The sequence below is a fragment of the Aotus nancymaae genome, unplaced genomic scaffold (genome assembly GCF_030222135.1).
Source record: "Aotus nancymaae isolate 86718 unplaced genomic scaffold, 86718_ANA_hifiasm-v0.15.2.pri h1tg000016l, whole genome shotgun sequence".
NCBI lineage: Eukaryota > Metazoa > Chordata > Mammalia > Primates > Aotidae > Aotus > Aotus nancymaae.
In genome coordinates this window covers 29662013-29734101 of record NW_026988428.1, presented here as the reverse complement: position 1 = coordinate 29734101, position 72089 = coordinate 29662013, and the positions used below count along the sequence as shown (strand labels likewise).

The 72089-nt window shown below is 37.3% G+C and overlaps 1 protein-coding gene across 2 annotated transcripts; it reads right to left on the bottom strand.

Annotated features, from left to right (window-relative positions):
* Positions 1–28165: 28165 nt before the first annotated feature.
* TSPAN8 (tetraspanin 8) lies at positions 28166–58075 on the bottom strand. Of its 2 annotated transcripts, XM_012441428.3 has the most exons (9): positions 57745–58075; positions 50150–50924; positions 46153–46215; positions 41724–41861; positions 40171–40245; positions 39970–40077; positions 36284–36415; positions 32430–32513; positions 28166–28459 (listed from the first exon to the last, which is right to left on the bottom strand). In XM_012441428.3, exons 2-9 carry the CDS (start codon positions 50255–50257, stop codon positions 28406–28408), a joined length of 762 nt encoding a protein of 253 aa, XP_012296851.1. In that variant the 5' UTR covers positions 50258–50924; positions 57745–58075; the 3' UTR covers positions 28166–28405. The 2 variants fall into 2 exon arrangements, with proteins under 2 accessions (XP_012296851.1, XP_012296852.1); XM_012441429.3 differs by lacking the exon at positions 50150–50924 and having other exon boundaries at positions 57745–58072.
* Positions 58076–72089: the final 14014 nt, after the last annotated feature.

Genomic DNA, 72089 nt, shown 5'->3' with positions numbered 1-72089 from the left:
ATATTATTATTTTTTAAATAACTTTTTCCCAGGTTTCTATTACTAAAATGTTCAACATCTCACAGAAAAATTGAAATACTGCAATGAACATGCTTATGCCTTTTCCTACATAAAAATTAACAATGGTTCCAAAATATTACTTGATACATATACATCTAACTAATTTCATCTAGTATACTCAATATCCAGATTTCCTTAACTGTTCCAAAAAAAAAAAGAGGAGGGAGGGTTTATAGTTACTTTAGTTAAATCAGGATATAGAGTCTGTGTATTATATTGAGAGATTTTGTTTTTGGTAGTCTTCAAAAATCTTAAACAGGCTTCTCTATTTTTTCTTTCTTCATGACCTTCCAAAAAGTCCAGAGCAGTTTTATAGTAGAATGTCTCTACAAGGAAACGTTAAACAACTGGTTATATGTTTTTATTTTAGCCTCAAGGACATATGGAGAATTTGACTCCTGATGACATCATTTTTTTTTCCAAAAAATTGTTAGGAGGTTATCTATACCAGATTCAAATAAATGAGAATCCAAGAAAGAACTGTGTATAGGATCAAAGACCTGTACTTCATTTTCAGGATAATCAAGTAATGAGAAATCAATATTAGAAATGATGTAACCACACTGGAGAATGGAAGCTAATCATGTGCTCCTGAGAGAGGACACCATCAGCTATGTATAAAAGCTAGAGCTGAGGCTCATGTGACCCAGCTCAGCCTTATTGCTGGTGACTCCATGAGTCCCAAATGCAGAGCTGCCCCTTGGAAATAACAAGAGCTTCACTATATTGTTGATGTGCATATTATTTGCTTTTCTGTCCTCTTTTCTTAGGGCTAAGTAAATTTGGTGCTGGATGAAGCCTGTTGAGTACTGTGAGTCTGATTGTTGATCCAAATGTTAGAGTATTGCTGCCAGTAGAGCAGAATGATCACTGAAGTACCACGTTCTGTTTTTGTCTAATTGCTGTTTCCACCATGGTGTCATTTAACCTATATCCCCTACTCATGGAATATATATGTAAACTGGAAGTTACATGTACAGGCATAATGAGATTCAGATTAAATAATTTTCACAAACATGCTTAGTAGATGATTTTGTCTACTGTAGTTTATATAGCAAGAAGGGGTACATAGTGTCAATTAGTTCCTGTCCTAGTTTATTTGGGTTGATATAGCAAAATGCCATAACCTAGGTGGCTTATAAACAAAAAAAAATTTATTTCTCACACTCTAGTGACTGGCAAATTCAGATCAAGGTGCCATTAGATTCAGTGTCCAAAGAGAGCCCACTTCCTTGGCCACAAATAATGTCTTCTTTCTGTGTCCTTACATGATGGAAGGGGCAAACAAAGCTCCCTTGGGCCCATTTTATAACAGTACTAATCCCACTCATGACTTCATGACCTCCCCAAAGACCTCACCTTATAATATCATCACCTTAGGATACAGAATTTCAACATGTGAATTTTGTGGAACACAAAAATTCAGACCATAGCAATCCCAGTCTAGGACTGGGTTTGATTGCCTGCTTATGGTATGGGCATTTAGAAACAAAGCTCTGGTAGCTCAGTGTGGTCATTGTTACTAGAGTTTTGTTACTTCTATTAATTTTTTAAGCCCTTGCAGTGAACATAGCTAGGAACTACATGTTTGCTTTTTAAAAAAAATATACTTTAAGTTTTGGGGTACATGTGCAGAACTGGCAGGTTTGTTATATAGGTATACACATGACTTGGTGGTTTGCTGCATCCATCACCCTGTCATCTACATTAGGTATTCCTCCTAATGTTATCCCTCCCCAATTCCCCCATCCCCTGTTATCTTTCCCCTAGTCCTCTCACCCCACCTCCGCCAGGCTGCAGTGTGTGATGTTCCACTCCCTGTGTCCAGTGTTCTCATTGTTCAACACCCACTTATGATTGAGAACATGCAATGTCTAGTTTTCTGTTCTTGTGTCTGTTTGCTGAGAATGATGGTTTCCAGCTTCATCCATGTCCCTGCAAAGGACATGAACTCATCCTTTTTTATGGCTACACAGTATTCCATGGTGTATATGTGCCACATTTTCTTTATCCAGTCTATCTTTGATGGGTTTGGTTTGGTTCCAAGTCTTTGCTATTGTGAACAGTGCCACAACAAACATACATGTGCATGTGTCTTTATAAGAGAGTGTTTTATAGTCCTTTGGGTATATACCCAGTAATGGGATTTCTGGGTCAAATGGTATTTCTATTTCTAGATCCTTGAGAAATTGTCACACTGTCTTCCACAATGCTTGAACTAATTTACACTCCCACCAACACTGTAAAAGCATTCCTATTTCTCCACATCATCTCTACCATCTGTTATCACCTGATTTTCTAATGATTGCCATTCTAACTGGTGTAAGGGGGTATCTCAATGTGGTTTTGATTTGCATTTCTCTAATGACTGGCGATGATGAGCATTTTTCATATCTTTGTTGGCTGCATAAATGTCTTCTTTAGAAAAGTGCCTGCTGATATACTTTGCCCACTTTTTGATAGGGTTATCTGTTTTATTCTTGTAAATTTTTAAAAGTTCTTTATAGATTCTGATTTATTAGCCCTTTGTCATATGGGTAGCTTGCAAAATTTTTTTCCCATTCTGTTGGTTGTGGGTTCCCTCTAATGATAGTTTCTTTTGCTCCACAGAAGCTCTTAAATATAATTAGATCCCATTTGTCTATTTTGGCTTTTGTTACCATTGCTTTTTATGTTTTAGTCATAAAATTCTTACCCATGCCTATGTCCTGAATGGTTTTGTTTAGGTTTTCTTCTAGGGTTTTTTATGGTGTTAGGTCTTATGTTTAAATCATTAATCCATCTTGAGTTAATTTTTTATAAGGTGTAAGGAAGGAATTCAGTTTCAGCTTTCTACATATGGCCAGCCAGTTTTCCCAACATCATTTATTAAATAGGGAATCCTTTCCCCATTGCTTGTTTTTGTCAGGTTTGTCAAAGATCAGATGGTTGCAGGTGTGTGGCATTATTTCTGAGGCCTTTGTTCTGTTCTATTGGACTATATCTCTGTTTTGGTACCAGTACTGTGCTGTTTTGATTACTGTAGCCTTGTAGTATAGCTTGAAGTCAGGTAGCCTGATGCCTCTAGCCTTTTTTTTTTTTCTTAGGATTTTCTTGGCTATGTGGGCTCTCTTTGGGTTTCATATGATGTTTAAGGTAGTTTTTTCCAATTCTTTGAAGAAAGTCAATGGTAGCTTGATGGGGATAGCACTGAATCTATAAATTACTTTGGGCAGTATGGCCATTTTCATGATATTGATTTTTTCTAACCATGAGCATAGAATGTTTTTCCATCTGTTTGTGTCCTCTCTTATTTCCTTGAGCTGTGGTTTGTAGTTCTCCTTGAAGAGGTCCTTTACCTCCCTTGTTTGTTGTATTCCTAGGTATTTAACTCTCTTTGTAGCAATTGTGAATGGAAGTTCACTCATGATTTGGCTCTTTGTCTGTCATTGGCATACAGGAATGCTTGTGATTTTTGCACATTGATTTTGTATCCTGAGACTTTGCCGAAGTTGCTTATCAGCTTGAGGTGATTTTGGGCTGAGATGATGGGGTCTTCTAAACATACAATCATGTTGTCTGCAAATAGAGACAATTTGACTTCCTCTTTTCCTAATGGAATACGCTTTATTTCTTTTCCTTGCCTGCTTGCCCTGGCCAGAACTTCCATTACTATGTTGAATAGGAGTGGTCAGAGAGGGCATTTTCATTTCGTGCCAGTTTTCAAAGGGAATGCTTTCAGTTTTTGCCCATTCATTCAACAACCTTAAAGAAAAACGTTTTCAAACCAAAATTTCATATCCAGCTAAACTAAGCTTCATAAGTGAAGGAGAAATAAAATGCTTTACAGACAAGCAACTGCTGAGAGATTTCGTCGCCACCAGGCCTACCTTACCAGAGCTCCTTAAGGAAGCACTAAACATAGAAAGGAACAACCAGTACCAGCCACTGAAAAAACATACCAAATTGTAAAGACCATCAATGCTATGCAGAAACTGCATCAACTAACAGGCAAAACAACCAGCTAGCATCGAAATGGCAGGATCAAATTAACACATAGCAATATTAACCTTAAATATAAATGGGCTAAATGCCCCAATCAAAAGACACAGACTGGCAAATTGAATAAAGAGTCAAGACCCACCTCCTGTACTCAGGAGACCCATCTCACGTGCAAAACATACATAGACTCAAAATAAAGGGATAGAGGAAGATTTTGCCAAGCAAATGGAGAGAAAAACAGTGCAGGGATTGCAGTCGTAGTCTCTGATAAAACAGACTTTAAGTCAACAAAGATCAAAAGAGACAAAGAAGGGCATTACATAATGGTAAAGGGATCAATGCAACAAGAAGAGCTAACTACATTAAATACATATGCACCCAATACAGGAGCACCCAGATACATAAAGCAAGTTCTTAATGACCTACAAAGAGACTTAGACTCCCACACAATAATAGTGGGAGACTTTAACACTCCACTGTCAATGTTAGACAGATCAACAAGACAGAAAATTAACAAGTATTTTCAGGACTTGAACTCAGATCTGGACCAAGTGGACCTAATAAACATTTACAGAACTCTCCACCCCAAATCTATAGAATATACATTCTTCTCAACACCACATCACGCTTACTCTAAAATTGACCACATAACTGGAAGTAAATTGTTCCTCTGCAAATGCAAAAGAACGGAAATCATAACAGTCTCTCAGACCACAGTGCAATCAAATTAGAACTCAGGATTAAGAAACCCACTCAAAACAGCACAACTACATGGAAACTGAACAACCTGCTCCTGAATGACTACTGGATAAATAATGAAATGAAGGCAGATATAAAGATGTTCTTTGAAACCAATGAGAATGAAGACAAAACATACCAGAATCTCTGGGACACATTTAAAGCAATGTCTAGAGGGAAAATTATAGCACTAAATGCCCACATTTTCTTATTATGGCATAATTTTATATTGATATTGCCAATTCAAATTTATCATTACAGAGTTTTAACTTATTTTGCTTTGTGTTTGTATCTTTTTTTTGTTTTATACTAAAAAATCTTGGCTCTGAGTAGTAGTAATGTAGTCATTTATTTGCTCATCATAACAATATCTATGCTGTAGTTTAAAAATGCCAATACTAATAGTACTACTGGCAGTAAAATTACTTAGTGAGATATTTCTTTAAATGTTTTGTTGTTGTTTGTTCTCAGAATATATTAAACTATGTACAATTTCAAAAGTTACTTAAAATTAATCTTTGGTTATATTATCAATTTTATACATAAATGCTCCCCAACTTATGATGGTTTGACTTACTACTTTGCAACTTTATGATGATGCAAAAGCAATAAGTATTTAGTACACTTGTTGACTTACAGTAGGGTTACATGTGAGTAAACTCATCCTCAATTGAAAATACCATGTCAAAAATGCACTTTTAATTTGTGATAATTTCAATTTACAATGGGTTCACCTGTATACAACTCCAATATAAGTTGAGTAGAAACTGTATATTTGAGTGCTTTCTTTCTATTTGTGTTAAATTTTGGTGTTCACTTTGCTTTATTTTACATCTAATTTTGCATATGTGAAGCACTTAGTTTAAAACCATATTAAAAAGTCAACAGAACATACTTTTGTGGGAACATATTCCATAGTTTAAAACCATATTAAAAAGTTAACAGAACATACTTTTGTTGTAATATATTCCAAGAACTCTCATGCTCATTCTTATCCCACCACCTCATTTTCATGTTTCCTCTATAGATAACCATTTTCATTGGTTTCTGTTTTATCTTTCCTTGGTTTTCTTTTGCACACATAAGCAAATATATATATATATATATATATATATATATATATATATATATATATACACACACACATGTTATTTCTCCTTGCTTCTTACACACAAAAGTAGCATATTATAATATTAATATTTCCCTTAACAATATAGCCTAGATATCAGTCCACACCAGCTCATAGAGATAGTCATTCTTTTCTATAGATGCATCATACCCCAATGATGGACCATTGTTTCATTTAGTCCCTTACTTGTAAACATTTGGGTCATTTTCAATCTTTTGCTATCACAAATAACACTGCAATGAAAAACTATTGTGTGTGTTTCATATTTGTGGAGGTGTAGATGAAAGTTAGATTCCTAGAAATTGAGATTACAAAAGGAAAGGGAAATTTGATATGTAGTTTTCTTAGTTGTTTCTTCATCCTCTTCCATAGAGGTTAAACCATTCTGCAATCTAATCAATGTTCTATTAAATGGGCTATTTGCTATAGTCTTTCCAATAAAACATAACTTCAAGCATGTGAATGTCTGCCAGTCTGAGAAGTGAGGAATAATATCCCAGTGCAATTTTCATTTGTAGTTATCTTCTTTGAGAGTTATTTGCATTTCTTTACTTTGTTTTTGTGGAGGTGAGGTCTCATTATGTTTCCTAGGCTCATCTCAAACTCCTGGGCTCATGCAATCCTCCAACTTTGGCTTCACAGAGTGCTGAGATTACAAGCTTGAGCCACCACACCAAGCCAGTTATTTGCATTTCTTTTCCATGAACTATCTTTATGTTTTCTTTCTCACTTTTATATTGAGTTTTTGGACTTTTTCTTCTTGATTGTAAATAGCTCTTTATATATGAAGGAAATTAGCCTTGGAGTTGCAAATATTTTCTGTTAGTTTGTCCTTCATCTTTTGACTTTTCTTATAGTATTTTAGTTTTTTATACTACTCTTTAATACACACAATGATATGGGTATATCTCATGCAAACATTTGTTATTTTGTGGAATTAAATGTATTATTTTTTAATTGCTGGTTTATCTTATGAAATAACTTGGTGGTTTTATTTAGCTTTCAGATTATAAAAGAATTCAATGTTTCTTTTTGCAATTTGTATGATTTATTTTCAGATTCATTTATCATTATACAGTGCAAAGTATGAATATAATTTTATCTTTTTAAAATACTAATTGTTTTAACATTATTTATTCCACCTCATCTATCCTCATAATTATTTAAGATGCCACTTTTACCATAAACTAAATTTACAGGTGGACTTGAGTCTATTTATAAAATTCTTATCTATTTATTCCTCAATGTCATGTTGTTTTAATTATAGATGCTTTAGAATATGTTTTTAATGTCTGATAGCACTAATCCATGAGTAACCTTGGACTGGACATTGCACCATTGGCTCCTCTGGTCCTCAGGCCTCTGGACTTTGATGACTTACACCACCAGCTTTTCTGATTCTACAGTTTGCAGATGACATACTGTGGGACTTCTCAGTCTTCATAATTACATAAGCCAATTCCTATAATAAATCTCCTCCTATATATCTCTAATTATCCTATTGGGTCTGTTTCTCTAGAAATTCTAACACACTGTTATTGATTATATTAGCTTTAGCAATGATTTTCTTAGGTTTCTTCACTGAGTAAAATATCAAATTGGGGTCTGATGTATGTGCTAAGGGAGTATCCATAGATTTTTATTTTATTAATTATTTTCTGATTTTTCAGGAATAGATATTTAATTTAATTCAAGGCGTTTTTGGTGTCTATGAAGATTGTTATAAAATTCTTCTCATTATTCCATTTTTATATTAATTTATTTTTATATATAATGTATATGTTTATGTGTATGCAACTTAAAGTGTGTGTGTATGTGTATGTGTGTATTACTTTAATTAACTTGATCATAAACACACATAAATACTGACCAAAATTAATATCAAGTCAGTTCTGTCTGAATGTAAAGCCAACTCCAAATATCTCTGTCTCCAAATGGAAAAGAAATGGGGGGGTTATAGGCAGCTACACTGTTAAATGTTAAAACTTTATTTTTCAATTTGGCTGTAACAATCATTAAATAAAATTGATAAATAATACATGATTTTTGATGAACAAATTTTGTGTATGTATACCTTGGAAGCTATACAGCCATAAAAATTAATAGATTAAACTAAACTTAATAATTTAGGTATATTTCATAAACATAATGTTGAGTAAAAGAAGCCAGACAACAAGTAGTATATACTGTTAAACTCCACTTATATAAAAGTTCAAGAAGGCAAAAAAAAAAAATTATCCTGTTAAAAGTCAGGATTATAGTTACTATTCAGGGAAGAGAGTAGTGGTTGGAAATAAACATAAAGGGGGCCTCTGAAGTGGTAATGTTTTGTTTTTGATCTGGGTATTGGGGGTTCAATTTCTGAAAATCCCTTTATCTTTATACTTACTGTATTAGGTATTGATTTTTTGCTTAACAAATTACTCAAAACTTAGAGGTTTAAAAAAACAATAATTAATTATTTTATTAATTTATTTGAACCAGCAATTGGAGAGAGCTTAGCTGGGTAGTTCTAGTTCAGAATTTCTCATGAGATTATAGTCAAGCTGTTGGACGGGGCTGCATCATCTGAAGGCTTGACTGAGGCTAGAGGATCTACTTTCAAGATGGCCCACTTGCATGGCTATAGGCAAGAAGCTTCAGTTCCTCACTAGCTTTTAGCAAGAGGCCTTGATTTCTCACCACATATATTTCTCTATAGGGCTGCTTGAGTGTCCTTACAGCAAGATAGCTGGCTTTCTTCAGAGCCAAGTGGTTCAAGGGCAAAGAGAAAGTCACAATGCCATTTATGACCTATTTTTGGAAGTTACACATTTTCAGGAATTGACCTTCATCACTTTCTATTCACTAAGAGTTAAGTCACTAACTCTGATCCATGGTCAATTGGAGTAAAATTAGGCTTTACTGTTGGAAGATGGAGTAGCAAAAAATTTGCAGACACATTTTAATTCTACCATACTTTCAGGTCATTTTTCTGAATATACTTAAATTAGAAGTTAAAATAGTGACATTTTAAAATATTCTTTCAAATGAACACTGTTAGGGAGAGAAGTGCTTCTTCTCCATATCTAACATTTTTTCCATATTTAGGGAGTTTTATTACTTTAACTCTAAGCATCTCAGCATGCACCACAACCCCTGCACCACCCTAGCATATCGTCCTTCCTTTCCAAGGAGAGGTAAAGTGATACATTTAATGGTCAGTTGGGTATGAATTATCAGGACCTGCTTAGCTTAACTCCTCCTTTTCCCCCTTTGGATGTTATCATCCCTCTCGGAATATTTGCTTTATGGCAGGATTTTGTAGTTTGGGGAGTTTTATCTCAAGACCCAACATTTGGTACATATGCTTTCCACACTGAGAAATAAAATTGGGTGTAGAATTTATGAACAAATGTAGTATGTCAAGAAACTTTTCATAGGGTTTGAACTCATGAACCATGAACTTGAGTGAGTACCACATACCCACCCCAGGTTGTTTGGTAAAATATTATTCCAAGAGGTTTTTTTATTTTTTATCATTATATGATTGACATTTAACTGTTACAACATGATGTTAGCAGCTGACTGCTGCTATGGCTATTAGGTACACAGGCAAGTGGCTATTTCATACAAGCAGGAATGTACATGTGGATAGCTAAACACAAATAACCTTTGGGCTGTGTAGGTCTCAGTTATAGCATGGTAGTGGGAAGATTGGGAACATATAAAGAGGTACAGTTCAAATCTCAAGAGAAGTATGTGCCGCTAGACCATTCTAAACCTAATGATGGAGGCTTTATAATGTAGGCCGCTGCATCTTACTTTGCAAGCATACCTGAGGCAAAGATTCAAGTCTAGGAAGAAGATAATGCTTCCACATTTGACAATGGAAGACAGAACAATGTTTGTTACTTTAAATGCAAGACTACTGAGTCCTACATACACTGTAGAACACTGGGGAAATAACAGTTGTAGACTGTTAGAGACAGTCTCTAGAAAAGCAGCACTCAGTCTGCTGCCCTAAATTCTACTCTGAATTTAGGACCAAGGAGGAACCCATGGAAAGACTTTGTCTATTTTGTGTTGCTATAATAGAATACCACAGACAGGGTAATTTATATAGAAGGGAAATTCATTTCTTACCCTTCTGGAGGCTGGGAAGTCCAAGGTCAAGAAACCCAATCAGGCAAAGGATTTCTTGCTGTGTCATCTCATAGCAGAGGGTGAAAGGGCAAGCCAACATGCACATGTGAGAGTGGATGTAAGAGGGGTCTGAACTTGCTTAATAACAAACCCACTCTCACAGTAACAAACTTACTCCTGCAATACATTCATTCATGAGAGCAGAATCCTATGGTATTAGGAAATATATATTTAATCTTTGACCCTGTTTTTTCTGGCATACCACTCTTAAAATCCTTAGAAACTACAAAATGATGTCTTTTGTATCAGTGACCAGCCTCCATCCTGGTCCATCCAGCCCCTAGGTAGCTTCAGGATGGAGGCTGGTCACTGAAAAACCAAGCAGGATTAGAAGGCTGGGACTTTCAGCTCACCCTCAGTCTCCAGGAAGAGGAGAAGGGCTGAAAGTTATCACTAATAGCCAGCGATTTGCCTCTAGGAAGAGGAGAGAGGCTGAAAGTTATCACCAATAGCTAGTGATTTAATAATCATGCCTTTGTAGTGAACCTTCCATAAAAACCCAAAAGGACTGTGTTCAGAGAGCTTCTAGATAACTGAACATGTCATGTCAACAGGAAGGTAAATAAGAACACATCCACATGCTGGGAAGGTAGTGCCCCCCAACACCACCAGCATAGAAGCTTCTGTGCTTGTGACTTCCAGATCTTACCCTATGTATATCTTCATCTGGCTGTTTATTTGTATCCTTTACAATATTCTTTGCAATAACCTGGTACATTTGAGTGTTTTCCTTAGTTCTGTGAGCTGCTCTAGCAAATTAATTGAACCTGAGGAGGGGATTGTGGAACCCCAATTTATAGCCAGTTGGTCACAAGCATAGACAAAATAACCTGGGGCTTGCACATGGCATGAGAAGTAGGCAGGGAGGGGGTGGGCCTTGGGGACTGAGTCCTCAACCTGTAGAAACTGATGCTATCTCCAGGTAGTGTCAGAATTGAATTAGAGGACAGCCAGCTGCTATCTGCTGCAGAATTAATTGCTTGCTTGTTGGTAGGGGAAAACCTCCACACATTTGTTCACAGAGGTGTTCTGTGTTGATTGTTGTTGCAGAGTGAGGAATAGAAGTCATTCTGAGTCTGAGTGAGATTTTCCATACTCAGCCCTGATAACCTAATCACCTCTGAAAGGTCCCACTTCTCAACACTGTTGTACTGGGGATTAAGTTTCCAACATATGAACTTTGGGAGACACATTCAAATTATAGCAATGACTAACCTTGAATTTGTGAGGTTTGTACACAGTTTCAAGAGTGGAAAATATTTTAGAATTACTAGGCATGTTTCAAGGTGAACCTGTTATTGTAGGTAGCATGCGGGTGCTTTAAAGAAATGTGCCTAAGAAAATGTATGGACTTCAACAGCACAAGAAAAAAAGATACTAAGGAGAAGAAACTAGTTTTCATGGAACACCCACAGGTCAGTGGTTCTCATCCTCAGCTGTACATTATACTCACTAATTAATTCAAAATGTCTGGGGTGCAATCCAGGCATTAGTGTTGATATATTCCCTTGGGATAAAGCATGAAAAGTGCCTAGCCTTGAACCTGACAGATAGCTGACATCTACTAAATAAATGTTGACTCTTGTACCAATTTCCTCTTCCACATATCATGGTCTTTCATTCTCCATTGAGGATTAATTACATAAGGATTTTTAATGATCTTTCCAGCTTTTTTTTCTACAACAACAGATAATCCAACATTGCAACATTTATAATGTAGGTTGCTTCATCTTACTTTGCATCATACCTGCAGCAAATATTCAAGTCTAGGAAAAAGACAATCCTTTCACATTCAACAATGGAAGACAGAACAATGTTTGTTACTTTAAATGCAAGACTGCTGAGTCCTACATACACTGTAGAACACTGGGGAAATAACAGTTGTAGACTGTTAGAGACAGTCTCTAGAAAAGCAGCACTCAATCTGCTGCCCCAAATTCCACTCTGAATTTAGGACCAAGGAGGAACCCATTGCAATGTAACCCATCAGCCTAAGAAAAGTCTTTTTAAATGGCCATTTTTGTTTGGAGACTTAGTGTTCTAATAATTTCAACTGCCTTTCCTTCTTTTTTGCCTCCCCTGAGTAAATTTTGTGAGTTTCCCAAATCTTTAACTAGGATCGACATTACTACAATCTGACCATAAAGATATTACATATAAGAGTAAGCTGTGTAGTAAGAAAAATAAAATTTCTGCTTTCCATTTTTCAAATATATGGTGTTTCCAAGATATTTTTAGATCTTTTATGGCTGGATGCTTCCCAGGAAAGAAAGTTGGCTCTTCCATCAGAAACTCACTCATTTTATCTAAGGAATTTTAGATCTTTAGATCTTTTGAAAGTGCTTTCCAAAGTCAAAAATTCTGAACCACTGAGGGATAATTAATGAGGATAAAAAAGGTATTGGGGAGTCAGCCAGCATCACACAGAGCCAGGCCCACAGCCTGTCTTAGAAGCCACAGTTCCAGCTTCTAGACCCATGAGACTCCCTTGTTCTCAATTCAACCAGTACTGGCCACGTCCTACTACTCATTACACACATTTGATACATATTTTATTTCTGAATACTTTTTGGGCTTAGTTTGCTTGACTTGCCTGTTTCTATATTAAACATTTTTTGGTTATGCAAAAAAGTTCAATTGCCAGTTATTATGACTTTCAGTTATAAGCTTCCTAATAATTTCTTGCTTGTTTATAACATTCCAGATAATTTTCATCTCTAATGTTGCCATGAACCCTAACCTGTTTCCCAAAAGCATGATCTCTGCAGAGAACAACATGTTCTATTAAAATCACTTGAAATAGTGTCACAAATTACTCTTGGAGATATTGTGAGCCAGGTGCAATGTTGTGTTTGCCTTAGTTGTTGCTATTGGTGCTGCCACAACTGATGCTCGGATTGTATTAAATAGACATGACTTATTTGGAAATCACCTTGCCAGCAAAGCTGACAGAACTATCACTTCACTTGTCTTGATGCATGCTATTTCACATTAGGATGATTCTAAATTACATTCTTTTTCATTTACTGTCTGTCATTCTATGCCACTCTGTTCCTGGCCTACTGTTCCTTCCCTATCTTTTTTATCTCACTATTTATATGATAGCTGTATATCAGCCTTGGAAAGAGATTCTTAGTAGATTTATCCTTCTGGGGAGGCGTTATTGTCAAAATACATTTCAAAAACTCAGGGCTTTGAAGATGAAGTTGCTGATGGGCCTAAACTTGCTTTGAAGTGTAAAGAAGCTTCATAATCAAAAACAAAACTTGATAAGTGTATACTTAAATACTAAATGTAATTATTCTTACAATAATAATGATACTAACTCTACAATTTGCATATATTGTCTTATTTAATCTCACAGCAGTCTTATAGAGATTTCTTTTATCCTTGGTCTTTGGATGAGGCACAAAGAAATTAAGTAACCTGCCACGATCACTTAGCACCTAGATGGTGATGCCATTATTTTGAACCCTGACAAATCTGAGTCCAGATTCAACAGCTCAATCACTACCTATTATAATGGAAAGAGAAGACCAGGCACAGTGACTCATGCCTGTAATCCCAGCACTTTGGGAGGCTGAGGCAGGTGGATCACAAGGTCAAGAGATCAAGACCATCTTGGCCAACATGGTGAAACCCCGTCACTACTAATAATAAAAAAATTAGTTGGGCACAGTGGCACACCCCTAGTCTCAACTACTCAGGAAGGCTGAGGCAGAAAGTATCACTTGAATTCAGGAGGCAGAGGTTGCAGTGAGCTGAGATGGCACCACTGCACTCCAGCCTGGAAACAGAGCAAGACCCTATCTCAAAAAAATGAAAAAGAGAAGATTAAAGTAGTAACTAAATTCCTCTCATGAGAAAGGACAGGATATTCTTATCTCATCTCTTGGAATTGAGTCAACTTGTGGTAAATCACAGGTCTTACCAACTTGTATTTATGGATGTGGCTTAATTTCTTTTAAAATATGTGAACAATTTCTTATTATTTTATCCAATAAACATTGGTTGGGCAAACATCTGTCAGTTACCACAATGTGCATTGGTAGGACACAAAGTTTAAAAAAAAAAAAAAAGGACACATTTTTGATCTCAAGTTGTTCCCAATCAGATAAGAGGCTGAATGAAAACAAATCTGAAATGTAGTGGGAGTAATGTTATGAAGGGCGTATTCACAAAATATAAGGAAGGGTGGAAGGACGCCACTTTATGTGGATTTACAGCAATAGTCAACATACTCTAATGTTCAAGTATTATCCTCAGTGATTCGGCTATTCAAAAGGATTTAAAACCCTGTTTCTTAGCCAAATCAACTTCTCCCCAAGAGATGGAGAATGGTATAATGGCTTAAATATAAGCTGTGGAGCCAGGATAGTGAGATGAGATAGTTCCCTTGACCCCTTCACAGGACTCATAAAGTGGTGACTTGCTTACTTAGCCTAGAATGCTCAAACCCTTTGAAAGAGGAGGAACACATAGTTGAGCGGGTGCAGGAGCTGTGGTAAGTGCTTTTGGGTGCCTGCAGGAACAAACCCCTTACCAGCCCAGGGAAGTGTCTGGGGGTTGTCCACAACTTCTAGAGCTGCAGAGGGCAGGTGTTAGAGTGTACTGTTTTAGCTTTGCTGTCTGCAGACAACTTAAGTGTTAAACAGTTCAGTGGAGAGTTGGTGTGACAGCCTCTTGCACCTGCAACTGGGTCCAGTGCCCAAAAGGAATGAGGTCGCACAGACTTGAAGGATGGTGAATGTGGAGATTCTATAGAGTGGTGAAAGTGGCTGCCAGCAGGATGGGGAGCTGAAAAGGGGATGGAGTATGAAGGCAGTCTTCCCCTGGAGTTGGGCCGAACTCCTCTCCTACCACAGTCTCTGATGTCTAACTGCTTCTTCTCCTCTCAACATTCAGATGCTTCTCTCCTATGTGTGTATGTGAACTGAGTCTGGGGTCTGGGGTTCTTATGGACACAGGAAAGGAGGCATGGTGGGCCAAAAGGCAACATTCAGGTGGGAAAACAGGGATGTAAAGTTATCATTTAGGGCTATGGGGCCAGGCTTTAGGGTAAAGCCCTCGCCAGGGACTCCACCTTCTTCTACCCAGTATTTTCCTGACTCCTGTCTATATCAGTAGCAGAGTTTGAATCCTGGCACTACTGATTTTGAGTAACTTACTTAACCTCACTGCATTTCAGTTTTCTTATCTGTAAAATGAGCATAACTTTAATAATAGAATTATTCTGAGAACTATTATGAGAAATGAGTTAATATGCATGAATTCTTTAGAATAGTACCTGACATATAAGTACTATGCTACATGTATTAATTATTGTTGTAATTATAAATAAAAATATTTATATTCAATGGAATATCTTTATAAAATTAAAATGGATACTATTCTACAAATGTACTGTGATGTTAATAATACATCTTACTGAGCTGCTAATATATTCTAGGTACCATGCTAGGTTCTGGCATAATAATTTAATTCAGCAGCTCAGGAGTACTTAGGGAGTTTATAATAAAATGCAAATAACAGAAAACTAGCCAACATCTATTAGGATAAGTGATATTTTAATATATATGCTATGAAAAAATATAAATAAATAAATTTCATCCTGAATGGATTCAGAAAAGCTTCATAGAGTAGGTGACATCAGAGCTAGACCTTGAAGGAATCCAACAACATGAATATGAAAGTTGTTCTGGGCATAGGGAGCATGATGGCAAAGATGTGAAGGGATAAAAACAGGAAGTTGAAGGCTCATGGGGTGCATATGGAAGAGGGTCTGCAGAAGAACAGGGCATATTAGTCCATTTTCATACTGCTAATCAAGACATACCTGAAACTGGGCAATTTATGAAAGAAAGAGGTGTAATGGACTTATAGTTCCACATGGCTGAGGAGGCCCCACGAACATGATAGAAGGCAAGGAGTAGCAAGTCACATCTTAGAGCAAAGAGAGAGCTTGTGCAGGGAAAGTTCCATTTTTAAAACTATCAGACCTTGTGAGACTAATTCACTATCATAAGAACAGAACAGGAAAGACCTGCCCCCATAATTCAATCACCTCCGACCAGGTTCCTCCCACAGCACATGGGAATTGTGGGATAAGATTTGGATGGGAACACAGCCAAACCATATCTTTCTGCCCCTAACCCCTCTCAAATCTCATGTCCTCACATTTCAAAACCAATCATGCCTTCCCAAGAGTCCCCCAAAGCCTTAACTCATTTCAACATGATCTCAAAAGTCTACAGTACAACATCTCATCTGAGACAAGGCAAATGCCTTCTGCCTATGAGCCTGCAAAATCAAAAGCAACTTAGTTACTTTCTAGATACAATGAGGGTACAGGAATTGGGTAAATACAACCATTCCAAATGAGAGAAATTGGCCAAAACAAAGGGCTACAGGCCCCATGCAAGTCCAAAATCATGCAGGGCAGTCAAATCTTAAAGCTCCAAAAGGATCTCCTTTGACTCCATGTCTTGCATGTGGGTCATGCTGATGCAAAAGGTGGGTTCCCATGGTCTTGGGCACCTCCACCCCTGTGGCTTTGCAGGGTACAGCCTCTCTCCCAGCTGCTTTAATTGGGTGGTGTTGAGTGTCTGCACCTTTTCCAGGCATATAGTACAAGCTGTCAGTGGATCTACCATTCTAGGATCTGGAGGATGGTGGCCCTCACCTCACAGCTTTGATAGGCAGTGCCCCAGTAGGGACTCTGTGTGGTCACATTTTTCTTTCTCACTGCCCTAGCAGAGGTTCTCCATGAGAACCCCACCCCTGCTGCAGCAAACTTCTGCCTGGACATCCAGGTGTTTCCATATATCCTCTGAAATCTAGTTGGAGGCTCCCAAACCTCAATTCTTGACTTCTGTGCACCTACAGGCTTAATGCCATGTGAAAGCTCTCAAGGCTTGGGTCTGGCACTTTCTGAAGCCACAATCTGAGCTGTATTTTGGCCCCTTTTAGTCATGGCTGGAGTGGCTGGGATGCAGGAAGCCATTTGTATTTCCTAGGTCTCTGACCTGTGATGAGAGGGGCTGCCATGAAGACCTCTGATATGCCCTGGAGACATTTTCTCATTGTCTTGGTGATTAACATTCATATCCTTGTTACTTATGCAAATTTCTGCAGCCAGCTTGAATTTCTCCTCAGAAAATGGAATTTTATTTTCTATCACATTGTCAGGCTGCAAATTTGCCATACTTTTGTGCTCTGTTTCCACTATAAAACTGAATGCCTTTAATAGCACTCAAGTCACCTCTTAAATGCTTTGCTATTCAGAAATTTCTTCCCCCAGATACCCTAGATCATTTTTCTCAAATTCAAAGTTTCACAAATCTCTAGGGCAGGGGGAAAATGCCACCAGTCTCTTTGCTAAAACATAACAAGAGTCACCTTTGTTCCAGTTCCCAACAAGTTCCTCATCTCCATCTGAGACCACTCAGACTGGACCTTATTATTTTAATCACTATTAGCATTTTTGTCAAAGCCATTTAACAAGTCTCTAGGAAGTTTCAAAATTTCCTACATTTTTCTGTCTTCTTCTGAGACCCCCAAACTATTTCATCCTCTGCCTATTACCCAGTTCCAAAGTTGCTTCCACGTTTTTGGGTATGCAATGCTCCACTCCCCTGGTACCAATTTACTGTATTGGTTCGGTTTCATGCTGCTGATAAAGACATACCTGAGACTGGGAAGGAAAAGAGGTTCAATGAACTTACAGTTACACATGGCCAGAGAGGTCTCACAATCATGGTGGAAGGCAAGAAGGAACAAGTCATGTCTTACATGGATGGTCATGGGAAAACACAGACCTTGTGTAGGGAAACTCCCATTTTTAAAACAATCAAATGTCATGAGACTCATTCACTATCATGAGAACAGCACAGGAAATACCCACCCCATAATTCAATCACCTCCCACTCCTATAATTCAATTAGTTCCCACTGGGTTCCTCCCATGACACATAGGAATTGTGGGATGAGATGAGATTTGGATGGGGACACAGCCAAACCATATCACAGGGAAAGGTGAAGTTGGCACTTATGAAGGACCTAGCAGTCATTGGAGGAGTAACCTTGAGGGAGAGTAATATAATATGATAACATCTGCGCTTTAGATAGATCACTCCTGTGGCGCCATGGGAAATGGATATGAAGAAGAAAAAAAGACATGTAGAAAACCCATGAGAAGATCATTGCAATGATCCTACCTCAGGATGGATTCAGAGAGATGAGATAGGATGGAAGTGACCGAAAAGCAGAGCAATGGATAGATTTGAGAAGCATTTGCTAAGCTTTAATAAACATTTTTATATATCTAAATTAGTACAATTGTACAGTCTTATGCATAATGAAGATAATTCCTACATTTCTGTGAATTGAAAGCAGCATTTCCATCGACACTGAATTATTAATTTGATGAGAGTTTACTTTTTGTTCTTGCTATGTTCCTTAAGTAATTTAATCAAATTTAATATGTTTTTAAATATTGTGGTTTGACCTTGGAAACATGAAAGTAAAGAATGAGCCTATACTTAAATCTGAATTTAATATCCTTCAGGAGAGTAAAACTTTCTCTCATAATTGCCTTCAATACAAAAATATTAAGTTAAAGCCTAGGTGAACTATCATAAGAAAATAAATCTTGACATTTAAAAATACCTACAGCAGAAAACTAAACACATTTAAGAAGTTAGTACATGCAGAGATTCTAGTAATAGTAGGGAACTTAAATATCTTTTCAATAAAATTTATCATTTGAAGATGAGGAAACTGAGTGACTTGCAAAGGATACACAAGCAGCAAGCAGTCAGAGCCTGATTTAGGACTGATTCCAATCCAATTCATCTTTTAACACGGACTTTACTGTCTCCTAACAAGGACATTTTACTATTCATATGTGTGATTTCCCTAAAGTAGGATCTCTCCATCTCAGCAGTATTGACATTTTAGACTAAATAATTCCTTGTTGTGGGCATGTACCTGTGCATTGTAGAAGGTTTAGTAGCATTCCTGGCTTCTGCCTACTAGCTACATCCCCCTTCTACCCCTTGTAGAAACCAAAATGTCACCAGACATTGACAAATATCCCCTGAGGGGCAAAATGCCCCCCTCCAGTAAAGAAACTACTACTCTAAGTCCTGTAGATCCCTAAAATGTTGTGAACTTGAGCTCAAAGAGAAAGGTTCACAAAAACTTCTCATATAATTCTAAATCTCAGCTACACATTCTGTAATTTTCATATCCTTTTCTCAAAAAGTTCAGGATCTGTGTGCCTGCTCTCTGGATCTCCATTTGCTATGACAGTCTTGGTAAAAGAAAAATCATTGACAAATTAAATTTAACAGAGTTTAACTGAGGAAAAAATAATTCACTGGAGTCAGAGAGACTCCAGCACAGTCAGGTGGTGGAAGATTTATGGACACAAAGGAAAGCGATGTACAGAAAACAGAAGTGAGGTACAGAAACAGCTGGATTGCTTACAGTTCTCTGTTTGCCGTATTTGAACCGAGTTTTGAATAGTTGGCTGCCTTTGGCCAAAACTCAGTGATTTGCACAAGAGTAGGTTATAGTCAGTTTATACACCCAGTTAGGTTACAGTTCACTGTTCACGGGGAAACCTTTAGGTAAAACTTAGACTATGTAAGGAGGCATCTTTGGGCTAAACTTAGTCTAACAGTCTTTTCTCTCTGTCTGCTCTCAGCCCAGTCCTTGCCATTCCCAGCTCTGCTTTGGATCAGAAGAAACCAAATTTTCTAGGCCCTTTTGTTTTGTGGCTTCTAGGTGGGTTCAGCCAATGGAAATCTGACAGAAGACTGAGTGGGCAGGAGAGAAGCCAAGGCACTTGTCTCTCTCCTCTTTCTCTTCTTCTGAGAATGAGTGCTAAGTCTCCATGACTCCTGTTCCTGTTAGTCTTTCTCTGGAATCCAAGCCATGGATCATCTTCCATAAGGTGGCCCTGGATCCTGGGCTCTGGTAACATTATCGCCATCCCCCAAGTCCTAAGGGTAGTAGCAACTCCTCTGTTGCTAATCTCTAGTTTACCTTGCCTCCCAATTGGCTTCTTACATTCCATCCCCTCTGAAAGCAGTGACTATGGATTTAATTTTCCCCCGCTAAAATTTGTATGTTGAAGCCCCCATTGTGGCTGTATTTGGAGTAATAAAGTAATTAATGTTAAATAAGTTTATAAGGGTGAAATCCTGAACTGATAGGATTATTGTCTTTATAAGAAGACACAACAGAGTGCACTCTCTCTCTCTTTTTACCTTGTAAACACACAGCAAGAAGATGTTCAACTGCAAGCCAAGAAGAGAGCCCTTACCAGGAACTGAATAGGACAGCACCTTGATCCTTGACTTCGTAAACTCCAGAAATCTGAGAAAAAAAAAAGTTCTGTTGTTGAAGCTACTCAGTCAGCTGTATTTTGTTATGGGAGCCCAAGCTAATTCAGGAGTTCCCTGTATAATTTTTTCTTTGTTTGAAATAGCTGGAGGGTTTTCATTTTTCTGTCAACCCTGACTGATACAGGTTCTTTATATCATTGATACCATATAATATTTATTGAGCCTGTAATGTACCTGACATTATCCAAAAGACATGTTAATATTCATTTTCGTATCTATCCCAATAACACTGTAACATATGACAAAATGGTATGACATAAGGAGCACAGATTTTAAGTCACTTAGACTGAATCATAACTCCTCCACTTAACTAGCTGCATGACCTAAGAAAAGTTAACCTTTTTAGGCCCTGCTTTCCTTACCTGTAGATTGGTCTAGTAATAGCATCAAACTAAGAGGGTTGTTCTGAATTAAGTAAGTTACTCTATGTAAAGTGCTTAGAATATATGTAGGCATACAGTAAGTGCTCAGTCTTTTATTTTTTGTAGGGGGTGCATGGCAACAAATTCAAACTTAGGTACATGGCATCTGGGTTGGGGTATGGAAAATTACTGAGGCACTGTGTATATGTTATTTGTGCATGGGAATTAAACCCCTTGACCCTGAAAACAGGACAGGGAATGGAGTGAGTGGTGTGAAAAAGAACACTGAAATCAGTGTCCTGAGAGTGCAGTTTGAGTGCATACAAGGTCACAGGTGCCTCAGTAACCCACCTCAAATGAACATTTAGTGGATGTTTGTAGTTAATACAATCCCTTTCAATAAATACTTAGCAGACGGATGCTGGGGTGGACTCTCTCAGAAGAGCTACCCCCTAGCCCTGCTCAGCTGGAACTGTCTGAGTACTTCATTCTTGGTGTTCACTGCAAGCTATAAGCTCTGTAACTGGTGCCCCTGATGTGATCGCCTTGAATTTATGCATGAAGGTGAAGAGCTCATCAGTTTTCATGGAATCCTGGTAAGGGACAGTCCTGACTCCCACCAGGAGGATAGGATGCATGCATAAAATATCAGGGGCTAGGTTGCCATGGGTCAAAAAATGATCAAAGAGCAGAAAGCATTTTTCAAAACAGTGCAACATCTACTTAAGTCTATCCAGTGCACTGTAGAGCCTGGAGCCCTATACGAGCTTATGTTTTTAATTCGGCAGGAATGCCCTTGGTTTCCTGATCAAAGAACCTTAGATTTAGAGTTACGGGAGCTGGTACATTGCTGTCTGAAAAGAGGATATAAGCAAGGTCATTTTACTAATGTTACTGTTTTGACTACCTGGGCGCTGGTACGCTGTGCATTGTATCCTCTTTATCTGCCAGGCTGTGGTGAGTCAAACTGCCCATCCTCTCCACCTGAAGGGAATTCAGGAGATTTAAAGGAGAAGGAAAAGCAGAAACCAGAACAATAGAGAGAGACTTCTCTGCCCCCTTCATTTCCTTCTATGGAGAATAAGGAAAATATTTTTTCTAGTGAGGATAAGGACGGACTGGAGCCTTTTGCTCCCCCTGTAGAAAAGCTATTGCCCTCTTTTCATCCACCCTTAAAGGGACCTGCATTCATTGGCCCTGTTCAGGCAACAGTGTCTCCCATCCCCTTTGAGGATATTGGAGGCTGCCCAAGGGATGATTCTTGGATAAGACCCCCAGTCAGTGAACATCTATATGATCGGGTGGCCACATCTCCTTGACAAACTTCCCTGCTGGAGGAGCGCCTCCAGGAGGGAAGGAAAGTGGCTGATTATGATTGCTATCCTAACGTGCAAGTTCTCACTTCCTACTTCCAGCATCAGCCTTTCTGGCCTTGTGTTTTTTCTGTTTCCCTGGAGCATAAGGGAAAGTTGCATCCTGCCTCCTGGGTTTTATCCTAGAAAGCTCTGGCTTTCTTGCTGCCCACAGAGGCCTGGGGTAGGAGAGTTGCTAAGATGTCAGGGAGTGCCCATTTGGTCACTGGCAGTCTCTTTCTGGGTTTGTGGTGACGGAGGAGAAACCAAGAGGCACAGACCGAGTCCCTGGGTGGCTGCAGGCAGTTCCAGCCCGGTCCTAAGGATCCTTCTCACCATGGTCATGTGCCTTAGTAACTGTGCCCAGAAAGTGGCCTGTTGCTTGCTGTGCTGCTGCTTTTCCTACTTCTGCCCTTCCCTGCCACCCCTCACATGTCTCAGCTGACAAGTAATTCCTTATCTTCCCTAGGGAAAGGGCTAAGACACAGTCCCTGCACACCCAACCTTATTAGCCTAAGGTAGGCAGAGGAGTGTGGAGCAGCCTAGAGTACAGAGCACTGGGGGAGGAGCCCGCTAATAAGGGGTGCTCTCCGGTAGCCAAATGACAAATACTAGGCTGAGGTGGAGGAGCCCTGCCAGCTGCTGTCATCTTCAGAAGATAGACACAGCAATAAGGGATGTTTGTTTCTCTTTTTTATAAAATGTTTAAAAACACTGAGGCTAGGAAACTTCAAAGCAGACCCTGTGCTGCATATATGCTTCTCCCCTGGGCCTCTCTGATTGAGGATAATAAAAATAATAAAAAGCTCAGTATATTTTCAGTACCTTACCTAACAGGGTTGGCTCCAAGCGTAGGTGGCCTGGAGGATGAGGGGAGAGGTCTTCTTCCAGCCTGTTACCCTCTTGCCTCCTGCCTCTGTGCTTAAACACGCACTTTCCCACCTGATCGTTTTCTAGCCTCTTGCTACCACGTGTAGTCTTCCTTCCTTCCCCTCAGGGCAAGAGTAGCAACAGGTGGCAGGCTGTTAGAAAGAGAGGCTGTCTAAGGAGCCCGGAGCATAAAGGAAGAAACCAGCTACAGCCTTGCTTTCCCAAGCTCACTTCTAAGACAATCTAGCTAAAGGTTAATGCAAGAAAATGGCCAACACCTAAAGACATTTTTAAAAGTTTTTTGTTTTCTTTTTCTTTTTTTTTAAACAGATTTAAGCTAACTCAATGCAGGTTTATTATCCTGGTGACATTTTAATAACTTTCAAAGGCTAAAAAATATGGTAAAAATCACTTAAAATATTTATCCCTTCCATGCCTTAGTTTAACAGGTAAGCTTTATCTTTTGCCATTTCTCTATTTTATGTGCTATTTACCTGTCTCAAATAATCCCTCTAAACATATACAAAAGACCACAGATTTAATAGCTTCTCTCATCATAAAGGGACACCGGCATTGTGTCCAGTTGTCAGGATATGATCCTGCTACTCTTTTCCTACCAGTAAGCAATAAACAATTTCATACACTCTTAGTTTGTGATCTTAATTGGCAAGTAGCAATGGCTGACTTTATTAGTAATATTAGCTTTCATTTACCAGCCTCTAAGCTCCTGAACTGTTTACAAACTGTGCCTGTTAAATTTGCGTCTGTCGTTGTCTCTGAGCCCTTGCTTCACGCCACTACTGTCTTTACAGATGGTCCAGAAAAAAACTGAAAAGCAGCTCTAGTGTGGCAAAATGCCATGCAAAACTGGCAACACAAAATCCAGGAACATTTTAAAACTGGCCTTACAAACTTTTCCTCACCAAAACATAAACATGGTTAGTAATTCTGCTTATGTGGTGTATAGTATTGCTCATTTAGATCTTGCACATGTGAAAGGCATTACTAATGAATCTTTACTAGCTTCGTTTCTGTGCCCGTCATCACCATCTTTACATCACCCATATTCACTCTCATTCTAGGTTACCTGGTTCCATATCATAAGGGAATGCTCCAGCTGATGCTCTGGTACAATCACAAATGTGGTTTGCAGCTTCTTCTGCATTTTTGCGTGCTCAAGCTGATCATGCTTTTTTTCATCAGAATGCCTCTGCAGTCTTAAACAAGTTTCATTTGACACTTGCTCAAGCTCGCATGATTATTGAAACTTGTCTTGATTGCCAATGGCATTCTCTCTCTTCTTTTTCCTTAAAGCTTAGTGCCAACCCACGAGGTCTAGTGCCCAATGCTAGCTAGCAAACTGATGTTACTCAGTATCCACCTTTAGACATGTCAGCTTTCTCCATGATACCATGGACACTTATACATGTTTAATACATGCTACCCCCCTGCCCCCGGACTGGAGAAAAAACTAAAAATGCAATTGCTCACTTGTTTAAATCTATTATAACTTTAGACCTTCGACAAACTATTAAAACTGATAATGGACCTTACTATCTTAGTGCTCAATTTACATATGCATTGCAACTTTAACACATACAACAGAAAACTGGCATTCCCTATAACATAACCAGTCAGGCCATTACTGAATAAACTCATCAAACTCTTAAAGTATATCTTAATAAACAAAACAGGGGAAATATGGGGCTCTCTCCTTGAGAACAGGACCTGTCATTGGAGAATTGACCAGCAATGATGGTGATGACTTGGAAGGCACCAGACATTACCTGAGGACAACTAAAAAGATTGGATCAACAAGCAACTATCTGGCTTGCTGCCATGGAAGCCCCTGCAACTACAGAGAATCGATTTATGTATCTGGTGGTAATTGGGGAGACTTCTGAGAAAGTAAGACAGGCATGGATGTTAGGGTTGCTGGTAATACTTGTCCTTTGCCAAGTGCGACCAGCTCAAGAATATGATTATTGGAGTCATGTTCTGAGTCCCCGTGTTTTTAATGTTATTACATGGTGGGATGCTGACCCACCTTTGTCATCTAATGATACTTCTTGGACAGGAGGTCTTATCTGAAAATTTGAGATGGATTAAACTTAACGACTCCTTGACTTTATTGTGTAGCAATCCTCCTCTTTGTTTTTCTACAAGAGCACATGACAAGTGTGTTACTCTCATTCCTATGGAGTATCTTTACTGTCAGTCCAAAAGGGTTGCTAAGCTTGCAAATTTGACCTTTATTTCTGCTGTTACTACTAATCTTACTGAGGTCTCTAATGAGGCTACACAAGTGCCTGAACTTCCTATATGCCATCCGAGTAGGGACTGGAGATATAAGTTTGAGGCTGTCCAGTGGTCTCCATGCAGACAACCTGTGCCATGTCAGGGGCCTCTGTTTGATAATGGACCTTCACTTGATTGGGGCCCCCATGTTTTTCTTATGTCTGCAAATCAGACTATTGGTTTTGGGAGTCCCCCTAGTAGTTTTATCACCTGGTCAGAGTATGGACTTTCAGGACTAATATTACAACTAAAAGGGAAACAAGCTTAAAGCCGGCTCATACCCAGATTTGGAGACTAGGTTTTCCTTTTTTGAATGGGTTCTTTCACTTAGTGAGTACATTACTAATGGTGGCAACTATACCCTCTCTTTGCAGAGTAATGTTACTGAAACAGTCTTGATTTGTACTACACACCCTTCTATACTTCTGTTTGGGCAAGATGTTCCTAATATAGAGCAGAATCAATCCTTTTATAGTATTAAAATCTCTTCCAGTAGCTGGTATGCTACATGCTTGTCTTATCAAAATATTATACAGTTAAATATAACCTATGTCATTATTTTAAAATGGCATGTAGAATTGTGGCTACATGTAAATTGAACCAGGAACTGGGAAGGAGATTCCACCTTGCAGTTATTTAGAAAAGCACACCTGCAACGGGCTTATCGTGACCATTTGTCTTTTCAAATTTTCACTCTTGAGTGTGAATTAAAGAAACAACTTGAAGAATGGTTGCAGCGATTACAAACAAGTACCCTTCACAAATTACAAAAAGGCTTTCAATGGTTAAACCCAAATACTTGGTTATCTGGGTTAAACATACACATTTGGGTGATGGCCGCTATACTTATTCTTTCTTGTATCTGTTTGCTAGGCATTTGCAGATGGCTCTGTACTGCTACCCGATGCATCTGCAACCAGGGAAGAAGCTAACTTTGCATTGGATGACCAGTATGCTCTAAGAATTAAAGAAGGCGGAGATGTGCTATTTACCATTGGTCTCCCAAGTTTCCTACTGCCTGGCAGCCATTCTTTTTTTTCTTTCTTTCTTTCTTTCTTTTTTTTTTTTTTTTTTTTGAGACAGAGTCTCACTCTCTCACCAGGCTGGAGTGCAGCAGTGTGATCTTGGCTCACTGCAACTTCCGCCCCCTGGGTTCAAGCAATTCTCATGCCTCAGCCTCTCAAGTAGCTGGGATTACAGGCATGCACCATCACATCCAGAAGATTTTTGTATTTTCAATAGAGATGGAGTTTCATCATGTTAGCCAGGATGGTCTTGATCTCCTGACCTCATGATCCACTGGCTTTGGCCTCTCAAAGTGCTGGGATTACAGGCATGAGCCATCATGCCCAGCCCCTTGGCAGCCACTCTAACTTACTTGACAAGAACTGCCTACCTTAATGTTTCTCCTCCTCAGAAGATGAGACTGAGTCTATTATACTTTTCTAGTATGAGCATAAATTAGGACAAGTCCTTTAGAAAATTTCTTGACACCAATCTATTAAAACTAAACATATACATACAAAGCAGTTCCACTCCTACATATACAGCCAGAGATGAGTACATATATGTTCCAAATGACATGTAAAAGAATGTTTATAGAAGCTTTATTTATAATCATGACAAACTGAATGCAAACTATATACCCATCAACAGAATAATGGAAATACCTTGTGATATATTCATACACAATAAAATATTGCATAGCAATGAAAATAAACTACAGCTACATGCAACACATAGATGGATCTCACACACAAGACATTGAGCAAAAGAAGCCAGAGTGCACACTTTATTATTCCATTTAGAGAAAGTGCACGAGCAGGCAAACGAGTCTGAAGAAGTCAGAAGAGTGGTTACCTTTAGGGAAGTATTTACAGAGAGGGGCAGTATATTGACAAGTGTTTACCAACCAGTTCTCCAAAAAAGAAAAGAAAAAGCCCTGAATCCTGAATTTACAGCATTTATCATTTTCTAATAGCATAAATACTCCCAGCATGGTAGATTTCAAGCTACCAATGTGATGTTACTGAACACAAAGTTGGGAAGAGACGTATATGTGTGAATACAGCACACAACTGAGAGGTGGCATGAAGGAGAATTCTGGTGTGCTGGAAATGTTCTGTATTTTTTCTTCTTTTTTGGAGATGGGGTCTTGCTTTGTTATGCAGGCTGGTCTCGAACTCCTAGGGTCAAGAGACCCTACTGTCTCAGCTTCCCAAGTAGCTGAGCTTACAGGCATGAGTCACTGTGCCCAACTCCGATCTTAGTGCTTACATAGATGTACACATATTCACAGAGCTATATATAATGAATTATTGACTATATTGTCTGTATATTATGCTTCTATGAAAAGCAAAAATTTTAAATATTTCTGAGAACTAGGAAGAAAAAGAAGTTATATCTGTTGTGTCTGAGAGGAAGATCCAGACAGGTATCAGAGAAGCAATGGCTGGGAGGTGGGCACTCAGACCTATTTGTTCTCACAATAGATATGCAGCAAAAGAGAGATACTATTAGTAGTTCTGACATAAATAGAAACGAGATGGTGACTTTTTTACCTGGATCATTGTCAATTATTTTCACATCAGACTTGATTCAATGGTATCACCAATGATTGATACATCACACAAAAGAGTGTCGTTTCTGAAAAACCCCAGATCCACTGTCTTAACTATCTATGGCCCTGTCAACTTAGAGATGATTATTCCACTGGGTGGCTCCAGAAGAACATTTTAAGCACAGTACCACCTGAACACAATGATCAGACACAGAAAAGCACCAATGTAAACAGTTACTTTTATTCTGAGTAAAAATACACATTCATATCATTTCCCTCATGTCCCTCAAACTTTAAATATGTTCAATATGTCTAGAAGATATCTGTGGTCTAGCTAGCTGAGACATTTTAAAAAGACAGCTGATCCTGATGTACATAGCACTTATATATTTAAAGTTACAAAGCCAAAGCAAAATTTTAAAGGGGTTTGACTGATGATAGCTTGACACGTCCACAGATTCATTTGCTCCCAATCTGGCAATACAGGACCATAGAAAACACCAAACCAAGTATCTAGAGAATAAAATAGCAGCATTAACATGGAATTTAAGGGAAAACACTGGACACATTATAAATAAACACAGAGAACATTATATTTGAAAAGATTCTGTATACTGACAGTTCCAATCTTATCTAAGTCATCTTTCTTGGAAAATTAGAGGTTCCATCGGACAAAAGAGCACTGCAAAAGCTCTCTGAGTTTTTTGTGTGTTTTAATCAGCATTTTTTAGCTGGCCTCTACTTAACTGGCCATATATAACTGCACAGTAGCAGCTGCCACCAGAGGACCCACTCCCTTTTCTGGAACACACACATTCTTCTGCAGAGCGTCTCCTAAGAGGGCTGGGGATCTCAGGTCCCTGGAGGCTAAATATATGTACTGCTTCCATAAAAAGGTTGTGATCATCTGGTTTAAATCATCTGCATAAAAATCAAGGAGTCTAGAATTTCTCTTGCTGTAGTTTTAGGCATTTCCAAGAGGAATAAAAAATGAAGTAACTTTTTTTCAAAAAGCTTCTAAACTACGGGGAATAGCTTAAATCAGGAATTTCCTTTGAAGTGAAAAAGCACAGCTGAAAATCTGGGGCATAATTTCCACCTCATTAAGTAGCTCTCCCAAGAATGAGGGACCCCAAAGTTTGCTCTAAATGGCTGTACAGTTGGTGACTTGCATGCTATGTCTTTGATGTAGAAATGACTGATAGGACCCGTGCGCGTTACCAATAGAAAATTTCCTCCCTCACCAGCCCCCTTTCAAGGGAGGATGGAGGGGGCAAAGTGCCATTTATGCTGAGTCAACTCAAATGCTTCTACTGTGTTAAGACTTTCTGCTTACTAACACTTTCCTGGAAATATAATTCAAATGAGAACTGCTAACCAATATTTCTTTCTTCTTAAAAAGGTTGACAACAATTCTCTGCAAAAGCAATAATTTCCATTCAAAATGTTCTATAATTCAAGATTGAAATTAAGTCTTTTTGCCTTGATCCTGAGCCTTAAGTCTTTGGGACAAATATCAAGAAAGAACTTATTTTAATGGGAAAAAATAATGGAATAAGACAACTTTCACTGCTACATCCTTGAAATAGAAGCCCACCATTTATCAGCAGACTGGACAGTTAATATCACACTTTCTTGCATTTCATTGTCTGTGAAAAGCATATTTCTCATTGTTCAGAAAAATAGCACATAATTAAAAGAGATTCATCGTTTTATAATGTATGCCAAGACTCACAATAAATTTGCTAAGAGGTATGAAGCAGTCTAAGAAAATTGTAAAATTATTGTTTTTGTTTTAACTGCTTTATTTCTAGGACCTTCTGTCAGGATAACTTTTATCCTACAAAGTGATGGCTCTCAGTGTGTAGCTTGTTTTTTTTTTTAATTAAAGCGAGGAAAGTGCTGATCATTTTTTGTGCTTGTAAGTTGCTATAGTCAAATGAGGAGAGATATGATAGTCTTGTTTTAAGCTAGAATAATGAGAATTCCAAAAATGCCTATAGATAAATTTTTCTTGCAGAATAAGGTATTTTGCATAATTTTTAGCATCCAATGTGACAAGAATCCCTTAGGTAAATAGTCTTAACAGAGCCTTGAAAACAAATATTGGCCCACCTCACTATAACCTATGCCTAAACATACTAATGCCGAAGGTCTAAATGTGGGAGAGTCTTTTTTTATATGATACTTTTCTGTGGAGATAATCTGAACATATTTTCTGCAGGAAGATATTTGCTTCTGTTTTCTCAAAAGTATTTTTTAGAAGAAATTTTTTACCTTTGTATCTTTGTGTGTTTTTGAATTTGAACTTTGGAAACAGAGAAAAGAGGCCCAAGTCATAGGGCAGTAGGCAACTTGTGCTAATGATTGTAAGACGGACTATAAAGTGCATTTCTTGGATACATAATTTATAGACTGGGTATCAGAAGACTTTTTGAATCTCTTTTTTGAATTAAAAAAATGGAATATAAAATGATTTGTTTCCTTTCAAACCTTACAGGGAGGGAAGGTTTTAGATTGAGGAACCACATGACAATTTTTAAAAGTTCAGACAGTTATTTGAACCAACTATTTACCATATATGCATATAGTCTAGAAATCACATCAAATTTGACTTGTCTAATTTAAAAACTGGTTATATTTTATGATAGCAGCACAAAAACTCCATACCTATAAATTACTGTATAGAATGTTTTTATTAAGCAATTTCTCTGAATATGTCTTTAGAAGAGTCAATAAAATATTTAAACATGTAATTAATACATGGAATATACCAATTTCATAAAATACTAAAATGCATTAATCTTTTTATAATCTTATTTTCCACTAGATGTATTTAAATTCTTGAAAATGCCTTTGACTATGACACAAAAGATTTCTTCAGTCTCCCCAATCAAGTATGTCCTTACTTTTTCTGGTTTTGCTAATTGAGGAGCATCTGTGATTTGAGCTAGTGATAGTCAATTGTCAGAACTTGGGTCTAACATGAAATATAACTCATATTAAATATCTCATTTAAAGTATGCTCTCTCAATCATTCATTTAAACTTTATAAAGATGTGTTTTATGTATTACATATATGCGTGTGTGTGTGTGTGTATAGGTGTGTGTGTGTAAATACATATATATACATGATTTATTACTCATTTTCATGGCCATTAGTCCTATTTATAAATTAGCATAAACCCAAAATACAAAGCAGAGAAACAAAAGACATCTTACAAAATGCAGAATCAAGAGAAATAGACGTAATCCATAGCACCATTTGACTTTCAATGTATATCAGATCTAAAGAAAGATGGCTATAACCTACCAACAAAGAATGCTTCATATTTAGACCTATTCATCTGGACTATAAGAAAGTAATACTCCACCGTACAATTTGCTGCTAGTAGTCCCTAACCTTTCTCTAATAGTTGCCTGGGAAATTCCTCCAGCACCCTAAAGAACCACTTAGAACACTAAATTGCTTCATTCCCAGTTGAAATTTCTTTGTAGCAGTGATGTGGCATGAGTAAGAGGAAGAAAGTTACCAGAAAGCCCAAGGAGTACCTTGCGCAGTGTTCCATGAGGGTGAAGCACACGTCACTCAGCTGAGCTAACCAGCTCTCACAGGCATTAACCCGGGAGATACCTCGCATTATTAAAATTCTTGCTAATGCCTTGGAATAGGGTTGTGAGTGAATTTAATCTACTTGATATCAAAATTACCCAAGATTTGGGATGATTCCAAAATGCTTCTCTGAAGCAGTTTGAATTCATTTTCTTGGCAAAGATTTTTAGGCCATGTGAAAAGTGTCTGTCAGGTGTTTTTTTTAAATTCGAAGAAAGTTCATCAAGACAAAAATCCTATGCAGGATATTTTTCCAACATCAATAATTAAAGTCATGAAAGTAAGACATAAGCCTCAATTTTCCTTGAAAATTTGTTCAAGTGAGTCAATAGTAAATAGTACTTAAGCTGAGGAAATCAGAGGCAATTGCCACTACTTTTTAGGACTTGGTAGATTTCTCTAAAATACAGTAAGTTACAAGGAAACAGCTCCTCACACTCTTAATTGAGTTTTTATTTTCTGTTTCAAAATCAGAATAAGAAATTGTAATGGTCAAATTTTGCTTTATTTGGTACTTTTTCTTCTAACTTAGGAAAATTTTAACCCCTGTACTAGTTTTCAATGAGAAAAGGATACCTGTCACTAAGAACTATGTGAAAATTAATTCTATCTTTTTCCCAATGGAGAGGTCATTCAGAAGCAAGAGTCTCAGCTATGCTCACAGTTCATAAGACTGTAATCTCCTCCTCAGACTCCAGCTAAATGAGGTAGATGATGGGCCTTTATTACCCAGTGCTTTTCTAAAGCATCTGTTTTTTTTTTATGGTTGTTGTGTTTTTTGTTGTTTATTTGTTCACCATCAATATTTGTTAGAATTAATGAACAAGCAAGGGAATAATGAAGAGTCAATAATACAAGATTATACTGTACCTCAACAACTGCCAGTCCAAATGCTATTCCAATAACTATAATCACATTTTTTGCCAATAGGTCTTTTATGAAAGAAATACAGGGCTGTTAAAAAAAAAAAACATAAAAAGTTACCTCTCAGAAAAATTTGACCTTATATTAATCAAAATTTTTATTCATCTGGTTGACTTTTTACATTGCTATCAAGAAACACACTCAACAATAAGGAACTGGGTTATTCCTTTCACTCCCTGCTTCACCTTTGCTTCAAAAGGTTATAATTTTATATATATAAAATTTTATATAAAATACATTATAATTTGTTATACATTATACATTATATGTATACATTTGTTTATACATTATAATTTGTTATACATTAATGTTATATGTATATAACATTAATTTATATAATGTATATATGTATATATATAATTTATAATGTATATATAATGTATAATGTATAATTTGTTTATACATTAAAAAGCATTTGAGGAACAAAATTTTGCTTGACTGCCTAATTATTGATTCTAGGGATTAATAATTATAAATAATGATTTTTCACCAACATATCCTCAAGTGATAGATTTTATAATTTATACTATAAATTTTATAGTCAATAAAGCTATACATTTTATGACATAAAAGTATAAATAATTTTATCTTAACTTTACTCATTTTAGAACTAATACTACCTTGATTATGGATTTTTTAGGTTTGTAATCTACAACAGAGAGGTTCCTGGTTGAGGTTTTAGCTAATAATATTACAAATTTTTATTTTTAAAACAAGGTATTTTCTTTCTTTTTTTTTTCTTTGAGACAGGGTCTCCCTCTAGCCCCCAAGCTGAAGTGCAGAGGTGCAATCTTGGGTCACTGCAGCCTTGACTTCCTGGGCTCCAGTGATCCTCACACCTTAGCCTCCCAGGGAGGTGAACTGCAAGCATGTGCCACCATGCCTGGCTAATTTTTGTTGTGTTTTGTAGAGACAGGGTTTTGCCATGTTGCCCAGGCTTAGCTTGAACTCCTGGGCTCAAGCAATCCACCTGCCTCAGCCTTTGAAAGTGCTGGGATAACAGGTATGAGGTCACCGTTGCTGGACAAAACAAGATACTTTCAAAATCCCTCAATATTTATCAGGGTTATTTTTATCTCAAAAAGAAAAAAAAATACCATGTCTACCATTATGCCATTTTTAGATTTAAAAAAAAAAAGAGGATTTAGGAAGTTGACTCTCTGCTACATTTTTGAAATGTATTCAATCCAGCATGCATTTTCATGCTTAAAACATTTTGGACTAGACCTAATAACTTCAAGAATTGTAAATTATGGGAAGAATTTTTTAAATGAAAAAAGACTACACAATATTATAGTGCTATTTTTGTACTGCCCTAAAATATATTGTCCCTCTGATAGTCATATATGTGCAAAGGGCTAACAAAATATTGCTATTTGTTAAATAAAATAAAAGTCCTCTAGAAGGCTAAATGATCTTTCCTCTTCTTTACTGAATCTAATGAGTTTCTCCATTCACATTGAATCCAAAGTGGTAAACATTCAAGGAAATCATTACGCCATTTAGGGTTAACAATGAGATTAATGATTATATGTACTGAGTTACATTCATTATGTTTCAGGGATTTTTCCCTTCCTCTTCCCTAAGATAATGAGGTTATCTTGGCAAAAGGAAGAGAAGAAAAAGAAATGTGAATTATGGCCATTCCAGATTTCTTATTTTACCAGATTTCTTGCAAATGACACATGGCAGATGGAAGTATTTTATGAATTTACAACCTTCCTTTTAGGAAACTGGTGTAGCTATCAGCCTATATTCAACTGAATTATATGTGAACCTACAGAAAATATCTAGTCGTTTTTTTTTAGCTAATTCCAGGGGCTTTTCAGAATCTGTCTTGAGGAAAAATATCTTTGAGTTGAGTTTGAACAGGAGACAAATAGCAATCTGCAATTGAATTTACTGATCTCATTATCCTAAGTGGAAACTACACTCATTTACACCGTATTTATTTCCCCTTTTCCTAGTAAATATTGTGTCACTAACATTAGGTAGGGAGGAGGGGAGCAGGGAGAAGTAAGAATCCAACTTCTTTTAGTAATATTACTTCGACAATGAAAAACACAGTAACACTGTAGTCTGGTAGATTAATTCTTGAGTTACTTTAAATATTAGCGACATACATTAAGTATTAATGACAGCAATTCCCCTTCAGGGCAGAGCCTCTTTAATTTTAATAAGATCAGCGAAAAAAATCAGTAGGGAGAGGGAAGTTTCCTCTGAGATACTCTCTATTTCCTTTTATAAATTAATCTCAATATCAGTTACTAAACTAAAACAATTCTAGATAAAAAATAATCTTTGGGTATTATAGATATTAATATTAATTCATTGTGATTTACAATGGTTTTTCATGTATCTGCCTCTCAACTAGATTATAATCTCCTAGAGGAGCCAGAAGCATTTCTGATCCTAGCGAGGGTCTGTCTGACATGTAGTAGGCACTGAAGAATAACAGCAAATAAATGAAACACTAATATCAACTGTAATTTTTGTACACATTTCTTCTAAGCAGAAGGAACAGCTTACGAAGGGACAGATGTCATGTTCTTCATGAAGCCATATCCTGAAACTCACAGACTAAGTCAGATGGGGTTTCATAACCGCTTGCGCCCATCCTCATCCAAAAAATACCAGTAGACCATTGGATGGAAGTTACCTAATTATCTTTCTCTCTTTCTTAGTTGAGCATCAGCTCCATGAGTGCAAACATTGTGCTCTGTTCAGGAATGGATTTCCAGTGACTGGTAGGCTTGGCACATAGGAGCTGGTCAATAAGTATTTGATGAATTGATTATTAAGAACTAGGACATCCACATATTAACATTCACAAGTCACATAAATATGACATCTGCAACTAATAAAAGATTAACCTATCTTTTTCAATTGACATTAAATGTTCGAGGTAACTTCTCAATTGCAGCAATAACTGGTAAATTGGTAGCTGTCAATAACATAGAGAAGCTAAACCCTTAAATGTATTGGGAAGGACTTAGAGTCCTTTCTTTAAGTCTTGAGAAAGAAGAAACCTCATTTCTTGAGAAAAGGAAACTCTGATTAGAAAACAACAAAAAAAATTGACTTTGAAAATTAAAGTGAAAATAGTTTTCTAAAACTTACATTAAAGTAGAAAAAATAAAGGAGAATAATGATTAAAATCACCAAAGAGAGGACAAAATAAACTTTTTTTTTTTTGAGATGGAGTTTCTCTCTTGTTCCTTAGGCTTTTTTTTTTTGAGATGGAGTTTCTCTCTTGTTCCTTAGGCTGGAGCACAATGGCATGATCTCTGCTCACTGCAACCTCCATCTCCTGGGTTCGAGTGATTCTCCTGCCTCAGCCTCCCCAGTAGCTGGGATTACAGGCATGCGCCACCATGCCAGGTTAATTTTGTGTTTTTAGCAGAGACAGGCTTTCTCCTTGTTGGTCAGGCTGGTCTCAAACTCCTGACCTCAGGTGATCTGCCCGCCTCGGCCTCCCAAAATGCTGGGATTACAGGTGTGAACCACCATGCCCAGCCCAAAATAAACTTTTATGTTAATTTGTACTTTGCCTCCCATTGCAGTAGAATGTTTCTTTGACCTATTAAGTTTGGGCTTAAATGATACCAGACTCATAGAAGAAATGAAGTCTATATACTTTGATCGTTAAATAAGGATTTTTTTTTAATTTGGGAAATTCTTGAGATTTTTATATTATAATTCCCATTGTACTTGATTAATTTTAATTCTTTGTAGAGACTTTCATTATGAAAATAAAGTAACAAAATTACTTATTGTACCAAATGTGATTTAGTTCTCACCTCTTTGTAAACACGTTTTCCATTATAGTTGGTGCATAGTTCCTCTGCATCTTGACATTCACATAATTTGGGATATTGTTGAAAATTATTTCCCCAATCCTCAGCTCCATTTACCAAACCACAGCATTTAAACTGTTTGATAAAAGGTAGAATGAAAAGCAGTCAGTAAGAAGACTAAAAACATTGACAATATGTTAAATTATATATATTATATATATATATAAAGCATAGTGGACAAGAAGAAGAAGATGAAGAGGGAGGAGGAAGAGGAGAAGAAGAGGAGCAGAAAGAGGAGGGAGAAAGGAGAAGGAGGAGGAAGAGGAAAGGAAGAAGCAGGAGGAGGAGGAGGAAGGGGAGGAGGAGGGGGAGGGGGAGGAGAAGGAGAAGAAAGAAGAAGAAGAAGTGGGACCAAGAGGAGAAGAAGAGGAGGAGGAAGAAAAAAGAAGAAGGAGAAAAAAGAAGGGGGAAGGAGGGGGAGGAGAGGAAGAAAAGGAAGAAAAGAAGAAAAGGAAAAAGAAGAAGGAGGAGGAAAGAAGGAGAAGGAGGAGACTCATAATGGACATTTGAAGAAATATAGTCCTATGAACACAAGGAACTTCAGGTATAGGATTTCAGTACTAGAGCAGGAGCACTTCAGGAGAACGTAATACAACAAACAGAACATTTAGAAACCCAGGATTGGGGCCGGGCACGGTGGCTCATGCCTATAATCCCAGCACTTTAGGAGGCCGAGGCGGGTAGATCACGAGGTCAAGAGATTGAGACCATCCTGGTCAAAACGGTGAAACCCCGTCTCTACTAAAAAAAAAAAAATACAAAAATTAGCTGGGCATGGTGGTGCGTGCCTGTAGTCCCAGCTACTCGGGAGGCTGAGGCAGGAGAATTTCTTGAACCCAGGAGGCAGAAGTTGCAGTGAGCCGAGATCGCGCCATTGCACTCCAGCCTGGGTAACAACAGCGAAACTCCGTCTCAAAATAAAAAAAAAAAAAGAAAAGAAAAGAAAAAAAGAAACCCAGGATTGGCATGGAGACCTTGAATCTGGGGAGATGTGCAGCAAATATGGCTCAGGACCTGAACCAGAGGCTCAGTGATTACCTCTAGTGTATTTTGTACTGGGTCAACATCCTGGGAAGGGTCTGGGATCCCCAGCCCCATCCAGCAGAGGTACTTAGGCTGCATAAATTCTGCCTGCTTGAAGTCTGTTTTAAGCTGGCCTCTAGAGTAAGAATAATCCCGGAAAGGAGAGAATCAAAGGATACAGCTACGGAGGAGCTAGGAAAACCACATCAGAAAGAAAGTTAAAACAGGGACTGACCCATATCAGGTTTCAGCTTTTGGAAATGATGCTTTAAGCAGAATTTTTACAAACCAGAGTCTATCCAAATAGGAACTAGTGAATGTTCTTGGGGGAAAAAAATGTCATCTGATAAACAGTTTGAGAAACCAAGGATGTTTCCACTTGAAAAGCAAGGATTTTAGGACTGGAACAATAGCCATTCTCTAAGAAAAATCTATCATATATAAGAGCTTCAATTTTTTTTTCCTCTGAAACTCTAGAAAAACTAGTACTAAGTGATGTAAATCCTAGGAAGGCAGATTTTGTTTCAAACTAAGAAAGAACATACTAATCATCAGACTTGTATATAAGCAGGATGAGCAAAAATTAGTAAACTTTCACCTCTTTAATATTTCATTTGAGGATAGATGACCATAAACATAAAATATATTTATCAGTGAGAAGTCAGAGTAAATGACCTATAAAATTCAAGCCTCTCCTAAGGTTCTGTGAATTTCCATGACATGCATGAAGTGAATACTACTACAAGTAGTTAATGTGATAGGAATTCAAAATAAGGATGGCATGGTCAGGAGGAATTCCACAGAGTAGCTAACATTTTTGTCAAACTTTAAAGTATATATTAGAAAGAAAAAGTATTAAGAGCACTCCAAGGATTGAAATTGATGCAAAGGAAAGAAGGCAGAATTGTTCAAGGGACCCTGAGTACACAGACCTGGCTGGACTAGAGCTTACTCTTTAGTGAGCAGTACTTAGTAAAGTTAAAAGATTTTTGGTAGGAGCCAGATAATAAAAGACCTCCAATGCCTACCCAAATTTTGACTTTAAAGAAAAGAAAAAAATGAGAGGATAGTGTACTGATTTAAAAAAATAATAGACTGGTCAGACAGATCTGGGTTCAGATTTTCAAATTCCAACCCCATCACTTGGTAGATGTCAGACCTCCCTAAATCCCAGTCTCCTTATCTGTAAAATGGTGTTAATGAGGATAATGATATTACCCATCCCGTAGGGTTGTTGTGGGTATTAAATGAGCTACAGGATATAAAAACTGTACATAGTAGCAATTAATGTTAGCTATTACTATTTTAGGAGACAGAGAAGCAGTGAAGGCTTAGAATGAGAAAAAGAGAGGCTGGACATGGTTGCTCATGCTTGTAATCCCAGCACTTTGGGAGGCCAAGGCAGGAGGATCACTTGAGATCAGGAGTTTGAGACCAGTCTAGGCAATATAGTGAGATCCCCGTCTCTACAAAAATAGTAATAATTTTTAAAAAGGTAGCCAGGTGTGGTGTTGTGTGCTTGTGGTCCCAGCTACTCAGGAAGCTGAGGTGGGAAGATCGCTTGAGTCCCCGGTGGTCGAAATTGCAGAATTGCAGTGAGCTATGATTATACTACTGCACTCCAGCCTGAGTGACACAGTGACACCCTGTCCTTAAAATAATTAATAATTTTTTTTTGACAGAGTCTCACTCTGTCACTCAGGCCTGAGTGCAGTAGTGCAATCTTGGCTCATTGCAACCTCTGCATCCCAGGATCAAGCGATTCTCCTGCCACAGCCTCCCAAGTAGCTGGGATTACAGGCACGCACCACCACATCCTGCTAATTTTTGTATTTTTAGTAGAGATGGGGTTTCACCATGTTGGTCAGGCTGGTTTCAAACCCCTGACCTCAAATGATCCACCCACCTCGGCCTCCCAAAGTGCTGAGATTATAGGTGTGAGCCACTGCACCTGGCCCACTTATTTTTTAAAAAGGAGAGAGGTTGTGTGCCGTGGCTCACTCCTGTAATCCCAGCACTTTGGGAGGCTAACGCGGGTGGATCACCTGAGGTCAGTAGTTCGAGACCAACCTGACATGGTGAAACCCCATCTCTACTAAAAATACAAAAATGAGCCGGGTGTGGTGGCGCATGCCTGCAGTCTCAGCTACTCAGGAAGCTAAGGAAGGATAAATCACTTGAACCTGGGAGGCAGAGGTTACAGTGAGCAGAGAATGCACCATTGCACTCCAGCCTGGGTAACAGAGTGAGACTCTTGTCTCAAAAAAAAAAAAAAAAAGGAGAGAGAGAGAAAGAAAGGTGATTCTCAGACACATTACCCTTTTAAATGGAAAATATTAAAACTATTATTGATTTAACTTAATCGAGGCTTAACCTGTCATAAACTTATCTTCTTAATTTCTGTCTTTCAAAACTGCTTCAGAACTTTGTATGAGGTGAGAAACTAATTATAAATATTCTTAGATTTTTCTTATTGCATGGTGACAGAATAATCAAAATCTGCAAAATGGAGACATTTTTTCAATCTTTAAAAAATATGTGAGTTAAAAATTAAACACAGAAGAATTATGTCCAACCCTCTAAAATAAACAACAAATTCTAATTACCTCTTCTTGAAAACCAATTATGACTTGTTGGAATTCTTTTCCACTTCCATCTGTGGCACTCAAAAGCTTTGTGTTTTCATAGAGAGTTTCATTCAAGATGCGATCAGACTGAAAATTGAAAAGTACTTTACATTATTCATGCATGTGGTAGTATTTCAATTTTTCAGACTTTTCAAAATTTTCAAACATCTGTACACATACCTCAGGTTTGAAAGCAGCTCCTAGGATACCTGCCGCCACCTGCAGTAGCAGGATCACAAGCAAGCCTATGAAAAACTGAAGAAGAGGGAAAGAAATATACATTATCCTCAGTGCATTCAGTAACATCTGGGGACATTTTGGCACAGCACTTCTCTCCACAGCTCAGATCATACCACAGTGAGAGCGTCAGTCACACTCTTCATTTATTCCACTTTTTACTTCAAGCTGAAAAAGTTTGGTTCATTACTACTCAGAAACCTTTGTTTCAGAGATTGATTGAGGAAAGCGGTTCAGACAAAAAATTACCAAAACAACTATTGGTCTCTGTATGATATTGACTAGGGGAAAGTTTGAAAACTTAGATGAATTTATTTGAATATTATTTTTTTCCTGCTCTTTCTTCATCAAACACAAACTAACACAAACTCAGACCTGGCTTTGAAACAGCATTTTCACCACTATCAGAATCATCTGGCATCTTGTTACATATATAGATTCCTGAAATCGGCCTCAGATACACTGAATCATAATTTTGAAGGATGCAGCCCAAAGGCGATTATTTTTTTTAAACAAGCTCTTTGAGTAATTAAATTCACCAATTGCAAATGAGGCCTTATTGATCAAAAAGCAATCAGTAGGAATGTTATTAGAGTCTCTTTAAAACTCTGTCTTTACCGTCCCTTGTAATAAACAAACAGTTGTAAACATTTTTTTCAAGTACTGATATAATCCTTATTTTATTAGAGGAATAAGCTTAGATTAGATCTGATAAACTTCTATGTCATATTTGTATCTGATAAACACTTGGTTTTTTCTAATATTTTTACTATATCCATTTTCTACTGTGTATGTTAAAAGTGAATGCCTGTGAATTATCCAAACCCAATTTATCCTCCTTGATGCTCTCTAAGAGAGAATTCTAATTATCTCATTCCTTTAAACTTTTTTTAGCATGACATATAGAACACCCTATGATCTTACCACAACCCACACTTGGATTCATCTTCCATCATTTACTGGAAACAGTCTTTGCCGGTCTCCTGCCATGCCCAAGGCTTCTCAATTCCCAAACACACCAGCACCATACTGCCAGGTCATCCTCCCAGAAAGCTCTTCCTACCCTCACTCATACAAATACCTTATTCACTTCTGCCCTGGCTTGAAAGTCCCATCCCCTGTCTTGCCCTTTGCTTCTGGGGCCACTCCCACTGTAGCTATTTGCTTACTTATTAATCTTCCCTAGTAGGTTCTAAAGGTCTTATGTATCATTTAGCACAATATCTGGCACATAGAGGCATGGCAGTAATGTTGAATGAGTGAATGAATGAATGGATGAATCATTAAAATTTGTCTCCTCTCAAGAGTTTCCTCCAGTTTCTAAGCCAAACCAAGCCAAATGTAAGCCATATTAGCTTCCACAATCAAACCTTCTAAACAGAAGTTACAGTTAGAGTTTCACCAATCATGACAAGTTCTTTTAACAGACAATAGGGATGGAAGAGAATCCTCTGGAGTCTCAAGGTTGGACATTGGGATTTGTTTGGAGAACTCACCAACAGAAGCATGCAGCGACTTTCTCTTATAGCACCGCAGCATCCCAGGAAGCCCAGAACCATGATGACGGCACCTACAGCAATCAGTAGGTTTACAGCAATATAGGGGCTAGAGCCTAAATCTTCAGAGCTGAGAATCTAAAATAAAAAAAAAGAGATTAATGGCAGAAAATTCCTTTCCTTGAAGTTTATTTTGCTCATTCAACAAATATCCACTGAGTGCCTACTATGTGTCAGTTCCTATGCTAGGACCCTGAAATACATCAATGATCTTAAAAAGTACAAATCCTTACCATCATGGAGCTCACATTCCACTGAAGTGCTACTTGCCTGAATAATGTTTCCAACCTTATATTTTTCTAAAATGATATGTTGAAAGCTGGGTGGAAGAAATATAATAAGTTTTCTGAAACTCTATTTTAAAAAGTTTAGGACAGTTACTTTTACTCTTCTTGATGTGATCTTTGGTTCACATATTTTGCATATTCTACATAAAGTAGCATTATAAAGCATGTGTTGTTATGGTTTTCAATTCTTTAAAAAGTTCAAGTTCTTTATTGATAGACACAACAGTATGAATTAATTTCAGAGTCATTACGCTGAGCTAAAGAAGCCACAGAATAAAGTAAATACTTTCTGATTCATTTATATAAAGTTCAAGAATAAGCAAAACTACGGTTATAAAAATCAAAGCAGTGCTTGACTTTGAGCAACGCAGAAGGGAAAGCAAGGGTTAACTGAAAAGGGACATGAGGGAACTTCCATGGGCTAATAAAAATGCTTTGTATCTTCATTTAAAAAAAAATCCAGTTCCTGATATTCCATATCAATTTTATCTCTGGTCCCAAAAATCATAGTCCATAGAGTCATCTAGAAACTCTTTATTTTTACTGTTAATGAGATATGAAGGAAAAAAAAAAATCCTAGAGCCCTTTATAGTGGGGGGCCTACCCACCAGGCATAATTCATACTTGTCTTCATCACCCTCATAACACCTAGCCTCAGTCTACCTCTTGTCCTCCACAAGTGGATTTATCCAGAAGTAAATCACAATGAAAAATTAAAGCCTCGTGCGTGTGTTATGCATAAATGCTATATGTAGCCCATTCGTCTTCTATAGTTTCTATCTACTGGGTTGTCTCTAGACAGACCACTAGTTCCTAACTCAAAACCTCTGCCTCCCAGAATGGGCTATATAACATGTAGATCAGCTCCCTTTATAGTCAATACAAAAATGACTGCTACTGTTCTAACAATATTTTTGTTTTTCAAGGCTTTTTAAATCCTTTTATTGCCTAGAGGAAACTTTTATTCAACAATCAATAGGAAGAAGTGTGTTGAAGTTATAAAAGCATTAAAACAAATATGTATATTCTGTCAGGGTCCTAATAAATAAGTTTGTAATGCTGGGACAGTCACCCAATCTATTGGGCTCCCGTTTCCCCATTTATAAAAGGGGATTGAGTCAACCTCTGTGATAGCTAAGGCCTCCTTTGTCTCTAAAAGTCTATGCTTAGAGATAATGTTTCAATTTACCTAGTTTGAAAGCTTGGTTATTATGTCTTAAAGATTTCCATGTGATTGGGCCTTTGTTTGTTTGTTATTGTTTTCTTATTAATATCATAGCTGAAAAATCAGTTTTATTAATAAACAGGCATGACCTTGGAATCAAAACAGATGTGACACAAATAGCAGTGTTTGGAAACCAGCACTATGGACTTACTGCTAAATATTGCTTCACTAGGATACTGCGGCCAGTATAGGCAAACCCTATAAGAGGATATAAACCTCGCTAGTTGGGTTATCAGAAGTTAGAACAGATATCGCAGACAAAAAATAGCTCAAATATCTACACGTGAGGCCAAGAGAGCGTGATCAGCACTTGTGCAGGAGGTAGTGAGACACTTCTATGAGGCTAGGCTGGGCAGGGTAACCTACTGCCAGAGACTAGCCAGAAAGCAGTGTGTTGACTGTCTAGTGGCCATTGTGCCAAGGCCAGCCCAACAAGTGGTTATTCTTATTCAAGAATGAAGTGGAAATCTGAGTTCAGATGTTTGCACCAGGAGAGACACAGGAGGGTTTGAAAAGCTGTCTCGAACGAACACTGTGTCCCTGTGTATCTTAAGACAATGAGAGAATTTAAAAGACAGAGAAATTGAGCTGGGCCTGAAAGATGAGGACTCAGGAATCCTCTTTGGATCAAAGGGACCTCCTGGGACAAGGATGGCTGCTCATGTGCTTTTCCTCATGGTGCTAAATTTATCCTGAGGTAGAAAAAAGGATCCCTATGAGATACTGAGATACTTCAGCAAAAAGATGTCATTTCCCTGACATCCTTCTTTTGTGTGTTTATGCTCATGTTTTTCCTTCCAAAACAGCTATCTCTGTTTTTTCACTACTAAGAAATTCATCTCTTTGCTCAGTCTTGATTCTTTGTCACTGGCTTGAGATAAATACAAATCAAGTCAATTATATATATATAAGTCAAGCTGGTTAATGTTGTCCTGGCAGACACTGGATTTTGTTCAGGGTGAAAGGCTGATGAAGCATGAGTCAAAATGTAACAAAGATGCTGTCTAGCTCTATTAATTCATTCATATCCCCAGATGTGGAGTAGCACCCTCTCAAGGACAATAGTTCCCCTTTAATACATTCAATATGTGCAATTTTTTTTAACAGACTAAACACCAAATTTGTTTACCAGAAGCACTGGGAGGGAAAGAAAATATCAACGGGAAGCAAAATAATAAAATAAAATAAATTGCAGGCTGCACACACATCCTGAAGATGCCAAAGCACCCTGTAAGTAGGTGACTGTTAATCTCTGGACTTAATTATGAGACCCAAAGTCAGACTTAGGATTCTACAGGACGAAAATTCTGCACATCTTCAAATGGTCTTCTTGGTCTCAAACTCCAGAACTCCAGGCTGTCAGGAAGTCACAGTTACAGTTATCAGTAGAAAACAATAAGTGAAATCCTGATGGACTAGGATGTTACTAAAAAGCTGCCACACCATCTCCCACGCAATTTCTTCACTATGGTGAGGCACAGAATGTGAAAGCCGCTAATTGCCACTGTGGTTCTCTGGGCTCTCTAAGGACAGAAAGCAATTTTTAAAAGGAAAAGAACGACAGGAGAGAGAGAGAAAAACATCCAGAGAGATGAAGTGAGAAATAAATTTTCAGAAAAGCCACCCACTGTAGCAAGAAAATAGAGCAGACGTTAATTCCCTTTTCATCTTTCTTTCCACTGGGCTGTGTTCAAAGGCATTTAGCTGCACCATGGCATAATACGTTTTAGTAGAAAATGCATTTTCCTAATTGCTGGCTTAATAATCTCACAGTAATTAACTTGGAATCAAATTTCTTCTCAGAGAGGAGAAACTCTCTTTATGTGGGCAAATACCTTTAAAAAGGCTCTAGCTGTAGAAGAGATGATCCTGAACAGTGGCAAGAGCCCAGAAAACAAAGAACAAATAAATGGCTTTGGATGTGTTAGAATAAGAATTTGCCGGGAGGGATGCCCCAGGAAAGAAGAGAGGAGAGAAAAGAATAAAAGCACGGGAGCCAGGAAATGATGCCAGGGTGGCATTATGTTTCATAAAACTGATAGCATAACCCCTGCACACTCCCCTCTTCCTCCTTCCCACAATTCTTTCCACATTTGTGATAATGTGGCATAGAACAGATGCCACACATGTGGAGTCCAACAGCTGAGGCCAGAATTAACCATATGGAATACACTTCCTCCAGACCCATAGATCTGGGTAAGAGCTTTGCCACAGGGCATGAAATGGTGCGTGTGGGAGGAAAATGGGTCACGTTAATCTTATACAGATATCAAGAATCTGGACATCCCCAGCTAATTACAGAGTTACACCAGCACAATCAGCCACTAGTGGCAAGCGGTTACTTTCACTGTCAGTTGCCACAGGTAAATAACAACTATCCTTGTACTTTGCTGCCTTTAAAACACAGATTCAAATTCTTCTCCAAGAGAACTTTCCATCTTCTTTCCTTTTGGACCAAACACCTTGGAATCAACTAAATTATTGTCAATAACTTCTATTATAAAAATTGTTCTTCTTGGTGAGAAGGAGAGGTGTCCTGCATCCTCAAGCTGTACATTGGCTGGCCTTAAACAAATAGCAAAGGAGGAAAATTTCCACTTTGGCCCCTTCCCACCTGCATTTCATTGAATTTTTTGAATAACACCTCCTCCATTCTCTAGAAGGATTTTTCCACACCTAGCACAGTGCCAGCCACATAGTAATTGTGATTGATTGAATTGAATTATAAAATCACATAACAGCAGAAGTGATTATATGAAGCAGTCAAGAAAAACACTTTAGTTATTGGCATAACTTTCATTATTATAAAAGAAATAAACTACATTGGGGAAAGGGTGACTTGTTTTTGCACATTTACCTCTTGAGTATCATCGCTTACTCGTACCCATATTGCTAATGCCAGGATCACAATACCACATAGCTGCAGAAAAAAAAAAAGTTAGAATACAATTAGGATCAAATGAAACTAATTCCACACCCTCCCATCTATCCAGCGACAGTAGTTTATCATTGACTATACTGTCACAACCTGGAAGACACAAATTAGACATATTCATGTACAGATTATTGTTGAAATGTTACATTGTAATTTGTAAGTTTGATGAGAATAACTCTTTCTCATCCACAATTCACTCACAGGTCTATGGACAAGAAGTTATCTCCATTAGGCCTGGAATGATTATTTTCCATGTAATTCTAGCCCTATGTTTCTGTTAGCATACAAAAGAAAAGTCACAATGGTTTAAAGAAAAAATATCCTTATCATGCCTCTAAGTTTGTTTGTGAGAAGCTATATTGGACCAGGAAAATGGTGAATGGCTGACTAATCACCATTCACTCAAGATTCAAGAGGAAGGAAGAAGTCGGGATAGACAGGAAAAAGTAGAACATTTGACAAGATGTGCAGTTAAGCAACAAGGCTATATAACAATCAACATTTTTTGAACCCAAATAAACTCTTTTAAAAACAAGTTCTTTTAGGTGGTAAGGTTTACTCAGAGTAAAGGAACAATGAAGGACAGAACTTAAACTCTTAAATTCCTTTAATGACTTTACCAGATTATTTAATTTGGACCAATGCCAACATAATAAAACGTAAAACACATTTTACTTTAGTGTAAGGAAAAGTCTTGTCTTTCAGGGTTTAAAAAAAAGAGTTATGCATTGTGGCTTCAAAAACAAAAATCAAAGACTTATTATTAGATAGAAATGGGAAGAGCCAGACTGGTACCATACCAGACACAGCAGGCCTTGAAGGACTTAGTAGACAACTCTGACCTTGCTGTGCTTTGACAGACTAATGTCCTGGGAGCATCACTGCTTTTATGTATGGTGGAGACATACATCTAGAACCCCCAAACAGCACTTTTAATGGCTTCTCATTAAGTTTGTAGGGGAAACAGAGTCAAGGGCTCTGTTAAGGAATAGGAAGTACAATAAGTAGTTGAGTAGCCATAGACTCTGTGGTCCCTAAAAGATCTTGAAAATTACCTAGGTCTAAACCCCTCATTTTTAATGAAGAAATTGGAATCCTGGGTGCTAATTATCATTTCATGAAAATCCAGAGCAATTCCTAACCAACCTACCTTTACAACATACTTCAACTCCTAAAACTAATGTAATTAAACACCAAAGCTTTTTAACCACCAAATTATCTATGCAATTATCTCATATACACACATAGACACACCTACAAGATAAAATACAAATGATTAAAACACACTGCTTTTGTATTCAAAAACTTTCCTTACTTCTCTAATCCTGAGTTTTTATAGCATCTTTTCACTAAATCCTAATTTCGTTTGCAAATGAAGACAAACGCTTATTTTAGCAGTTCTTTGTTAATCAGTTTGTGAGTGATAATTTATGTCAAATGATAATGAATGGGATTTTCAGTAATTTCACACCAACTAAATATTTTGTTTGTTGTTTAGTTTGTTTACTGATTATCATCTTTCTTTTTCTTCTCTTTCACAAGTAGATTCATAATGATTGGCTTAATAGTCACTCTGGCCTTTAGCTGTAACTAATGAAACTTGTAACTATATGATTAGCACTCTTTCCTAATATTTATCAAACTATCAATGAAAAACTAAGAATTCTTAGTAAGAGCTTAGTAAGAATTCAGTGTGTTTTTTTTAAACTTTAACTGTTTTGTTCGTGCTTTACTATTTACTTTTTCAAGGTATTTAGACATCAAACCATTCATAAATCTTATTAAATCAATCTTATCTGCCCCTCAGATAGCAACTTTTAGTCTTCTCAGCCACTGAAAGTTTTCTGTAACATTAAAATTTAAGAGTACCCAACTGTTTCAGTAGTCAAAAATATTTTGCCCAACTAATCTTCAGAGTTAGACAATTTTTTTCAGGAACTTTGAAGCTAACCAAAGTATCATTTCCATCCCCAACTCTGCCTTTTCTTCAAACTTCATTTTAAAAATGAAATAAATGCTTAGAGCATATCATTCTCATCTGAGAGGAAAAATTTCCATGTAAATATCACTCTAATATCATTAAATTATTCATAACTTTGTTCAATGATTTTAAAGGTAAATTTATTTTCTATTAAGAATGACCATCTCTGAGTCATGAATAATACAAAACTACTTCATCCCATTGTTAAAAGATTGACCATCATAATGGTTCTTTGAACCCTTTACCCAGTTTAGATTTTAAGGTTTGTTCTCTAATGTTTTTATACTGTTTTAAACAATTAAAAGTATAAATAAATAAATGCTTGCTCTGTCCTACTTTCTGTTGATAACACTGTAAAAGTAAAATGGGTTAGTATGGTGGTTCCCGGACCCTGCAGAGCTGACTAGGTCTACCTTTCCTTGCTTCTGGTTTCTCTTTGAAGAGAATCACTGTGGTTTTCACTCAACTCTCACAGAATAGCCTTCATTTTATGGAATCTGGATGCAGTTGGTCTGAACTAGGATTCTAAGAAATTAGGCAATTTTGATATTTGCTTACAATGACTGAATTGTGTCTCCATAAAATTCATATGTTGAGGCCCTAACCTCCAATGTAACTGTTTTTGATGATAGGTTTTTAGAAAATAATTAAGATTAAATGAGGTCTTGAAAATGGGTCCTAATCTGATAGAACTGATGACCTTAGATGAGAGAAATCTTTCTTTCTCCACTCTCACCCTGGGAAAGGACATATGAGAACATGATGAGAAGGTGGCCACAGAAAGAGGGTCCTCAGCAGAAACTCGATTGGCTGGCACCTTAATCTTAGCCTTCCTGGCCTCCAGAACTATAAGAAAATTAATTTCTGTTTTTTAAGCCACCCAGTCTAGAGCATTTTGTTACGACAGCCCAAGCAGACTAAGAACAGGCAGACACTGAAGACCATAAAATACCAGGAAAAAAAAAATGGGAAGATACTATCTAGAACAAAGATAAATGGTAGAATGCTGATTTTTCCTCCTCTCTGATAATGTGTCTCCAATCATCCCGACTCCTTCCCTCCAATTTCTACCTTTTTATTTGGGTGTTTTTTGAAGTATGTTTTGAGAGTGCTGAAAATGCTGTGTTACGAGGAGGAGTGAACGTTGAACTACAACATTTTTGGTCCCAAAATGGACACCTTGTAGATAAGCTTAAGAAACCTCTTTTTGTGCTTCCCCTGAGGGGAAAAAAAAGAATAAGACAAAAGCCCTAACAAACTAGGACTGTCCTCCTGCTGCTACTGTTATTGTTAATTTTCAAGTTTCTTCTTTTACTAAATATTTATTTAAAAGTCTTCAATTGTATTGTGGTAAGAGAATGCAGATTGTAGGACTGTTATTTGGGAATTTTCTGTTGTTGTTGTTGTTGTTGTTTTCATTTCCTTCATCAATTTCTAAAGATTCAGAGATATTAGAAAAGACAACAAAGTCTCAAGAGGTACAAAGCTTATTAGAAATTTATTAAATATACTTTATTTTTTGAATCATTTAGATACCCTGTATCCCTGTTTTTCTTTTTCTTCCTGAGTTATCAAAATCTGAGAGGTGGGTTAAGTTGTGTTAAGCTGAATTAATGGAGTTTGCATTTACTATTCTTTATCTCTAACAGTGTTTCTTCCATATAATCCAATAAATGCTATTTAGTGTAATCAGTCTTGGGTTTTAGTGCAGAGTGAATGTTACTAAATTGCTATTTTCTATTACATCTCTTTCAAAATATCCTTTCAATTCACATTTGAGATAACAAAAAATACAACTATTTAGACATGTGACTTCTTTATTTCCAGACCTAAAATGGTTAGCCATTTAACCATGATTTTCCCATGCTTCAACCATCCATTTTTACTCATACCTTAATCATTTTGGATATGTTTCAGTAAATTTTACAATGTGAATACCTGAAGATATCTTTCTCTCTTATTCATTTGTAAAAGGCTCTGAATGCTCAGCAGACATTGTTCCATTTTCTTCTGATTTTCAGGGTTACAATAGGAGAAGACTATCATCAGTCTTGTTTTTGTTCATGCATTATTTGGTTGTTTTCTTTTTTGTCGTTTGTATCTAGACATTTGTAAAATGTTTATCTAAGTTAGTAGTTTTCTTAATATTTATTTAGGCATAGATGTCTTCTTTCATTGGGGTAGAACAGGCACTTGCCATCTGCATACAAGGTATGTTTTCAGCTCCACAACATTTTCATATATTAATTTATTGTTTCTGTTCCATTTATTTTTGTCCTCTTTTTCAGGACGACAGCTTATTTTGGGTTTCCATTCTCTGTTGTCTGTATCTATTATCTTCTTTCACAACATTTTGATTTCTTCTTTGATTTTCCTGTGGGAGAGCTTATCACTGTTTTTATCTAATGTGATCTCTACAGTGAAGTTTAATTCTGCTATTATGTTTGTAGTTTACTTGAAGTCCTTATGTATTTCCCTTTTTATCTCATCCCATGGTTTTCCAATAAATTTTATCTTCTGTTATGGCCTCCATCCACTGTTTCATGAGGGCCTACTTTCTAGCATCACGTTGTGGATACCAATTTCTACATACATTTTTTTCAGGATTCTAGAGTATTTCTTTCAGGGATGTGTGCTTGCCCTCTAATCTTCAGGGTGACAATATCTTTCACTTGTTCAACAGTATTTTTTATTAGGCCTTCTGCTGGATTTCCTTGAGGAAGATGAGACAAATTGTGATTTAGAGTTCATTAAGACTAGAATGTGCATTCCCTTTACAAGCATGGCCTAATGCAGCTCTGATCTACTAAGCCTCATGCAATATTGGATTTTCTGATGCTGTAAACCAGTGGAGTAAATTAAAATCTCCAACTTATAGCAGACTCTGCAATCATGGTTTCTAAAAAAAATCTTCAGCCCCATATGAATGGTGTTTATTGTATTGAGGGTTTATATGGTTTAGCTGTGTCCCCACCCAAATTTCATCTTGAATTGTAGCTCCCATAATTCCCACATATTGTACTAGGGACCTGGTGGAAGATAATTGAATCATGCAGGTGGTTTCCTTCATATTGTTCTTGTGGCAGTGAATAAGTCACATGAGATCTGATGGTTTTATAAGGGGAAACCCCTTTCACTTGGCTCTCATTCTCTTTTCCCTGCTGCCATGTAAGACGTGCCTTTAATTGTCCACCATGATTGTGAGGCCTCCCCAGTCACGTGGAACTGTGAGCCCATTAAACCTCTTTGTATTTATAAATTATCAGTCTCAGGTATGTCTTTATCAGCAGCATGAAAACAGATTAATACAAGTGTTAAATGTACACTCCATGTGTCTCCATGGTTGCATTCATGTGCATCTTCTAACAAGCACTCAGTATAACTGCTGCAAATTCTAATTTTTAAATAACTCTTAAATTCAGGGAAAATAAATTAACCACACTTTTTTCCTCACACAAATAGGGCCTCAGTAACCACTAACATTCATTTAGCTTCAAAACATCTAGAGAGAGATGAATGTTCAGCATTTGATCTGTATCTTGATGTTCTGAATAAAAAAAAAGATACAAATTTAGTAATAGTCTTACCATGTTGTTTCAAAAGTATAACTTTCATATAAGTAACACCTGTAGACCTAGACATACATTTTAAAAGCCTGGGGAAAAAAATACAAATGACAGCCCACAGGCCACAGGGCATTATATCAGGAAGTTATAACTCAAGGTAATGCACACAGAAAACTTACGTCCTATCTTCCTACCTTGACAAATGCACCCATTTAATCACCTGGAGGAAAAGGTTTGATTTAGAATTCTCAGGGCATTTGGGCAGGGAAATTTGGGTCCTAAATATTCAAAGTGAAAGCCAGCCTCAGGGTTGACATATCCCTCTACCTCTGCAAATTCCTCGCCCTGTGAGATGAGAGGAGGGTCAGAGTAGGGCTAAAATTATATTTATATTTTAACAGTCCATTATGTATGAAATACTGTCACAGTAGATTCTAATAGTCTTAAATGAAAAAGCAATTATGATATTTGGAATCAGGAAAAGTATGTTAATTGTGCTATTTTTGATGGTCAGTCCTTGGTTACAGGTTTTCATAAAATAGCTCAGTTGATCTTTACAATTAATCCTGCCAGGTAAAATGATCATTTTTATTTTACAAATGCAAAGACTGGAGCACGGAAAAGCCAAGGGACATATTCCAGAACAAGAAGGGGTAGATTCAGGCTTGGAATCTCAGTCTGTTTACAAAATCCACTTTTTCTCCATTCCCCTGATTTATGATAGAAGAATTTCTGCCTTATTATAGTTCTTGCTATCTTATTTCCTCTTTGTTTCAAAATTCAACATTTAAATTTATACATCACTATGCCAAATGTTTACATATTTCTGCTTCATAAAAATGCCTATAAAATACTGGTTGAAATGTCTTTTTCTTAAATATTTACCTAGTGTTAATTCCTACTTCTTTATATATGTATTAACTTATTTAATCAACACCACAAAGCCACGAGGTAGATATTACTCCTATCCCCATTTTTACAGATGAGGACAATAAAAGCACAGAGAGGTTAACCATTTTCCCCAGAGAAGCACAGCTACTGATGAAGGAGCTGACGTTCAGCCTGCTCTATCAACTAGGGGGCTCTAACGCTTTAGCTCCATGCTAATTACATAGGGCCAGGCAACCACTGTATTTACTAAATTCATACATTTCAGCCATTCTTAGGTTATCTTCTTGAAAGATTTCATCAATGGACACAATAAAATATAATTGTGTCCTATTCTTTTTAGTGTACCACTATCTCAGGGTTATGTCTGCTTTGCCTCCAATCTTTTAATTGCTCTCAGCACATCCAGTCTCAAGGTCTGAACATCACATAAAATACAATGATGAATACTGAAACTCTGGATCCTGGACTCTCGCCAAGTTCCAACTTCTTTCTGCTCTCTTCAAACTTCCTCAAGCATTGGCTTCCTTCAGTTACTAATATATTCAGCTTTACAATTTGGCTCCTCCCTATGACTCATTTGGGATTGATAATGTATCTCATTCTGCTTTCCTTCATTAAGAGCTGGCCTCTCCATAGCTCTCTGTCTCTGGTCATTATTCCACTGCATCTACCAGCCAGAGGCCCCATGTTTCATATTTACTTAGACCCCTAAGGCACCATAAGCATCTACAATATCCCAGGCTTGAACTAACTGAGAGGAGCATTTAAAAATTGGGGCATTTCGTCTATTTTTGAAACAAGACTCAGGGAAATAGGTTTTGTGCCTGTAATTTATCTATTATCTGCAGCACTTACAGTTCTCTAACTTGCATCAAACTCTAGCATTAGTGATCAGGAATAACTTTCACTTTTACATGTTTTTCTTCAATTAGTAATTCTAACAAATGGAAATCACCATATACTTATGTGGTATATTTCGAGTTGTCCTTGAAAAGAACCTGGTCTGTTTAGATTAAATGACCATATGCATATCTAAGAGATATTTCAACATCTGGCTCTACTTTGCAAAGGCTCAGTTTTGCAAGTTATACCTGGAAGAATGCATTTGAAAACATAAGGCCTTGGGCATCTATAAGAAAACCACATCAGTGGGATCATTAAAATTTTTACTTAAGTAAACATTAGGAATGTGACAAATTGCTAACTTCCTATGAAGAATGGTAAAACTCCAGCTGAGAGCTCTGAGCTAGGCATAGAAGGGAGAGTAAAAGTAGGAACCTTCCCTAACCTCAGAGATGACTCCTGCTGCCTATATTTTAATTTGAAATATTGATGTCACCTGTTGGCTAAGAAGTTATCACTGGTTTTTGTAACTGTTGCTCTCACTGAAAGATTCCATTTCAAAATCTCTTATGTAGAGATTGTAAATCCCACCACATATGCTGGTGGTAGGAATAGCCAAGGGACGTTACAAAGGTCTAACTGAAACCTACAGCATCATAAAGACTTGCCTCTATTATCAAAGAAACAAACAAATAATGTAACCATAAAATGATAAGAGCTCCTGCCTGGTGTGGTGGCTCATGCCTGTAATTTGGCACTTTAAGAAGGCGAGGTGGGAGGATCACCTGAGGTCAGGAGTTCAAGGCCAGCCTGGACAACATGGCGAAACCTCGTCTCTACTAAAAATACAAAAAAATTAGCTGGGCTAATGTGGTGGTGCATGCCTATAATCCCAGCTACTCAAGAGGCTGAGGTAGGAAAATCACTAGAACCCAGAAGGTGGAGGCTGCAGTGAGCTGAGATTGTGCCACTGCACTCTAGCCTGGGGAACAGAGTGAGACTCCAACCCAATAATAATAATAATGATAATAATCAGAGCTCCCCAGGAAAGCAATGGTAATATCTGGGTGTGGTATGGTACAGATCTCTATAATCTAACTTAAACCCTATCAAGGTAGGTAGGTAAATAATACTGAACCTATAACTTACCCCTTTCTAGACTGTCTTTGTTATTTTGATAATTCAGATCTATTCCAAATTTCTGATTAGCTGTTTAATGAAACACTGACCTCTGATGTCTTCACAATAGCTGTTAGCACTTTCCAGGATGTTTTAATACCACAAAGATATATTTTAACTGTTTCATAATTTGAAGATTGCTACTGGTTTGGGTGCTTTGAAACATCTTTAATAAAGTGGGAGCCACACATTTATTAGCATATTAATATTTTGGTTTGTTTAAATGTGCCATATATATTCTGAATTATATAAGGAAAACAATGACTACAGTTCTTTAAAGAAAATATCAGAACTTCTTGGAGAAATAGCTGATTCCAGGTCTGGACAGAAAATAGGCAAGTGATCTGGAACATGTCAAACCAAATACTATAAAGGTAATCAAGTTATGATCATTTCAAAAGAACTTGAGTCATCTTGAAGAAGTTCCTGCTGGCCAGAGATGGAACAAATTACACATTAATAAGGGTAAACATTGTAATGGAGTTGATCTATCATTTCATAAGGATACCTAAAGAAATATTAGCTTATCACTGTTGGAAAACACTAGTAACTTAACTCATCACTTGCAATATGGTAAGTAAAGAGTAAGAAAGAAGTATTTTTTGCCACTTAAAAAAAATTAAAAAGGGGATACCCAGGAAATGAAACAGTTAATGAGAAATTTCTCCTTACAGAAAGTGTTCCAGCTAATAAATAAAGAAAAGTTGATGAAACTAGAATATCATCACTTTGAACCTCTTAATGAACTAATAATGGATTTTGGCACTTGACCATCAATGGCTATGAACATCACAAAAGAGGGACACAATCAGACATCCAGTGCCTCTGATGAAAGAATACAAAATCACTTATGATTGCTGTGCCAAAGAAAGGACCATTTTATCAGGCTGCACCACAGGTATGCAAATAGCAATATCCAGAATGTGGGCAATGTGATAAAACAAACACACACCAGTACATAACATTTCAGTAGGGAAAAAAAGAGAGGTTGATTGAGGGAGAATCAACAGATTAAAATTGACATGAAACATACATTAACCAATCACAAAGTGTGGACCTTATTTAGATCCTGATTCTAACAGGAACATTTATGAAGTAACTGGAAATTTGAACCCTGGATGAATATTTGACAATTGATTTAAAAATTCTTATTAAGTTTTTAAAGTGTAATAATGACATTGTGGTTACATTTTGTTTGTTTCTTTGTTTTGTTTTGACATGGAGTCTTGCTCAGTCACCCAGGCTGGAGTGCAGTGGTGCAATCTTGGTTTACTGGAACCTATGCCTGCTGGGTTCAAGAAATTCTCCTGGCTCAACCTCCTGAGTAGCTGGGACTACAGGCGTGTGCCACCATGCCCAGCTAATTTTTTGTATTTTCAGTAGAGGCAGGGTTTCACCATGTTGGCCAGGCTGGTCTCAAACTCATGACTTCACGATCCACCCTCCTCGGCCTCCCAAAGTGCTGGGATTACAGGCATGAGCTACTGCGCCTGGCTGTGATTACATTTTATAAAAAATTATTACCTTTCAGAGATATATACTAAAATACTTACAGACAAAATTATGTATCTGAGATGTGCTTCAAAATAATACGGGGTGGGGAAGTCAATAGAGTATAAATGGAGAAAGATTGGCCATCTTTCTGTGGCCACTGGGGCTGCCCAGTGGAGTTAATTACCTATTCTGTTTTCTTTTGTGAATATTCAAAGTTCTCCATAAGAAAAAAAAAAAAAGCTAGAAACAAAACCAAACCAAAGAATACAGGCCTTTCTTTTTTTTATATATCCTACTCCCAATGTTTAATCAATTTAAGTATCTCAAGGGAAGAAATATATCAGAAATAACTAAAAAACTGGCATATATGTAGCATGAACTACATTTAATATTTGCAAAAGCAGCCCATCAAAAGGAAAGTACAAATACAAACCTTTATTTTGCTTTTTAAAATATTTAGTTGCTTATTTAAAATTCACCAATATATCTATCTGTACTCATTAGCACTACTGATTATTGAATGAAAAGTCAATCTACACAACAAAGCTGTATTCATGTAGTTAAGTTTAATTAAGTTTATCATTATTTTAATAGAACAGAAATATAGCAACACACAGATATGATATGTCTGTTTACTAGAGACAACCAGGTACAAAAACAAAACCAGAGTTCTTTCATCCTTGGAGTGGATAAGCCAGCTTGTAATTCAGTATTACAAAATATTTTTTTCACGTAAATACTTTGGGCTATTTCCACTGACTGATGTTTAAACAATCTTTAATTGTACCATCTATGCTAAAAATGATAAGGTCAATTTCCCAACATCCCAGCCTGCCTTTTCACACCTTGTTTTTCCATTTTCCATTGATAGATGCCACTTATTAATGTGTTGGTTACATCTATGTCAATGAACTTTCAAGAGAAACATAACAAATTGCTAAAATATAAGCCCTGTCAGTTAAAAGGTGGGGTGTTGACACATCAAAATACTAACTTTAAAATGCCAATACATACATATATATCCACTGTCTTGGTTTGATCTTCTTATGATTTAGGAATTTTATCATCTCCCCTTCAAGTTTTTCATGACCCATTTGTTTTTTCTTTGAGCCTCTGAAAATGATCTTTATTGTCCCACACCTTGCAATTCACCTGTTTAAACCCAGAGGTGAAGGGAGAGAATCAGTCGGGCTCGGGATGGAATCGGACCATGTTTTTACTAGAGTCCTTAAGTTAGGGAGGCCTGCTTGATATACAACTAAGGATAATTGTCCTTTAATTAAGGGGTATTTTTTCCCTTTGTGATTGTTTTTGCTGCAATATCAAAACATTTATGAAATGTTTATCCTCACAGATTCTGAAGTGCACTTTTTTGAGTCATTGGCTCATTTTCAATTACTGAAATAACCAAAGAAAGAACAAACAAATCCAAACAAATACATGGAAAATACATTTTCCCCTTCTCTTATTTCTCTAGTGTACAGTCTGTTCTTGTTTACGATATTTATATCAAGATCCTCTTTCTTGCATAAAATTGATAATTAAAAGGAAAACACTTACCCAGAACACGAAGTTGAAGATAAACATAGAATATTTTATACAGCCACTCACACCTGCCATTTCGGAAAAGGATTAGGACTCCAGATGCCGTGAATTTAACTATTCGTTACAGGTTTGTCCTGCAATATGCTCTGGAGCAACTCGCCTGCAGAGATTTCTGTGCCCACGGCTTCAGAGCAGAAAGAGAAAGCAAAGAAGTAGAAGGAGGAATAAAACAGTTATTAAGGTGGATAAAAAATTAACCCACACATTTAAATACCGCAAAGGCTATCTCCAGGCGAGTATGTTCCTTTGCTTGTCATGGCTCCTGGGGCACTGGGCCAGGATATTTATGATCCTTTCTCAAAAACTGCCTCCTCTAAAGTAAACAGATATCAAGTGAAGGAAGTGGCACTGGATCAGGCGAGAGAATGGCACAGTGCTAGTAGGTTGCTGGCTTTCAGAAACCACTGCCTGACTTCCCTGCCCTCTATTTCGACTGTGGGGAAATAAGGCTGTTTTGTTCTGAGTTAAGTGGACATCGTCCCTCTACTCATTTTTGCATTGCATTTTCTCAATACTACAAAATTTCTTCCAAATGCAATAACATGCATTTAGAAATCTGCAAAATATCAAGGTTTAGACATAGCAACCATTTTTCCAGAATAGTAACCAGAATAGTAAACCCGGAATAGTAAAACAACCATTACATGTATCTGCCCTCCAAAACATCTAAATTTATTTCAAAACGATTTCAGAGCTGCCTTAAATGCACCACAGTTTCAGAAACCGTAGAGGGAGAGGCAGCCTTGACTATCATGATAAGCCCATTTCCTTTTTATCTTTATTTCTTTATGATGTAAAAGGAAATAAATCATAAACTGGCACTGCCTGCCCCTATTATGTTCATTTTATAACGCGCGGTCGTTTCGATAGCTTGGTTTGTTTTTAAGGTGGACGCTGTACTTTCTTTCCTCTGATATTATGTCTAGCAACAGTTCCTCTCCACCAACTCAGTTTCTGGATTCCAGGTCCTCTTGGACAAAAAAATTCAAAATGGGAAGGTGGTCATGGATCAGTGACTGTAGATTTCACTATTTGTTTCTAGTGCTAATAGAAGGCAGCTGTCTCAGGTAAAGGCAAAATTCTCTGACATAATCAGGGAGGTGTCGACTGCTTTGTGTAAACAGCCTGGGTCATGTTAGTTTCCACATCCTGCCTCTCAAACGGAGTTCTTCTCCCCCGAAATAAAAGAACCCTCTACTTTAAAAGGTTGTTGAGAAAATTATTCCTTAAATTCTTTGCTAAGTTTCACACAATAAGTAAGCATGAACTCCTTACAAAAGAAAAATATTATTTCTAATTTTCACTGGCATACAATGTTTTTGAAACAATCCCACTCCCTGACTACAAATACAATATATTTTAATGCATTATCAACAATAATATTTACTGTTAAAGACAAAGGCCAGATTTAGGATTAATTCCAAAAATAATAGCTTAATATATAAATCAACACTAAAATTGTTTGTATTCTATTTTGTTTTCTACTAGAAAATGGAAATAGTTTCACAAAATTCTATTGAGGTATTATTGTATAAAGAATAATCTATGGCTGAAAGAATAAAGAATTTCACATTGAATGAAAACCAAAATAAATTTATAGTCCCAGAAATGATTATCATTTAGAGGCTAAAATGTTTTTAAAAATTACAGATTTAAATGCTGCTTTGTTGACAAGAATGTATTGAATACCACCAAATTTTATTTTGAAATAGATCTTTTGGTGGGTGCTGAATGTCCTTAAAAGGAATCCTGTATAGTCTTTAGTTAAATCACTCTTGAACTCCGTAACACAAAAGTCAATGGGTGTGTGTTTACAGGAGAATGACTCTGAGTAATAGAACCCCCAGTCCAATTCAAAACCTATATGAAACGGTTCACTCCTGGAAATTCCTATTCCTATTAATGTTATAATCACACAACACTCTCCCAAGCTGAATTTGTAGAGGTATTTTGTATTCTTCTTTCTTTCTATCCAATCACTCTTAATGCTCTGTGTAGCTCCTAAATTTCTGTCAAAACTATTTACTCCGTCTCATCTTTTTTCACTGTCATTATTCAGCCCTTTATCATTTCTTACTTGAGTTGTGTCAATAGAAGCATAGTTAATTTCCCTGCCAGTCTCTCCCAGCTCCTCTCTGCCTTGGCACTTTAAAACTCTTTTTGAGAAACACTTATTGACTAGGCAATTCCTCTGATGAAAAACCAATCTAAGGATATTTTCCTTTTACCTATAAGATAAATTTCAGATTCCTAAAAGTAGCACTTACAGCACATGGCAAATAAGTCCTCCATCCACTTCCCAGAACTTTCTCCCTCCCCTTTCTTCCTAGGCAGCCTCCACTTCTAGGTTCCATAATAGCAGAATTATTTCCCAGGCCTAGAACACATCTTTGGATTTTATGCCTTATTCCTTCTGCCTGGAACGTCCTTTCCCTCCTCTATTGTGACACCCCTGTGGAGCCTTCCCTTCCTCATCCTCTGCCCCCACTCTGGGCAAATTTACTAGCTTCTCAGTCCTCAAGTCTATTATTATTTGAGCAGATCTTTAATCTACAATTGCCACTATATCACATTTATTTGTCTCTCTCCCACATTTGATCCTATATGCCTGAAAAGCAGAAATCTTACCTTATTCACCTCTGTACCTACAGTAGCTGGCATTGGAGCTACAGAGATTTGCAATGGCAGTGAAGCTTCCCAGAAAGCTCAACTAGTGATTTCCTCATAAGATTCTCTAAGAAACTACCAATATGCTACCTCTGCCTTAAAAAAATAATAATTATTAGGTAAAGAAAAACAGTTTATTAATTTCAGGACTTGTCAGAGCCTTTAACTTTCTAATATTCAAGGAGGTGTCATATAGAAATTCTGAAATAAATATAATCTCAGAACATATTTTTGAATGACATATTCAGGACCAGTGTTACAGAACGTACATACATACTTACAGAAGCCCTGTTCTAGACAAACTCTCACTCTTACACCTAAGAAAAGAGCAGCACAGGCAGATTGAGTAGCCCAAGTTTACAAAACTGGTTAGTGACAGATCTCCTTCTAGAAACAAGGTCACAGGATTATCAGATCAGTATTCTGTCTACTGGTGTCAACTACCTCTTGAGTTCTGTAGAATGAGAATAAGTCATTTACTGCCTTAGATATTGAGAAATTTTCATATAACAGATATGTTAACAGTGGTGGGAGGTTGCAGAGGTTGGAGATTGTTAGTAATAAATCTTGAACCCTGTGAAAGAGGCCAGGAAGGAAAGAAATGGAGAGTGTGATATTATAAGAAGAAATGACAATCAAGGGAAAGAACAGGAGGAAAGTCTAAATCAATTTAGATAAAGTTTTTCTAATGTTGCCATCATGCCAATTATTACTTGCAGCAAATGTGCAGAGTAAGGCAGAATAATAATTCCAATCTGATTCATCGTGAAAAGTCTCCATGAGGTAGTGATCAGTGGACTAGATTTTAATAGCAGTATGGGAACCCTGGTAGGGGAGAGAGAGAGAGAGAGAGAGAGAGAGAGAGATTCCTTATGCTCAAGATGGAGAAAAGTACATGAGAACAATCAAATACCCTACAGAAAATATGACATTCTCTCTAAGTCATCAAGCAAACCAGGCCTACATTTGGGACTTGAACCAGAAACCAAGCATAGATAGATAGTTCATATTTTCATCTTGATGTCATCTTTTCTTCCATGAGATAATATTCAAAAATTTATTCAACGGATGTATTGAATCTTTACCATATTCCAGACACAATACTAAGTGCTGGAGACACAGCAGTTTATGAAACAAGATAAAAATCCCTGCCCTCCTGGACCTTACACCATGGTGAAAAGATAACTTCTTTGCATTTTTGTTTCCAACATCTTGTTACCCAATGTATTTGTTCATGGAGTAGACAGTAAAAAAACAGTTCATGAGTTATAGAGAAAAGATTATTTTTTCTCTTGTATTTTATATTCTCCCATTATCACTGTCCTTCTATACTATTCATTTTTCATGACATCATTAATAATCAATTCACATTCTCAAAGGCTAATAGCAGCAAAAAGACCCATAATGTTGAGATTTATCTTCCTTATGACTGTACTGAGGGCTGGATATGTACAGACATGAGATCATACACTCTGAACAATTTGAGTGAAGAGAAGATTCTCGTACTTTTAGGATGTCTCATTTTGAAAAACCCTTTTTCTTATTTTTGGAAAGTTAGAGCTCTCACTTAGGGGTTTTATGGTTACTTTTAAAGGAGCAGAGCCTTGGCTCTTGTGCTCTAGTCCCATTCCAGCCTTCCTGAGACCAACATTCTTCTTCTGCTTTCGTGTGATCCAATGCTCTGTTTCCTACCCTGTGTGCTTATGGAGCCTGGCTCATAAAAACCTTTTTGTATCCTCACTGGGAATGCACCAGATAAGAAGCATCCGGCATGGGAAGGTTACCGCTCCTTTCTTTGCAGGACATTTTAAAGCAACTATCTCTACTTTAGAGTATTAATTCCAGCTGAGAACTAAAGTAGGGGTTAGAATTGTCATTGTGAAGTAGCAATGCCATGTTTATAGAATGGATACCCAGTATTCAATATTCTTCCTCTTTTATAGATATTTTTATTCTAAAATGTGAATGACTTGCATCTGGAAATAAATGTATCATATAGGACACATAAGGAAAAATATGGAAATGTGTATGAAAGAAACAGACTTTGATCACCAAAATATGTATGTATAAAGAAAATTGAGACAAAATGGTGCAGTGATTAAAAATGCAATTTATAATCACGGCAGATTAGAGATGCTGTGGATTCTTATTAGGCCTCACTATGACAGCTAAACTCCTTTTACTCTTTCAGCAAGTAGAGAAAGAAGCCAGCTGCTGGGTGGGAACCAGGGTCAGATCCTTGGCTTGGTAGCCCTGAAGTTCCACTTTGCCAGCCTTTCCAGGGGTGATCTCCTTCTTGGGAAAGATTCACTTTAAATGCTCTTATGGAAGCCAGAATGTCAATCTCCTAGTTTATCATGAGAAATGCACTCATCAAACTATCTATCCAGCATAAGACAGTAGCTGATCAGAAAACTCTCTCCCTAGGAGAAAAAAAAAAAAAAAAAAAAAAAAAGCAGCATAGAAGCCAGAGCATACACAGATGATGTCTTGGGGAATACATTTGGTAAAGGAATCGGTGTTGCCAAGATTTGATATACTGACAAGTCTAGAACCATCCCAGAGACCCAACAGCCAGACCTTCCAGAAGTGTTCAGTGGTCTTAGCATCCGCTCCCTAACATTGCTGTGATATACCACCAAATTCTTTCTTCTTGAGGTTGCCTTCTCTGCACTCCATTCAGCCCCTGCCCCCTCTGTCGTCACATCTATCTCCAGACAAGGGGCCATGATAATTGACTAGGTTTTCATTTACCAGACTGTAAATACAATTCAGTCCTGCTTCCAAGGTCACATTTTAAGTGCAGTTTAGATACTTGTAAAATTCTTCACTTATACAAGATTAATCACTTGGTCCATTCTTATAGATTTTACTAGTTGACTTGCCAGAGGTTGATCTTATTTTTCTTCTCTCTAAATGAGGACTTGTGTCAATGCACAGGCTACAATACTGAACAAGAAAATAAAGAATACAAAGCAGGGCTTTGTAATCACCAGGTCAGGATCATTGAACAGCCCATTTTTGTGCTGAATTATTTGCCTGGTTGTTTGCATTTTGAGTTTAAAGTTTAAATGCCAACCCGATTTTCTCTGAGTTCTCTCTGAATCAGTCCTTTGTTTGCTAAGTTCACAAGGTACACATTAACTACTGAACATGATTAGGTTCTAAGTTAATAGTGATTAAGAGGTACAAAAATGAGTGGAGGCCACCAATGCAGAAGAAAAAAAGAAAACATAGAATAGGCTGGCGATATTAAACTCTTGTATGGGACACCAGCTTCTCAAACTGCAGGAGCCAACAAAATGTTACACTGAATTTAACACAGTCTTATCCCATGACTGGTCAGAAATAAACATAGACATTTTGCTCAAAATGCTAATTAGGATCTCACAAGTGACTAAATCTTACAAAGATTTATTCAACCTCATACAATGGGAATATATTGCATGGCTATTCTGGTTCCCAAGGAAAAATAAAATAACAGGAAGTCATTGTAAAAGGTCATTTATGAGGAAATCCCAAACCTCCATTTCACACCTTTGTAAGAAGCAAAAAAAATGTATCCCAAATAAGCTCGGATAGAAAATAACTTGATTTATGTTTTAAGAAATTTCTTTGTAACCACAGAGAGAGATATCTTAGGTTTTTCTTGAGTACTTGGAAGGCCTGATTTGCCCTTAATGTGAGAAGAAAACAAAAGAAAGGGATATCCCAGGAAACCTGTGGCTGAAAGCCTGAACCGTTGTTCCCAAAAAGAGATAGTAATGGCCTGACTCCATTTTCCTCACTGTTGTCCCAGATGAATGGACCATCCCAATGTTAATCATATCAGATAAAAGTGCATGTCTTCAAAAATACAATATCTAAATGCAGTCTTTCCAGAATTCAAGGATGGAATACACCATTCCTTCTAGAATTCTCTTTTGGTTTCCTTCTCCATTTAGAATCAGGCATTAAAGCATACTTCCTTTGCTTTCCTATTAATTGTTTACTTATTAATACCCTGGTTGATTCAGAAATGGCCTCACCTATGTAGGCCAAACACGTGAGAAAGTCAGATTTTTTTTTCTTTTTTTTTTGTTTGGCCACCCTTGAGGGTCATTCAAGTGCCTTTAGGTCAAACAAAGCCCGGAGATTGTTTTGCTTTACAGAGTCACATTGTTCTCTAATTTTATGTACACGAATCATTCAACCTTCAGAAACTATTCCAAAGGAGACTTTACTGGTCTGGAGGGTTTTCTTAATTATAGAAAGGACCCAAAATCTTTCTGCATGGTGATTTATTTGTATCATATTTCTACTTGGTGCTTCAGAGAGCCAGGGCATTCCTGTAAGTGCTCTGCTCTCTTTCCTCCTCACTCTTCATGCTTTCTTGAATACATGAGTGTGAAGAAGTAGTGTTAAGCCAGAAAGCCTGGCCTAGCCAAGACCCCTCAAGAAGGAATGTGCAAATCTGGGAACACATTCCAGAATTTCTTGCTACCAGCACAGAGCCTGATGCATAAGAAGTATCAGCCAGAAATTTCAAGTTTCTCAAGAATCACTGTATTCTCAGCCAATCCCCTAAGGAGCTCTCTGAGAAGGAAATAGTTCATAAAGCAATTCTCTGTTCAGTAAAAGATTATGTCACTCCCTAGCTTTCAACCCCCTAATGGATTCCCATCACAATTAGAATAAAATCCAAAGCCACACAAAATGGGCTGTTAGCTGCCTCATCAACCTCATTTTGCCCACTCTCTCTCCCTTACTCATGCTGCTGCAGCCAGAGTGGACTCCCTGCTGCTCCTCGGACTTGCCAAGTGTATTCCTAACTCAGGGGCTTCCCATTTCCTCTGCCTTCTCCACCGAATCCTCTTCATCTGCAGAGCTAGATAGTTCATCCTCCCCATTGTATTTCATATCTGTTTTTCTGTTGTTTTCTTTCCTGCTTCATTTCTGGATGTCCACAAAATGGGCACCTTTTGTGTTGTTCACTCCCATATCCCCAGGTCTTAGAATATAGTAAGTTCTTAATAAATATATCATGAATGAATAACTGAATAGCAAGTTATCTAAATATACTAATTCATTATTAAATAACAATAGAGAGTCCCTGTTTGTGTTCACCATTGCATTTCTACTTCCTAGCAGAATGACCGGCAAACTGTAATCACCACTGCGTGCTGGGAGGTAACACTGGCCAAGACTCAGTTATTGTTACAGGCATATACTTCTAAGTTAGGTTTTCAGTCTTGTCTACCTGTTAAGTAGGTTGCAGTTTGTCCACAAGGATTCAAATATAGAAGTATGTATGGAGTCCTTCTCAGGCCATAATCTAGTTCACTTTCATATTACCATATAGAAGTTATTTAGAAGCTAAGTACTAGATAAATTTACCTAAGGAGAAGACATGGATAGATAACATCAGAACCCTGACCCTATCCCTGGAGCATACCAATATTTAAATTTGAAGAAAGGGGAAATAAATACGTATCACTGAAAAGCAGTTAAGAGGAAAACCAGCAGGGTAGTGTCCAGGAAGTCAGAAAAAGAAAGTGTCTCAGAGAGAGTGGGGCAGCTTCCAAGTGCTGCTGAGAAGTCTAGTAAGATGAGAACTCCCAATCCCACTGGTTTTGGCAGCATGAGATTACTGCTGTCTTTGAGAGAAGACCATCCTTAGTTACACATTGGAGACAGCACAAATGGAAAAGACTGAAGAAGGAATGAGAGGTATGAAAGTGAAATTATTTATTTTAGACAATTATTTCAAGTTTTGTTGTAAAGGGAAGCACTCAATAAATGGAAACTAGGATACCATGAGTTTATATAGTTCTACTGTCCACTGGGAATTTCAGAGTGAAAATTTGTTCCTGTATAAAATAAATTGAAGAGTTTCTTACCATATGGACAATTAAGATTACAATATTGTTCATGTAGAATTAAACTCTTCATTAATTATATCAAAGCCTGTAGTAAATCAGGAATGCAGATCACAACTAAGTTAACTAATATACAATAGAAAAATAGAGATAAAAGGTTTCTTGGATAATAACTTTCTACAGGCTCTCAGATGAATCTCTCTCAAAACCTATAGTAACTAGGAATTGTACTCTACATAATAGATAGTAGTAAGGAACATTATGTATCAATTGAACTAATAAATCCAATTAAATATTAAAAGTATTACATGAGAAATCAAGGGAAACCTATAATGAGAATTTTAACAGCTATATTATGCAGCACTCCAGACAGAGTCTCAGGCAACTTAGAAAAATACACACATAGTTACAATGGTTACCAAAGGCTGGGAAGGGGATTGGGGGGTTGCAGGGAGAGGTGGTGTTGATTAATGGGTAAATAAAAACCAGAAAGAATGAATAAGACCTATTATTTGATATCACTACAGGGAGATTATCATCAATAATAATTGTACATTTTAAAGTAACTGAAAGAATGCTATTAGATTATTTATAACTCAAAGGGTAAATGCTTGAGGGGGATGGATTAAAAAATACACAAACAAGAAAATTTAAGATAAAGGAATAGATGGGGACTAGGTGGAGACAAGACTTCTCATTGTATATGTTTTTATTTCCTTTTGATTTTGAAGTATGCAAATGTATTAATTATCAAGAAAATTAAATTTTTGAAAGCACAATGGTTTGATCCAAAGCTAAAGAGACAGATAACTGATCAGGTCTTAGCAGTCAGGCTGGGATGGTGTTTTAGGTCTGCTATGGGTCATATCAAATGGAAAACAGCATGATAGAAGCTCTATGTTGGCCGGGTGGAAGCAAAGCCTAAATAAATAAAGGGAAAGCCAGTGACCAGGGGCCAAATCTAACATTTCAGAGAACTTTGAGGATGGGGAAATTGAGCATAATTATTATGATGTGATACAAGCAGGCAGATACATATTCAAGAACACTCTTCTATGAGTACCCATTCTAGGACAGGGCTTTTATTTGTTTTATGCTTTGATTTTTTATTTCAAATATTTCTGCATAAAAAGGCCAATTTGGTACACGTTAGACTATTATCCAGAAGGAAAAAGATCTGGAACAAAAGAGTCGGTTCTGCTGAAGCTAGAAGCTAGTGTGAACAGCAAAGGGAGAGGGTTAGTTCCTCTTAAAGATCCTCCGGGTTTCAGCCCCAGCATTTTTCCTGAGGTTTAACAGCCAGACACAAGCAGTACTTTGAATGTGGGTGGTCCCTCAATTCCCACGGGGTAGGTAACTGTTCTCAATTTTGATGCTGTTTTGCCCAATGTTTTGTTGTCCTTCCTAGTGAGTCACTTTCCTCTGTTTAATTTATGCGCCATACTGGTGTCTTCATATGTCTCAGGACTTCAAACCCAAGGCTATCAAATTAGATTGATTTGTTTCTCCAAATAACCCAGCGTCACTTTCTATCTTTAGTATTTTTTTTGTAATTAATAGACCAGTTTTTAGAGCAGTTGCAGGTTTACAGGAAAATTGGGCAGAAAGTGAGTTCCCATATATTCTCTTCCCCACCTCCCACCACAGTTTCCCCAGTTATTAGCATCTTAAATTACTGTGGTATACTTGTTATTATTAATGAGCTAATATTGATATATTAGAGCTAAATAAAGTTTACTTTAAAGTTCATTCTTTGTGTTTCATTCTATGGATACTGACAGCTGTGTAAGACACCCACCTTGCAGCATCATAGAGAGGTTTCATTGCCCTAAAAATCTCCTATGCTTCACTGATTCATTCCTCTCTTCCTTCCACTCTCAATCTCCTCCACCCTCAGCAACCACTGATCTTTTTATTTGTCTCCATAGTATTGCCTTTATTATTATTATTATTATTATTATTATTGAGACAGAGTCTTGCCCTGTCACCAAGGCTGGAGTGCAATGGTGCAATCTTGGCTCACTGCAACCTCCGGCTCCCGAGTTCAAATGATTCTCCTGCTTCACCCTCCCAAGTAGCTGAGACTACAGGCAACCACCACCATGCCTGGCTAATTTCTGTATTTTTAGTAGAGACAGGGTTTCACCATGTTGGCCAGGCTGGTCTCGAACTCCTGACCTTGTGATCCACCCGCCTCGGCCTCCAAAAGTGCCGGGATTACAGGCATGAACTGCCTGGCCCATAGCATTGCCTTTTACAAAATGTCATACAATTGGAATCATACAGTATGTAGCGTTTTCAGATTGCCTTCTTTCCCTTAGTAATGTGCCTTTAAGTTTCCTCCATGTGTATTTGTAGCTCAGCAGTTTATTTTTAATGCTGATTAATATCTCATTGTATAAATGTACTGTAGTGGCCAGGCGCAGTGGCACGCCTGTAATCCCTGCATTTTGAGAGGTTGAGGTGGGCGGATCACTTGAGGTTGGGAGTTTGAGACTAGCCCGACCAAGATGGAGAAACCCCATCTGTACTAAAATTACAAAAAATTAGCTGGGCGTGGTGGTGCACGCCTGTAGTCCCAGCTACTCGAAGCTGAGGCAGGAGAATTGCTTGAACCCCAGGAGGCAGAGGTTGCGGTGAGCTGAGATCACGTGATTGCATTACAGCATGGGCAGTAAGAGCGAGACTCCATTTCAAAAGAAAAGAATTGCACTGTAGTTTGTTTATCCAGTCCCATATTGAAGGCTATGTTGGTTGTTTCCAAGTTTTGGCCACTATGAATAAAGTTGCTATAAACAGTCATGTGAAGGTTTTTATACAGTCAGTTTTTAACACATTTAGGTAAATAACAAATAACACAATTGCTGGATTGTATGTTAAGAGTATGTTTAGTTTTGTAAGAAACTATCAAACTATCTTCCAAAGTGGTTGTACATTTTCACATTCCTACCGGCAATAAGTAGGAGTTCTTAATGATCCACATCCTTATCAGCACTTGGTATTGTCAGTGGTTTTTATTTTAACCATTCTAGCAGTATTTCATTGTTGTTTTAACTTGCAATTCCCCACTAACTATGATGTTGAACACCTTTTCATAGGTTTACTCGCCATCTGTATATCTTCTTTTGTGAAGTCTTTTTAGATCTTTTGGCCAGTTTTTAATTGGATTGTTTTATTATTTCTCAGTTTCAAGAGTTCTTTGCATATTTTGGAGGCCAGTCCTTTGCCAGATAGGTGTTTTACAAATATTTTCTCCTCCCGTGGCTAGTCTTTTTATTCTCTTAATCAAGTTTGTTTTTATTGAGACAAACATCATCCCATGTGAAATGGAGGCCCAAAAACCATTTTGTTTGTTTGTTTGTTTGTTTTTGCTTGTTTTTTTTTACTAGTTTATTTTCCCACTTTACTGACACATATTGTCACTTCTGGAATAACTTTAGCCTCGTATACACCACTAATACCTTACTGTGCCTTATTGAATTTCTACAATCACTGCTTCCTTGAACTTTAAGATTTCAGTCTGTTGCAAACTGTGAAAGCTCTAAGGTTTTATCCTACTTGCAGACTAACAAATTAACCCCCCATAGTTTGATGGTTGCTGTCAAAAGACATGAGAATTACTGGTAAGACACAAATGACCTTATAATTCATGGCACAGCAAGCTTTACAAGCTTCATGTTTGTCTGGGTTCTCTCTGTTCCCCAAGTCCCATGGAGGGATGCCCAGAAGCCCAAGTGGATGGTGAGTATGCAGTAAATTTGTAGCACATAGAAGGACTCTGAGCTTAGAAAACTCCAATCTTTTAAAGGGGTGCCTTTTCCTCTCCTATACAGGAGACACTATTTTTATCTTCCAAGACTGTTTGCTATATAAACATTCTTGAAAAGGTAGTCTGGAACAAAATCTGTCAACTCCTCTGCTCGGAGGATATGTAGAAATGTGAGAGACCCATGGAGAATTTTCTTCCAAAACAATCTTTCATCTCTCCAGGTCATGGTGAACTGCCAAAATAAGTATTGTATTTTTAAAAAGCTCCTTATACTTAGCAAAAATACCTGTAATTGTTCTCTATTACCTAAACAAAATGTAACCTCCTTAGCAGAGCATCAAGACCTTTAAATATCTGTCTCCCAACTAACCTTTATAATCTTAATTCTAAAGCTTCACAACATGTATTATTCATACCAACCAATACAATCCTTTTTGCCCTTTTTCTTGTTTAGCTCTATATTTCATTCCTTTCAGCCTCTCTGTCTCAAATGCTATGCCCATATCAACAAATTCATTGATACAATCAGACCTATTTGTTCAGGCATTAAATCAAATGATACCTCTCACATGCAACATTTTTTAAATGAATCCTTTCCTTCTCCAAAACTCTTCTAGCACTTTTTCCCCATAACTCAATTTAAGTACTCTCTATAAAATTGTCTGTTTACATTTTCTCTTTATTAGTGTGCAAAAGCTAGGGTTTTATCTCAATTTTGTGTTTCTTACACTAAGCAAGGGCTATGTCTAGCAAATATGAAGTGAATGAAAGAATATATAAATATTGTGATTTTTGCATTTTCCTCAGGAATTTCCAGAGAGAGGAGATGGAAAAATTTTAATGAACAATCATCTTTTATCAATAAAACAACTGTTTCGCAACTCTCCAACTTTTTTCGTCACATAATAATCAGAGAATTTTTTTTAGACCTTCCTGGTATTTGACACAACCTAGTGCTTCCTTTTATTAAAACTGCTGTAATATTTTAACCTAATCTGAAAGTAGAAAAGCAAAATCAAAACCTGCATTCTGGCTTCTCAACATCCCTCTTTTTATCCCTTTTATCTCAACTAAAATCCTCCCTCAACTTTCCTAACTGTTTGACATCCTTTGAGTACTTTCATGTAAGTATTGCTTGTCATTAAGCCACCTTGCACAACCCAGCCCTCCCAAGAGGAAGGCAGGTTTCAATTAAGCTAACAGACAGCAGGGTGATAACAGTGTCCACTGAGATCAGAATAACACAGTGTTTTCAAGAATGAAGGGTTCACAACTTTTTTCCAGAAACTAACAAGCAAGGCAGCTCAGCTTGCAAGGAAGACAAGATGGCTCCATCACAGAGACTGTGAGGTGAAAGAGCAAAACAAGGGTGACAACTTGCTATCCAAAGAGAGATGCAAACCAGAGGCTTTTGGCAAAAGCATGGGCTTTATCTTCACAAAGTTCTGGGTTTTAAAGTATTTGCTTTTTACCAACTCAGCAAATACTTTGTCTAGTCAACAAATATCTTTTAAATTCCTAAAAAGACAACAGTCAACAGAGCAAAAGCAATTTCAGTCATGGTAGATTTTGCAGTCTAGCAGGGCATAAATGAAAAGCAAATAAACAAGCAAATCAATTTATATTCACAAGTCAAGATAAGTACCATGAAGGAAAAGCACAAGGTGACAGGAAAGTTGATATCTGTAAGAACCTACTTAGATTGCATGGTCTAGAAGCCCTCCTACTGGGAGGTAGTTTTACTTGATAAGAAAAATAAGCCAGTCATGCAAAAACAGTGGAGGGGCAGGGAGGAGGAGGGAACAATCAATCAGGGAAAGCAAAAGTATTTTACCTCATCTGCAAAATGGGTGTTCTTATGAGAGTTTACATGTAAAGGGTTTGGCAGAGTTCTGATGCATTGTAAATGCTCAGCAAGTGATGGTTCTTGTTATTGCTATGGCTGTTGACCTTATATACTTTTTAACCAGCCTTTAAAAGCCTACAGATCACTGAACAATCTTTTA

What these genes read in the sequence shown, in the direction of transcription:
- TSPAN8 (XM_012441428.3), bottom strand. Translation starts at nt 50,257, where the DNA reads ATGATAGTCTTCTCCTATTGTAACCCTGAAAATCAGAAGAAAATGGAA. An exon ending in GAAAACGTGTTTACAAAGAG is followed by an intron (nt 32,514 to 36,283) that starts GTGAGAACTAAA and finishes TTTTTTTAACAG; the next exon opens with CCCTGTATTTCTTTCATAAA. An exon ending in TTGGACTGGCAGTTGTTGAG is followed by an intron (nt 28,460 to 32,429) that starts GTACAGTATAAT and finishes TTTATTCTCTAG; the next exon opens with ATACTTGGTTTGGTGTTTTC.